The 72,089-nt window shown below is 46.2% G+C and overlaps 2 protein-coding genes across 14 annotated transcripts; both read right to left on the reverse strand.

Annotated features, from left to right (window-relative positions):
• Positions 1-29,158: 29,158 nt before the first annotated feature.
• LOC136505057 (uncharacterized) lies at positions 29,159-40,264 on the reverse strand. 10 transcript variants are annotated; one of them, XM_066500146.1, is made up of 7 exons: positions 39,798-40,264; positions 39,610-39,698; positions 36,794-36,901; positions 36,472-36,531; positions 35,919-36,013; positions 30,427-30,573; positions 29,159-30,292 (listed from the first exon to the last, which is right to left on the reverse strand). In XM_066500146.1, exons 4-7 carry the CDS (start codon positions 36,479-36,481, stop codon positions 29,525-29,527), a joined length of 1,020 nt encoding a protein of 339 aa, XP_066356243.1. In that variant the 5' UTR covers positions 36,482-36,531; positions 36,794-36,901; positions 39,610-39,698; positions 39,798-40,264; the 3' UTR covers positions 29,159-29,524. The 10 variants fall into 10 exon arrangements, with proteins under 10 accessions (XP_066356243.1, XP_066356244.1, XP_066356242.1 ...); XM_066500147.1 differs by lacking the exon at positions 36,794-36,901; XM_066500145.1 differs by having other exon boundaries at positions 36,472-36,939.
• A 448-nt stretch (positions 40,265-40,712) lies between these two features.
• Positions 40,713-47,125, reverse strand: LOC136504427 (nuclear transcription factor Y subunit A-10-like). 4 transcript variants are annotated; one of them, XM_066499354.1, is made up of 6 exons: positions 46,870-47,125; positions 45,771-46,144; positions 43,865-43,965; positions 43,683-43,751; positions 41,996-42,139; positions 40,713-41,596 (listed from the first exon to the last, which is right to left on the reverse strand). In XM_066499354.1, exons 2-6 carry the CDS (start codon positions 46,060-46,062, stop codon positions 41,198-41,200), a joined length of 1,005 nt encoding a protein of 334 aa, XP_066355451.1. In that variant the 5' UTR covers positions 46,063-46,144; positions 46,870-47,125; the 3' UTR covers positions 40,713-41,197. The 4 variants fall into 4 exon arrangements, with proteins under 4 accessions (XP_066355451.1, XP_066355450.1, XP_066355453.1 ...); XM_066499353.1 differs by having other exon boundaries at positions 45,771-46,141; positions 46,870-47,124; XM_066499356.1 differs by lacking the exon at positions 46,870-47,125 and adding an exon at positions 46,672-46,797 and having other exon boundaries at positions 45,771-46,141.
• Positions 47,126-72,089: the final 24,964 nt, after the last annotated feature.

Raw genomic sequence — 72,089 nt, forward strand, 5'->3', positions numbered from 1 at the left:
AAGAGAAGCTCTGACGATAAAGGTGACATTGATCGGGAGCAGATGAGACACGTCGGACTCCACAGAAGGAAAAGATTGGAGTCTAAGTTATATTAAATTAGGATGTTTTTGTTTTCTTTTCCAAATCTTGTAATCGGTCTTTTTGGACCGGGACTCATAGTCAAGGCTCGGGTATAAATATTGAACCCTGGCTATTCTAATGGACATCTCTCATTGATCAACCAAAACAAGTACCTTTACTTTTCGGCTCAGGCCACCCCTTAAGAGTAGGAGTAGAGTAGATTTCGACAAGTTCTTTGGGCAAGCAGGGCTACATCAGACGACCTGACCTCTGGCTTGTTTATGAGTATCTGTCATGACTTATATTGTTACTTGCAAGGCTACAAAAGATGACTGATCTCTTGCGAGTCGCGGTATAAGTTAGTTATCGATCTATATTGTTATTTGTAAGGCTGCAATAGATGACTGATCTCTTACAAATCACGGTATAGATTAGTTATCAATTTGTATCAACTTTTACAAGGCTACAACAGATGACTGATCTCTTGTAAATGTTGGTATTGATCAACGTTATCGATATTGTGTTAGATAGTTTACTGTTCAATACAATATCACCAATTCCCCGATCTAGATTGAGATTCGTTGGTCTTATCTATTTTGATCTATCGTCTGCTGATTATTATCATGGTTGAATTCTATTCTTGACGTTAGATCCTGCTTGATGGCTAATCTATCTCAATCTTGATCGCACATGGCGGGTGTTTGAAGTTGTGTTCTATTAAGAGATAGGTTCATTGATCACCAGTATCCGGTATGACCCCGGCATCAATGCTGCATCAGTCAACTCGATCTGTTGATAGCGTGTCAACCGCCCGTTATGTATCCATGGCTATTTAGCCGATGGCCGGAGCTTCCACGCGTGTAACATGCCCTCACGATTCTGTTCTGATATAAGTAGGTCTATCAATTGCTGGTCTCTGATCTAGGGTCCTACTGTTAATGCTGCATCAGATGACTCGACCTATTGATGGTACAATAGATTGAGCCTAGTTGTTTGTAGATTTATTTATGTCCAACGGATGAGTAATCGTATGTTGTACGACAAGATCGCTGGAATCGGCTATTTTAGCCGATAGCCTATTCTGTTGAGGATGTACCGGCTATTTATATGCTTTTACTTGTTTTTGTCTTGGTTAAAAGCTAGTATGTCTCTCACATGTATGCTTACACGTCTACCCTTATGTCTTTCGCATGATTTCATGATCATCAACTAAGTTAGATTCATGCAACTGAGTAAATAATAATTGCCGATATGATTGTTTTGTTCACATTACATCATAAACATGCTGGATATCGACTCTCTAGTCGATAGCCTTATTGTGCTAGCCACTTGGCCGTATATTTGGAACTGTCTAGACAAACACCGATATGTTCCACCTTAAATTACTGATCATTTTCTCTCCTTGTCAATTGCTGGGTCAAATTGACTGGCACGCCCTCGGTCTCGACCATCCGGTTCGGCACCGTTCCTAAGTTCGGAGAGAGCTCGGGATCTGCTCTACGTGGTTTCTCTCAGCTTGCTTCGCGTGCTGATGGCCCCGTCACCTTTTGTTGTCGATAGGTTTATTTCGAGTGTCCCTTATGCTGCCGATTATCCTCTTGAGAGGTGCTCCGTGAGAGAGTCACCGTAGCAGCCAATGCACAGTGCATCTTACAATCTTTGGCGAGGTGAGCTATCGGGTATCTGTGGTTCTGACATGAAAGGTTCATGGCGTAGCCAAGATTTACCCGATAACTCGGCTTTTGGCTTCACGTGGCGCTCAGCTAGTTAGTTCCACGATTTCTCTTCGCTATCCGGGGTGTCCCAGCCCTGTTAGGGTTGATCGCAGATGCTGGGAAGAGTTCCCAGGCGCGTGCCATCGCGGCGCTCTTGAGCCTGTCAAAGAATTTAGGCAAGGCAGCGTCCAGTGATGGGAATAGTAGTGCATCATCTGGGAGGTGTGATTCCCACCAGATCATGCGTGTGATGCCGAGGAGGTACTCTTGACAGAATTGAGAAAAAGGTAGACTCGGCATACAGACTTACGTGATGTGCTAACTGGAGTGGTCCTACGGCGATAGCGTCCCCAAGCCCGGCGGGGTAGAGCTAATAAGGCGATGATGATGTCAAAGTAGGCGTGCGAGTCTTGAGGTTACCATGCCATGGAACTCTTGATCGCATAGAGGTGGCGGCGCCGTGACCGTCCTTCTTCGATCGCCTCTTGATCACACCCTTACTCGACGTGCAGAGAATAGCCATTTGAAATACAAAAACGAATCTAAACGCGAAATGCCCCTACCTAGCACGCCAATTGTCGAATTGTTTTCCTCTGACAACATCCAGCAACATGATCGTGTAGATAGAATCAGATGGTAGCGCATGAGACATAGAGATTTATACTGGTTCGGGGCGTCGTGCACGCTAAATCCTACTCCAGTGGTGCGTCGGCTCTTGTATTCGTATGCTCAATTATAGGGGTTGTTGCTCCTAGCTACGAGGTAGATGAAATTGGTGGACGATTGGATCCTGAGCCTGAGGTCCCTACCCTCCTTTATATAGGCAGGAGAGGTAGGGTTACAGAGAGGGCAATCAGTTTAACAGATTGTGTTCCTAGTTTGTTACAATAGATTGTTCCTAGCTATCGTCCAGATACGCCTGCCTCGATTTGCCTTGATCTCCATGTTGGTCAAACGTGTCAGCCCTTGCAGGCCTTCCCCTTGACGGTTGCCAGGTCGATAGCTTGGTGATGCTTAGATATACGGGTGGTGTAGGTACCCCTGGCCCATATCTCTGACAAAGATCATGGTAGCACTCAAGACACAAGGAAATTATACTGGTTTAGGCCAGAGCCCTATGTCCAGTCTCAGAGAGGGTAGCGAATTCATGTTCCTCGGTTCAAGTGCTCTGAGGACTTACAATGGAGGTGTGTATGCTAAGGGATTCGAAATAGGAGGAATCAGTAGATTGAAAGTCCGAATCGAGTCTCAACGATTTCGTCCCCTTAAAGGGAGGCCTGGCCGCCCTCATATAGAGTTCGGGGCCAGGTTATAGTAGAGAGATGGGTTCTCCTGACCCAAGTGGCCGAGAGCCTGAGGGAGGGAGAAGCAAGTAAACTTGGCTGGCAATCCATCCTGTCTTATCCTGGCGTCATCGCACGTTTAGGCATGTTCATCGTCATGGTCATTGTAATCTTGCTCCCCACGTCATAGTGTGGCGTGGCGCTACAGTGTTGGTCATGACGGCACTATAGGCATGGCAGTGGTTCACCTACTTTCCTACACGGTGTGGTCATGTCGTGGCATTCGTCCTTGTCTCCTGTTCTTCGTCATGGCGGCAGTAAGGGAGCAAGTGGCTACTCCACGGCCGTGGGTTGCCTCCTAGGGTCATGGCGCTGTTGACCTCGACCCTGGGTCACCGCGTCGAGGCTCTTGGAGGCCTGATGAGTCTTATGAAGACAAGGTTAGGGTCGTCTGGCCCATCCCGTAGCGGGTGGGGCCGTACGCCCATCTTGTCAGGTTGGATTTGGGCGGTGTGGTGTCGTACCAGTTGTCACCGTGCCATGGTGTTGTCCTATTCGCAGAGGTGCACAGTGGGATGACGTATGTCCCGAGATCCCACGTCTCGAGAGACGGTCGTCCTATCTCTCTTGGCGGAGCAAGCGGAGCGTGCCTGTCTCTGTCAGAACAGGCATACTTGATGGCGCCCTACCTCTCCATGTCCTTTCCTGGGGGTCAATACGGGGGAGAGGTCGAGCACGAAGGCAACGTGTGCGGTAGCACTACCGGAATCCTCAAATTTACCGAGTGTTTTTATGTTTACCGAGTGTATTTTCTCGGGCACTCGGCGAACAAGTTCTTTACCGAGTGCTGCTTTAAAAACACTCGGCAAAAAAACACTCAGCAAAGAGGGGGTTTGCCGAGTGTTAAAAAAACACTCAGCAAATAGGGGGTTTGCCGAGTGTTAAAAAAACACTCGGTAAAGAAATAAAATCTTTTTTCTGGAAAAAAAGAAAGAAGAAAAAAATGAAAAAAACTTTGCCGAGTGCTCAGATCTAAAACACTCGGCAAATGAAAAAAAAGCCCGCCTCCCTCTCTCCAAATCCACGCGCCCGGCCCCTCCTCCCTCTCTCCTCTCTAAATCCGTCGCCGCGCGCCCGGCCCCTCCTCCCTCTCTCCTCTCCAAATCTGCCGCCACGCACCCGGCCCCTCCTCCCTCTCTCCAAATCCGCCGCCCCGGCCCCTCCTCCAAATCCGCCGCCCAGCCTCTCCTCCCTCTCTCCAAATATGCCGCCCCGCCTCCCTCTCTCCAAATCCATGGGCCCCGCCCCTCCTCTCACCTTTCTTCCCCGGATTCGGCCGGATCCGGCCGCTGCACCGCCCCCTCCTCCACCGGATCCGGCCCCTCCCCTCCCCTCCTCCCTTCTCCCCCGCCGGATCCGGCCCCTCCCTTCTTCTCCGCCGTGGCATGGCGCGGTGGAGCTGCCTCTCACCCTCGCGGCGCCCGGATCCATGGCGTGGCGTGGCGCGGCCTCTCTCCCTTGCCGGTGCTCAGATCCACGGTGGCAGCGGGCGGAGGCGGTGGCCGGCGAGCATGGGTCCTCGCGGCAGCTATTTCCCGCGACGCGGATCTAGGGCGGGCTGGCCCCCACCAGCGTCGGCGGTGCGGATCCATGGCGGGGTGACCCCCACCGTGGAGGCGGCGGCCAGCGCCGGTGCGAGGGGGTGGCCGGATCCAGCTCCCTCCCTCGTTCGCTCAGCACGGCGGTGTGGATCCAGGGCAGAGAAGGTGGCCGTGGATCCAGGGCAGGGAAGGTGGCCACGCCGTCGCTCAGCACGGCGGCGCGGATCTGGCTCGGTGGCTTCGACAACGGCGGACACGGCGGGATCCAGCATGGGAGCGGCAGATCCAGCATGGGAGGACGGCGGGACCGTGGGGAGGTGGCGGCGGAGCAGGAGGTGGTGGTGGCGGCGGCGGAGCAGGAGGTGGTGGTGGCGGCCGGTGGCTGGTGCTTGTTTTTTTTGTTTTTTCAAAAAAATGTTTGCCGAGTGTTTTTTGGGCACTCGGCAAAGTCTTCGCCGAGTGCCCGATAAAAGACACTCATCAAAACAGCGTTTGCCATTAAACTGTTGGCCGAGTATTGTTTGTCGAGTGTAATACTCAGCAAACAGTTTACTGAGTGTTTTTTAGGCTTCGCCTAGTACCAGTGGCATTCGGCAAAGCTCCTGTATCCGGTAGTATAGAAAGAGAAGGAAGAGGTCGCGGAGGACCGCGTGCCATTGGCGTTCGGCCCGAGACCTGTGTGGCTCCGGTGGGCTGTGGTTGCAGGGCTCTGGCTAGCGGGCTGCCCGAGCGGCCTTGCATTCGGTGCCTTTAGGCTGCGTTTAGTTCATCACAGATTCGGCGCCGGCTGAATTCGTCGGCACTGTAGCTACACTGTAGCGTTTTGTTTTTACTTGGTAATAATTGTCCAATCGTTGACTAATTAGGTTCAAAACGTTCGTCTCGCAAAGTACAACCAAACTGTGCAATTAGTTTTTGATTTCGTCAACATTTAGTACTCCATGCATGTACCGCAAATTTGATGTGACGAAGAATCTTCTTTTTGCATAGTGCCAAAGTTGAGAGTTTTGATGAACTAAACAAGGGCTTAGACACCGGGTTATCTTGACCCGACAGCAGCCACTGTGCATCTTCGCGATCTTGGAGAGACTGTGGAGACGCTGAATTTCAAATGTATTGTGCGCGTGCACATGAGGTCGCGGAAGCCCTGAGCTCGGAGCTCAGAACCCCGCTGGTTCATGTGTTCAATGCGGTTGGAGGCCGTTGTGTGCTGTCTTGTCGGGTGACTGTCCACACGCCAAATCTTTTTCAAGGAAGCGCTGATCCGGTTTCAGAACCGATACGGAATTCCCAAGAGAAATTCTAACCTGATTAGGTTTCTATCTACCAAACTCGATCGTTCGTAGGCCTAACTGGTTGTTGAGAATATATAGAGAGAGCACACGCATCACCATGGTTTTCTTTTATTTGGTCGAAATCTCCTTATATTTCCGATATATTCTTTTTATCCTTAGATGCCGATAAGAAAATATCTATCTTTTTCGTATAAATTTTGTTTAAATTTATTTAAATTTACTTAAATTCAATTAAATTTAAATTAAATTTTATTTGAATTTGGTCCGATATTTTCGATATATCTTGTTTATCCTCTTTATCTGTGACCCTGATAAATTTTAATATCTGAAAATGAAAACCTTGTGCATCACATGGTTCACCATTGATGTGCTGTCGTGATCGTGATTGTTGCGAGACGATCAACAGAACGAACGTACGTACATGGCTCTTCCGCCGAGCAAGAAGACTTGTAGGGAAACGACGCCGCCGGCATGGCAACAACAGCTCCTCCCAGACGAGGTGATCGAGGACATCTTCATGCGTTTACCAGCCAGATCCGTGGTCCGCTGCCGCTGTCTATCCCGAGCCTGGGCCGCCGTGCTGTCCTCCCGCGGCTTCATCAACCGCCACCTCGACCTCGCCGCGCTCCCCACCAGCCGGCGCTTCTTCTTCCAAGAGGAGCATCATCTCGTCGGGCGGCGGCTCACGCGCTCTTGCCGCGGCCTCGGCCTCGTGAAGAACTATTCCACGGGGTTTTACTACGTCTGCAACCCGTCGACGGGTCAGGCAGCCTCGCTTCCTGACGGCACGCCGGTGAAGAGAGACGACGGCGGCGGCGGCGCATGGGACGGACTCATCTTCGGCTACGTTAGCTTCGGCCTCGGGCACGACGCGCGCGCAGACCGACACAAGGTGGTGCGCCTCTACTACCCCATCGGCCTCCCCGCCGGGTGCGAGGTCTACGACGTCAGCGTAAGCTCCAAGCGCTACTGGAGGCCGGTGGCGAGCGAAGCGAAGCCGCCCTTTTTCGCCGTCGACAGGTTCGGCATCAGCAACACGGCCGGCGTCTTTGCGCAAGGTCGCGTGCACTGGCTCGCCACCAGCAGGAGGCCGACTTTGTCTGCGAACGTGCGGCGGCGTCGCCCCGAGCCGGACTCCGTCATGTCCTTCTCGCTCGTGGACGAGACGTTCACGTCCATCCCGCTGCCGCCCCAGGCCCGCGGCTGGTCGCTCGGGCTCACTGTTCTGCACGGTAGCCGCCTGGGCCTTGTCTCCTTTTACCGACATCGACCGCGTGACATATGGACGCCGGCGGCCGAGGACTATGCATGGCGGCGTGCTGACGTGCAGAACCCGGCGGCCTCGGGCTGCCGAGATCCTCCGCAGAAAAAGCTGTGGTCACAGCTTGCCACCGTCGTCGGCAGTGGCTACTGCGGAGACGACGACCTGTACGAGGAGAGCGTGGAGCCCGTTGGCCGGCCGTACGAGGACGTCCTCTTCGCGTCGACGTCGTACCTGCAGGCGCTGTCGATGGCTCTGCACCGGCTTCCAGCTCGCACGCTCGGGAGGCTCAAAGTCCGTCTGCCGTAGCTGGCGCACCGTCATCGAGAGCGACCGCTTCGCCTCGGCGCACAACGAGCACCATCGGCGGCTCGCCGCCGCCGCTTCATCTCCGTCGTCGTCTCTTGCAGACCGCGTCATCTTCACGTGCTGCCCGCCGCTCGAAGATGAACCCGCTGTGCCACTCCGCTTGTGCTTGGCTTCGGCTTTCGTGATGATGCCGCCGCTGATGAACAGCAGAGTCGTCGTCTCTAAGCCGTGCCATGGTCTCGCACAGGTGATGAGTCGCAGTCGTTGTTGCGGGGAACGTACCGAATTGTTCAATCCTGTCACGAGAGCACACAGAATCTTCGTCTTGGACGACGTGGACCGCAACTTGGACTTGTCGTCAGGCAGCAGCAGCATCGGGCTGGGGTACGACCAGTCGAGGCAAGAGCACGTCCTGGTGCTCCTCGCCGCCGGAACGGAGTGCAAGGTGTGGAGATTGAGAGAGGACGTCGGAAGGGCGAGGACGGTCCCCGCGCCACCGATCACGCCGCGGTTCCTGCCGTCTGCGTCGACGGTGCCTCCCGTGTACATCGACGGCAGGATACACTGGATGTGCCGCTCGCCGCGCGCAATCCTGGCGTTCTGCGTACGCGCAGGAGCTTTCCAAGTCGTGCCGGCGCCTCCAGGTCCAGGCACGGGCGGCGGCGGCGATGACACCAGCGGCACGGGCACGGAGTTCCTCGTGGAGCTGAGACGGCTGTTCTGCGTCGTCCAGTCGTGCCCAAGCACGGAGACGATCACGATCTGGTCCGCTGCTGCCGGCGCCGGCAGCAGGGATGGAGCATGGAGTAGGGAGTACGTGATACAGCTGGGGCGGTGGCCGGAGTTCTCGCCCAAGACGGTGGAGCTGGTGGTTCCCATGGCCATCGAGCCCAAGGATGGCCGGATCTTGCTCGACACCGGGAGCTCACTTGGGGTGCTACGACCCGGTGCGGCGGACGCTGGAGACGGTGTGTTCGCTGTATGGTCCCGACCCGAAGAAGCCTGTCAAGAGATTCTTCGCGGCAGCGTTATGGGAGGAAAGCCTGGTTCGTCCATACGACCGGTGTCACAGATTATGGTGCTAGCTGCCTTGTTATCTTCATCACCGGACAATTGACCACACAACAAAAATAGTTAACTCTGCTTGTGCAACAGTGCCGTCCGTACGTGACAAGCTTTCGGAAAATTTATTTGAAAGATTGCACCACTGCCAGCTGGCATGTGCAATCAATTTCACAAAATATAGGTATATATATATACTTGCACAAGAAGAAACATGAAACTTGCATGATCTACCGCAGCAATTCTCTCTCCACAAGGCGAATACAGTTGAGAGGGTTTTAAATGTGTAACATTAAAAAAGATCATCCTTACCTACAGGTCAGTAAAAAGTTCGAGCGCACCCAAGTACCATCGTCAAACTATTTTTTGCCCTCCACGCCATTCCGCCGAATTTCCATCCATTTGCCACCCGTGACATGTGACCCCGGCAAGGTAAAACGTCCAAAATCACCTTCTGTCTCCCGTGGCTCTCTCTACGCTCCTCTTCTCTCTCCCGTGGCCGTCAAGGCTCTCCGCCTCGGAGCCAACCCCGACGTCCTCGATCCCAAGCCCATCGCGCCGCTCCGATCTCTGGCCCCCGGCACCGCGCCGCTCCGATCACCGGCCCTGCCAGCACGTTGCTCTGGGATCTGCTGGCCCCGTGTTCGGTGCGCCTGAGCCGGCCCACGCCGCGGCTGTGGCCGCGCTACCCATGCACCCCTGCGACGGCGCTTGTCGGGTATCGATATTAGGGATACCCAAAGCAAGGAAGTTAGCGCCCACGCTGACTTCCTCGGATGGAGCAAGACATATTAAAAGGTCTCGCCCGACACCAAGGCCGCGGGGTCTCACCCAAGGCTGCGAGCTCCGTCTCGCCCGACCCCTTGGGTGCGGGCTCCCTCTCACCCGACCCCAAGGACACGGTTTCCGTCTCGCCCGACCCCGAGGCCGCGGGGTCTCGCCCAAGGCCACAGGCTCTGTCTCGCCCAACCCCTTGGGTGTAGGCTCCGTCTCGCTCGACCCCAAGGACGTGGTTTCCGTCTCGCCCGACCTTGAGGCCGCGGGGGTCTCGTCCAAGGCCACGGGCTCCGTCTCGCTCGACCCCAAGGACGTGGTTTCTGTCTCACCCAAGGCCGTGGGCTCCGTCTCACCTGACCTCAAGGCCGCGGGCTCTGTCTCGTCCGACGGGGACCCATACCGCCGCCAACCACTCCAGGTCCAAGCGTATGGGCCTGGGTCAAAACTCTAACACTAGGGAAGAGACTGGCACGTCTCGATGTAACCCGTGGCCATGACGGCCTGATGAGGACATCACTCATTCAAATGTACCCGCTGATCCTCCAACCGTCATGCAAAGTCCAATGACCCGGGCTCGAATGCGTCAACTCAATTTAGAGGTGAGCTCGTTCTTAAGCGATTCTTTTTATACTTTTGAGAATAGACTACTACCTAATGATGTTATCTTGCTTAGGAACATTGGAGAGGGTCATGAAGGACTTAGAGGACGTGGTGGAGGCGAAGATGACCAGCAAGGACATCCAACAGGAACCGGAGGCCCGATCCAACATGATTTCGAGTCTGCCTCGGTCTCCAGGACCAGTCTTCCTTAAACTGGTCACCCAGGATGCATCCGGACTCCGTTTTCGATGATCCACATATGGATGGAAAGCTAATTTGATAAGGAAGCCAATCCAAGTGGTTTCACATCAAAATATGTTCGGAATCAACGGGAATCGTGGTCACAAGTTAGCGTCTAGAATCTGCCAGGGTGCTGCGACACCGTCTTTTGGTCCGTTGGACCATGTATCGAGTTTGGGCCCATTAGGGGCGCGTCCAGGGGTCTTGCATGACCCTAGAGTCTTCATAAACAGCCGTCGCCCCTCCATTAGGGTTTGGGTTTTGCTTAGATTATTCTGTCAAGAACAGTTTCGCCATTCATCGGTTTGAGACCCCAACTTTGAGAGATTAATCATTCATCCGTTGGACCATGAATCTGCAATTTAGTTTCGCCATTCATCTGCCGTTTTATCCTCTAATTCGGAGCCAATTCTTAAAATTGATCTAGTTTTCGCATATGAACTCCAATTTCGACGTTCCATATATCAAAATCGATCAGAAAAAAAATTTGGATCCATCCATCCCCCGCTTGTTGGGGGCGGAGATTTTTAAATTGGTTAAAAAGTGGTCACAAGATCCTCTTTTTGTGGTCACAAGGTTTGTGTCGATTTTGAGCAAGTTTTCTGAATTTTCCACAGGCCACGTCTTTCACTTGTTTAAGCTCATATTTTTTGTGGTTACTTCTTTTGTGCTCCTAAGTAAAGGAAAAATATAAAAAAAAAAATAAAATAAAAAGTCAAAATTTCCCAAAAAAACAACGACAGTCCAAAAAATAGAAAAAAAGAGAGGGGCAAAAGAGGAACAATATCTAGAGGAGCACATAGAGAAGATCAAAGTGAGCTGTGTTTGCGTGTGCTGTCTGGTTCCTTATTTGTGTTACTGTTTCCATCCATCATACTTGTTATTCACACACCTGTCATCTTGTTATCCACCATATTTTTGTCACACACCTGGTACTTGGAACATTTTAGACCAGCAACGAGAACAAGTACTTTGGACTATAATTCAGCATTACTTTCTGTTACTGACTTGTGTGCTAGATATATATATTACTCTTTGTGTGTCTTCCAAGCTCCACAAACTCTTCAGATCAGTACAGAAAAAGGGTCTTGCAATCTCGGTACCACTGCCTCACAGGTATCACGAACCAGCCGCCGGTTGTATCGTCCACTGCTTGCGTTGGTAAGAACTTTGTAAGAGCTTGGTAAGACGCTTCCACTTGCTGTGAAAAGTGACACCACTGCAACCACGTAGTCATTTGTTAGGGATAACTTTCACCGTTTGCTCCTGTTTTTTTGTGTTTACAATGGCTGGAGGTGATCAGACTGAAGATAACAATCCTAAGGGTTTCAACGAGTGTGTCAGCCAAGAGCAACTACAAGCTGTTGTAGAGGATGCCCAAAAAAGGATGAATGAGGCCGTCAGGAAGGCCGTCACTGACGCACTCATTGAACTCAACATTGGCAACAGCATGGAGAGATTGGACAAACGAATTTCCACGCTAACCGACAAGGTTACTGAGTTGGAAACTTTGGTGGCGGTCAACAACAATGACATCTTCGGTAGCAACACCAATGGTCTTTTGCCAGAAGACACGGTGCATGATGTCGTGGGGAACATAGATCGAGCAGCCTTCCGACAAGCAAGATTACGACGACGTCTTCACCGCAACATGACAGGTATGGGTGGTGTCCACCACCATCAAGGTAATAATCATCGTGTACCCGATGATCCTTATGCTAAGATTAAGTTCACAATACCATCTTTTTTGGGTCATTATGATGCTGAGGGATATCTTGATTGGGAGATGACAGTAGAACAAAAGTTTAGCGCCCACCTTGTGCCTGAGCATCATAGAGTTCGACAAGCTACTAGTGAGTTTAAGGATTTTGCCATTATTTGGTGGAATGGGCTAGCTGCACAGGATGCTTTACCTGGTACATGGGAAGAACTTAAGGTAGCTATGCGTGATCGCTTTGTTCCTCCTTCTTATCATAGAGACTTGCGTAAGAAATTGATGTGTTTAGAACAAGGAGATAAATCTGTATAGGATTACTATGGTGAGCTCCAAAAGGGATTGATGCGTTGTAGTGTTGTGGAGGGAAACGAAGATGCCATTTGTCATTTTTATTTGGGTTTGAGGCGTGAGATTCAGGACATTGTTGATTATAAAGAATTTAACACTGTCAACCAGTTGTTTCATTTTGCTATGCTTGCAGAAAAAGAATTACAGGGGCATGAACAGCAGAGCAAGAGCAAGGTCAGCACCACCACATGCATGCCACGCTCAGCACCATCTTCGGGGCTGACCAAGCCAACCACTTTTCGGGTGCCTCCACCAGCGAGCAAGCGACCAACAGCCTCTGGAGTTTCTGCTACACCTAAGGCACCTCCCACACGACCTTCAGATTCAGGTAAAAATTCTTTGCAGGTGCCTACCAAGAGTGCCTCATCTGTTGCATCAACGGGATGCACTTTGGGCATTCATTGCCACCGCTGCCATGGCATTGGCCATGTGCAGAAGGACTACCCAAGTCAGCGGGCATATATTGCTACAGAGGATGGTTACATCAGCACCTCTGACATTGAGAATGAAGAAGACCAAGATACAGATGAGGAGGACGGCGAAGTCCTTGATGATGAGGCCACGGCGTCCTATAGGAGCATCATTGTACAACGGGTCCTTAGCTCACAAGTCCAGCAACCTGAGAAGCTACAACGCCATAACTTGTTCTAGATTTTCTTCGTCATCAGCAACCGTCGAGCACGTGTCATTATTGATGGAGGTAGCTACAACAATTTGGTGAGTTCTGATTTGGTCAAGAAGCTTGGCTTGACCACATGCCCACACCCACGTCCATATCATATTCAGTGGCTAAATGATTCTGGTAAAGCAAAGGTAACCCAAACTTGCAGAGTTTTATTTTCTATTGGTTCTTATGCTGATTCTGTTGATTGTGATGTGGTACCTATGCAAGCTTGTTCACTTTTATTGGGTCATCCTTGGGAACATGATAATGATGCTACACACGATGGTAGAAGTAATAAATACACTTTTGTTCATAAAGAAAAGAAAATTACTTTGGTACCTTTGACCCCTGCTCAAATTGTACAAGCTGATAGAGAACGCATTGCTAGTTTGAATGATGTTCAACCTGAAAATCAGCAAGTTGTTAATTCTATTTTCCCACCTAAAAAGGATAAGTCTACATCTATTTCTAAGGCTGAGGGAATTAAATTGAAGGGTGGTGTTATGCTTGCAACAAAATGTGACTTTGCTGAAATTTCTGATGATGATATTTGCTATGCTTTGGTATGCAAACGAGCTATGTTTTCGTTTGATGATATTGTTAGCTCGGTGCCTCCTGCTGTCACTAACCTTTTACAGGAGTATGAGGACATTTTTTCAGCTGAGATACCCCTGGGGCTGCCACCTATGAGAGGAATAGAGCATCAAATTGATTTGATTCTAGGAGCAACCTTGCCCAACTATGCTGCCTACCGAACCAATCCCGATGAGACTAAGGAAATTTAGCGACAAGTCCAAGACCTTTTGGACCGCGGGTATGTACGTGAAAGCCTTAGTCCTTGTGTCATTCCTATACTTTTGGTTCCTAAGAAAGATGGAACTTGGCGTATGTGTGTTGATTGTAGAGCCATCAATAATATTACTATTCGGTATCGTCATCCTATTCCTAGGCTAGACGACATGCTTGATGAGTTGTGTGGTTCTATAATTTTTACTAAGATTGACTTGCGAAGTGGCTACCACCAGATTAGAATGAAACTCGGAGATGAATGGAAAACTGCGTTTAAAACCAAATTCGGGTTGTATGAGTGGTTAGTTATGCCTTTTGGTTTGACAAATGCACCTAGCACTTTCATGCGCTTAATGAATGAGGTTTTAAGAGCTTTTATTGGTCATTTTGTGGTAGTTTACTTTGATAATATATTGATTTACAGCAAGTCTTTTGGTGAACATATGGATCACTTACGTGTTGTTTTTAATGCTTTACGTGATGCACGTTTATTTGGTAACCTTGAGAAGTGCATCTTTTGTACGGATCGAGTTTCTTTTCTTGTCTATGTTGTAACTCCATAGGGCATTGAGGTGGACGAGATGAAAATTGAAGCCATAAAGAGCTGGTCGGTTCCCCAAACCGTCACACAGGTGAGGAGTTTTCTTGGTCTTGCAGGATTCTATCGTCGCTTCGTCAAAGATTTCAGCACCATTGCTGCCCCATTGCATGAGTTGACGAAGAAAGGGGTGGTGTTTCATTGGGGAAAGCCACATGAGGAGTCCTTTGACACTTTGAAGGACAAGCTTACACACGCACCATTGCTGCAACTTCCAAACTTTGGTAAGACTTTTGAGCTAGAATGTGATGCTAGTGGAGTTGGCAATGAAGGTGTTTTGATGCAAGATGGTAAACCCATTGCTTACTTTAGTAAAAAATTGCATGGCCCTATTCTTAATTATTTCACGTAAGATAAGGAATTGTATGCACTTGTTCGTTCTTTAGAGACGTGGCGTCATTATTTGTGGCCTAAAGAATTTGTTATTCATTCTGATCATGAATCGCTTAAGTATCTTTATTCTCAAAATAATCTGAATCGTAGGCATGCTAAATGGGTTGAATTTATTGAATCTTTTCCTTATATTATCAAACATAAGAAAGGGAAGGATAATGTGATTATTGATGCTTTGTCTAGAAGATATACATTGCTGTCCCAACTTGATTGTTGGATTTTTGGTCTTCAATCAATAAAAGAACAATATGTGCTTGATCCTAATTTTAAGGACGTGTTGCTTAATTGTAGAGAGGGACGCGCGTGAAATAAGTTTATGATCAATGATGGGTTTTTGTTTAGAGCTAACCGCCTATGCATTCTAGATGGTTTTGTTTGTCTTTTGTTATTGCAGGAGGCACATGGAGGCGGATTGATGGGACATTTTGGTGCCAAGAAGATGGAAGAGGTGCTGTCCACACACTTCTTTTGGCCAAGGATGAGGCGAGATGTAGAGCGGTACGTGGCTTGGTGTGCTACATGTCAAAAAGCTAAGTCGCGGTTGAACCCACATGGTTTGTATATGCCTCTTCCTGTTCCTTCTACTCCTTGGGCTGATATATCTATGGATTTTGTGTTGGGTTTGCCAAGGACTAAGAGGGGGAGGGATAGTATTTTTGTGGTGGTTGATCGTTTTTCTAAGATGGCACATTTTATTCATTGTCATAAGAGCGACGATGTTGCTCATATTGCTGACCTTTTCTTTTAAGAAATCGTTCGCTTGCATGGTATGCCTTCTACTATTGTTTCAGATCACGACGCAAAATTCTTGAGTCATTTTTGGCGCATGTTGTGGAATAAATTGGGGACCAAGCTGCTGTTTTCTACAACATGTCATCCCCAAACTGATGGGCAAACTGAGGTTGTGAATCGAACATTGTCCACCATGTTGAGAGCAATTTTGAAGCGCAATTTGAAGATATGTGAAGAGTGTTTGCCGCATGTGGAGTTTGCATATAACAGGGCGGAACATTCCACCACCAAGGTAAGTCCTTTTCAGATAGTGTATGGTTTTAACCCCCGTGCTCCTATTGATCTTTTGCCTTTACCTACCACTGAGAGAATACATAGTGATGCTAGAGAGCGTGCTGATTTTATTCATAAGTTGCACGAAACAACTAAAGCAAATATTAAAAGAATGAATGAAAAGTATAGAATTGCTGGTAGTAAAGGTAGAAAAGAGATTAAACTTGAACTGGGTGATTTGGTTTGGTTACATTTGGGAAAAGATAGATTTCCTGAGCTGCGTAAGTCTAAATTAATGCCAAGAGCAGCTGGTCCTTATAAGATAAGTGAGAAAATAAATGATAATACCTACAAACTTGAGTTGCCACCCGAGTTTGGGGTTGCAGATTTGAAACCTTATTTGGGAGAAGAAGATGAGCTTGAGTCGAGGATGACTCCATTTCAAGAGGGGGAGGATGATGAGGACTTCACTCCTTCGGATGTACCCGCTGATCCTCCAACCATCATGCAAGGTCCAATGACCCGGGCTCGAATGCGTCAACTTAATTTAGAGGTGAGCTCGTTCTTAAGCGATTCTTTTTATACTTTTGAGAATAGACTACTACCTAATGATGTTATCTTGCTTAGGAACATTGGAGAGGGTCATGAAGGACTTAGAGGACGTAGTGGAGGCGATGATGACTAGCAAGGACGTCCAACAGGAACCAGAGGCCCGGTCCAATATGATTTCAAGTCTGCCTCGGCCTCTAGGACCAGTCTGCCTTAAACTGGTCACCCAGGACGCATCCGAACTCCGTTTTCGATGATCCATATATGGATGGAAAGCTAATTTGATAAGGAAGCCAATACCAGTGGTTTTACATCAAAAGCTGTTCATAATCAATGGGAATCATGGTCACAAGTTAGCATCCAGAATCTATCAGGGTGCTGCGACACAGTCTTTTGGTCCGTTGGACCATGTATCGAGTTTGGGCCCATTAGGGGCATGTCCAGGGGTCTTGCATGACCCTAGAGTCTTCATAAATAGCCACTGCCCCTCCATTAGGGTTTGGGTTTTGCTTAGATTATTCTGTCAAGAACATTTTCGCCGTTCATCGGTTTGTGAGACCCCAACTTTGAGAGATTAATCATTCATCTGTAATTTGGTTGTGTTCTTTCTTGTTCTTGCTTGTGTTCTTCGTTGTGCAGGCAGGGATTAGCCTTCTTGGTGAGGTCAACCTGGTCCGAGACTCAGTTGATAACTAGAGGAGCTATGGTGCTAAGATTGCAGGGTTTGATCTTTCGATCTGAAGCCAGATCAGTGTGTCATTCTCCGCCACAACGATAGTTACCATCACTTGATGAAAGATAGGGATCCCCGTTCCCATTACGGCCATACCTAAGGATTCACATCAAGAATAGTGTTAGGCATGCCAGTGCTGTTCTGCCTAACCCTCGTATGAACGCTGACAGGCACGTCAGTTCACCGTGACGTCCGTCGGAACGGAATGTGTCGACACAGAATTTCATCCCGTGCCGAGGGCACACGAGCAAGCCGGAAGGGTCCACTCGATGGAGCTAGAGATCCGCCTAGCTTCAGCGTAGGGATGGTCAATCCTACGCACTCCTCCCGAGACGTGCCAGTCAATTTGACCCTATAATTGACAAGGAGAGAAAGTTTATCAGTAATTTAGGGCAGAACGTGTCGGTGTTGCCAGACAGTCCCGAATGTGCGGCTCTGAGAGCCGATATGAAAGGAGATCGACTAAATAGTCAATTCTAGCATATTCATAAGAATAAATCAATTAAAGTTCATGGGGTTATATAAGAAGAATCGGTTATCATTCAGAATGAATATCATTATTTAGACAAATATTAGTCAATGGCAATAAAATATCAACAATAATTAGTTTATACTGAGCCAATGACCGCAAGTAACCGAACTCCTTTATAAAAGAAACAGTTCATCATCGTTCAACCATTTAATAGAGATAAATCTAATGAACATATTAGATCTCATCTATCGCTATGACCAGTGGGGCATGAAGCAGAATCATGCAGGCCGTAGAAACAGCAATAGACTCGACGACCCTAACTTATTACTAATATAAGTGGGGCATGAGACAGAATCATGCATGCCATAATACAATAATAAGATCATGGGGCTAACACATCTTTCAACCTATCCCTACTTCAACGATCTCGTGACGTGAACTGTTCGTGAAAGCGCTCGATATCGACTAAAACAGCCGATTCAGGCATAGAGCATAGCTAAGGTCATGCCCTCTCAGGAACAGATCTACCAAATAACGATCCCCACTCCATAGTGCTAATAGTGGGGTGTGAGGTAGAATCACATAGGCCGTGATAATGGGCCATGGAATAGTTTTCACTAGTCAATAGATCTACTCAAGATCAAACATGCCTTAACCGCACGCTATGCACGATCAAGATTGATGTAAAACAGCCGATAAAACATAACTCATCGTTTAAAGTGTAGATTAGATCAGTTTAGATTAACAAACGACGGGTTAAAAAGATATAAGGCCGATCTAGATCAATCCTAATCGGGCGAAGTGATATTGCTATAATTAAATAAATAATGGAAGCAATAAGCAATATTGGAAACTTAATGAATCTATCTGAAGGAACGTCACCCTTAGATAGAGCCGATAACTTGACCTTAATCTAGTTCGAGCAGTGGAGGTCGACCAGATTGATGCAGCCGTACTTGAACTAGACAAGAGTCGATAACTAACTTATACCAGAGTCGCAGTGGAGGTCGACCGGATCGATGCAGCCGTACGAACAGAGGTATAAGACATGACGGTACTTACAGACAAGCAGTGGAGGTTGACCGGATCGATGCAGTCGTACTTGCTGAAGGACTCACCGAGATCTACTTTACTCCTACTCCTAAGGGGTGTCCGGAGCTGAAAAAAGTAAATAACTGGTATTTGATTGATTGTGTTCCCTTTTTACAATAGTCGGGGTTTGATATTTATACCTGGAGCCTAAAAATGAATCCAACTCGAGTACGACTCAGTACAATCTTTGGTACGAAGAAAATATTCCTATTTTAAGATAACTTGGACTCTAATCTTTCCCCTTTTGTAGAGTCCGATATGTATCTTCTCGATGTCAATCATATCTCATCATCGTTATTTGTTGACGTCATTCAGAGAGAACCGATCCCGGTGTCGCATCTGAACCGGTAGATATCAATCCTTACACAATCGACTCCTTGATTGGTACAATTTTGGAAGCCTACGAGTCTCCGCGCTCTTCTCCCAAATTTCGATGTAAACAGAATGGAACGCCATGACCGGCAAATGACGCCTGCGCATGGCGCCAGTGACAAACAGGGCCGTGACATGGAGCTATCCCTATTGACATCTATAGGATCAGCGAGGCTCGTAAGAAGGAGAAGGACTCGGCGATCCTGGAAGCCTTCTTCTCTCTCTTGTTCTTCTCCTTTTCCTTCGTAGTAACCCGATCTTTCCCTTCGCCTATAAAAGGGGAAGCAGGGCACCCCATGAAATAGGGCCGGACAACGAGCTAGAAACATAAGAGCACAACACGAGCACATTGTTGAGCGGCAATCGAGCTCTCAGCACCCATTCACTCCTTCCACAAGAGACTTGGGATCATCTCCCTCTCTCGCCTGTTTGTAACCCCTACTGCAAATCAAGTGTCGGTAACACGAGCAGCAACGAATTGGACGTAGGGACGTTCCGCTCAAACCAATATAAACCCTTGTGTCCTACGAGCACACCATCCGAGCCAGACACGCAAAAACAAATTTACTCATCGGTGGTCCGAAAACACCGATAGTTGGCACGCCAGGTAGGGGCTTTTTGCATGTCTCGACATCCACATCAAGCCTCAGATGGCTACTCATGATGTTAGCTGGGTCCCGGGCGCGCACATTCGCTTTGGGAATCTATACTTCATCATTTTGACGGAGGGAGAGTTGGCGCAAGTTTCCGCTGCTGTTCAAACTCTCCACTCCGCTGGCCTCGACGCGATCGCCGAGGCACTTGAGGAGCTATAGCTGCACGCACCAGAAGCCCGCATCCCCGGGAGCGACCAGCTCCTTGGCTTTGATTATGAGAGGCTAGAGCGCCCACTCCGTGCCTTCCTAGGACCCCGACCGTCCCGAGAGGACCTGCACTGCCTCACCTACTCGTTCGCCAATGTCATGACATAGCTTGCCAGAGGAGAGCAGTTCTCCCTGAAATACCTCATTCGGAGTGCCTCGATAGCGCTCCTGTTTGGTCTGTGCAACACCGCAGAGACCGTTGGCCACCTTGTCAGGCAACGCACGCCCTCATCCCCTATGAACGATAAGTTTGTGGGGATGACCGAATATATCGTGGAATCTTTCCACGACCTCCTCACAAGAGAATCAGAGTTGCCCTCCAACTCTGACTCTAGCAGGAGGAGTCATCACCCCTTGCGAGAATGTTTCATGGCAGGTACCCCCGAGTGATACGCCGAAAGCATCCATGAGGGAGGGGCTACCCCAACAGATGACCTCGACAATGAGGTCGAGGGGATGCAAGGGCCCCGCCTCGCCTACGGGTAGAGCAGTTGAGGGCGCAGCACCAAGAGGTTGAAGAAGCATGACTCCAGCTTGAGCAGGAACGCACAGAGCTCGAGCAAGAGATCGAGTGCCACGGAGACGGTGGGCGTGCGTGTGTCGTGGCCCACGACGTGAACTGGAGAATCAACAAGGACGACGAAGCCCTCCCACACTTCACTCGGGCAAGCTAGAACATCACTGCCACAGTGGCCTTACTTGGGGGGCTTTCGGAGCCCGCGACACCCGAGGATCATCGGGCCCATCATGAGATTCACACGCTACTCGAGCATGCGGCGGCATAGCAGGCTGAGAGCTCGCTGTCCCGATGATACGAGCTCGATGCCAGCTAGCGCACGCCCTCAGAGTGACCCGACAAGGATGTGTCAGTCCACCAGGCGCAGCAAGGCAGCAGGTCACGTGTCGCGGCCCCAGTGCATGAGTGTCTCAGCCTCCACCGTGACGCGTGTGACACCCTAGATGCCCGCAGGCGTGCCCATGGCAATGAGAGGGAGGAGGCTAGCCGTGGCTACCACCCTCATCGTAGCGGATGCTACGACAGCTGTGAGGACCAAAGTCTGAGCCCTGACTTGTCGGGACCCTAGGCCTTTGGTCGACACATCCTCAATGTGGTCTTCCTACCGTGGTATCGACCACTGACCAACATCCCGAAATACTCTGGGGAAACGAACCTTGGACTTTGGCTCGAGGATTATTGGCTTGCTTGCCAATCCGGTGGAGCGGATAGTGACGACCTCTGCAACCTTCCATTGTTCATGTCCGATTCGGCGCGAACGTTGTTGGAACACCTTCCGCCCAACCGAATCCAAAGTTGGGCAGACCTAAAAGAGATCTTCATGGGAAACTTCTAGGGCACATACGTGTGTCCTAGGAACCCATGGGATCTCAAAAACTACCGATAGAAGTCCGGGGAAACTCTTCATTGGTACATCCGGCGCTTCTCCCAGCAGTGCAACGAGCTACCCAACATCGTCGACGCCGACGTCATAGGAGCTTTCCTATCCAGGACCACCTACGAGTCCCTGGTTCACAAGCTAGGACGTAAGGGCCCACGAACCACCAAGGAGCTCCCCGACATCGCCACCAGCTATGCCTCGGGCGAGGAGGCGGTCGGGGCGATTTTCGACCGCCCCAAGGGTAAGGCAAAGCGGGATGAGGATGCCGCCAAAGGCGCCTCCAACCACCCCAACAAGAAGAAGAACAAGCAGCGGCGTGAGGGCTTACTCATGGCCACTGCCGACCGCAAGGGGGGTCGGAAGCCCACCGAGGGTACCCCAGACCACTTCGAGAAGCTACTCAATGGCCATGCCTGAACCATGCTTTCCCCGTCAAGCACCTATACAAGGACTGCGTCCTCATGAAGCGGTTCTTGTCTAAAGGCTCCAACAAGGGGGAGCATAGGAAGGAGCCCAAGCCAGCCATAGACGATGTCGAGGGGAAGGATGGTGGATTTCTAGCACTAGATGGCTGCCTCATGATCTTCAGAGGGTCGGTGGCCTACGACTCCAGGTGTCACCAAAAGCTTGCATGCCATGAGGTCTATACGACCAAGCCGGCCATGCCTTCCTTCCTCCGATGGTCGGAGTCCACCATAACCTTTGATCAGACCGACCACCCGGAAAGCGTCCCATAGCTAGGAAGATATCCGCTCATGGTCGACCTGATCATCGGCATGAAGCAGCTCACCAAGGTGCTGATGGATGGAGGCAGCGACCTCAATATCATGTACACTGAAACGCTCGATGCCATGGGCATCGACCGATTGCGCATCCGACCGACCGGGGCGCCTTTCCATGGCATCATACCTGGAAAGCAAGACATACCACTTGGATAGATCGATCTACCCGTCACCTTCAGGAATCTGGCGAATTATAGGATGGAGACCCTTACCTTCGAGGTGGTCAGTTTCCACGGGACCTACCACGCCATCCTAGGATGTCCATGCTACGCAAAGTTCATGGCCGTCCACATCTACACCTATTTGAAGTTGAAGATGCCAGGTCCATGTGGGGTCATCACCATCGGCACCTCCTTCCAGCGCGCCTACGAGTGCGAGGTCGAGTGCTACGAATACGCCACGACAATTCTCGCCTCCAAAGAACTTACGGCCATCAGGGAGGAGGTCGACGAAGAAGCACCAGACCCCAAGCGGTTGGCCGAGTCCTTCGAGCCTGTAGAGGGCGCCAAGGAGGTCCTCATAGACCCCAGCAGCTCCAAGGGCAAAGTGGTGCGCATTGGCACTATGCTTTCCTCCGAATAGGAAAGCACGCTCGCCTACTTCCTTTGTGCCAATAGAGACATCTTTGCGTGGAGACCCTCGGACATGCCAGGCATTCCGAGAGAAGTCGCAGAGCACACCTTGAAGATCAGGCCAGGCTCCAAGCCGGTAAAGCAGCGCCTGCGTCGCTTCGACGAGGAGAAACATAGGGCCATCAGCGAGGAGATTGCGAAGCTTTTGGCGGTCGGGTTCATCAAGGAAGTATACCACCCCGAGTGGTTAGCCAATCCCATTCTTGTATGAAAAAGAGTGGGAAATGGAGAATGTGTGTTGACTACATGGGTCTCAACAAAGCGTGTCCAAAGGATCCGTTCCTTTGCCACGCATAGACCAAGTAGATGACTCGACCTCAGGGTGCGAAACCCTTTGCTTCCTTGATGCGTACTCTGGGTACCATCAAATCATGATGAAAGAGTCTAACCAGCTCATGACATCTTTCATCACCCCATTCGGATTATACTGCTACGTCACAATGTCGTTTGGCCTGAAGAACGCGGGGGCTATGTACCAACGCTGCATGCTCAAATGTTTTGGGGATCTCATCGGGCGGACCGTTGAGGCCTATGTGGATGACATCGTGGTCAAGTCCAAACGGGCTAACTAGATCATAGTCGATCTAGAGCAGACCTTCGCAAAACTCCAAGCAAACAGCATTAAGCTCAACCCCGAGAAGTGTGTTTTTAGGGTCCCAAGGGGTATGCTGTTGGGTTTTATCGTCTTCGAGCATGGTATCGAAGCCAACCCAGAGAAGATCTCGCCCATCATGAGTCTGGGCCTGATTCATAACATAAAGGGAGTACAGCGAGTTACAGAGTGCCTCACCATGCTCAGTCGCTTTATCTCGTGCCTTGGCGAACGAGGTCTCCCCCTCTATCGGCTTCTAAAAAAGCCTGATCGTTTCGAATGGACGCTCGAGGCCCACGAGGCACTTGACAAGGTCAAGCAGCTCCTGACGAAGGCCTCGATCCTGGTCCCTCCGACTGATGGGGAACCGCTTCTGCTCTACATTGCGGCCACCATGCAAGTGGTCAGCGCCGCCCTAGTGGTAGAGCGAGAAGAAGAGGGACACGCCCTCAAAGTGCAGCGTCCCATGTACTTCATTAGCGAGGTCTTGTCCGATTCTAAGACTCGCTACCCCCAAATCTAGAAACTCATGTACGCCATCCTTATCGCTAAGAGGAAGTTGCATCACTACTTCGAGTCGCATCCAGTGACGGTCATGACGTCCTTCCCTCTCGGTGAGGTCGTCCGAAACTAGGATGCCATAGGAAGAATCGCGAAGTGGGCACTCGAACTGATGGGTCAAGGCATTTCATACGCCCCCCGGACAGCCATCAAGTCCCAAGTGCTGGCTGATTTAGTTATAGAGTGGACCAAGATCCAAATGTCGCTAGCAGTCGTCGACCAAGAGTAATGAACGATGTACTTCGATGGATCACTGATGAAGAAAGGCGCCAGCACAGAGCTAGTCTTCATTTCGCCCCTTGGGGTACACATGAGGTACATGGTTCGCATCCATTTCCCCTTCTCCAACAATGTGGTCGAGTATGAGGCACTTCTCAACGGCCTATGCATCGCTATTGAGTTGGGTATCCGATGGCTTGACGTCCGGGGCGACTCCCAGCTGGTCATCGACCAAGTCATGAAGGAATCAAGCTGCCACAACGCCAAGATGGCTGCATACTGCTGAGAAGTCCGCCAGCTAGAGGACAAGTTCGACGGTCATGAGCTTAGTCACATCCTGAGGCATCTCAACGAGGTGGCCGACACGCTGGCAAAAACGGTGTCCGGCCAAGAGCTGGTGCTGACGGGCGTCTTCACCAGCGATCAGTACAAGCCCTCGGTCCGCTACGAGGAGCCGAAACAGACCGGTGACGGGTAAATTATTGAGCTTCCTAGGGTAGTATTGAACCGATTCCATCACTTGAATCAAGTCGAAAGCTTGTGCACAAGTAGATCAGGACCAAACCCTAAATCACCACAAACACAAATATTACAAAGCAAATCACAAGAACACAAGTGAGACACCGATTTATCCCTTGGTTCAGCTCGCCACTAAGGCTTGCCTAAGTCCACATTGTTGAGGAAGCCACTAAGGCTTGGGTTTCGCGGAACCCTATCCTTATTCTCAAGTCAAGAGAATGAACTCTTGAGATGAGGGTGATTTCACTAGAAGATTGGGGTGATTACAAAAATTTTAGGGCTGCCACAAGTTGGCAAGCTCCACGAGCGACGCTCTAGCCGGCTAGGAGCAAGCTCCAAGAGCAAGCTCCAAGAGTAATAGATGCAATCCACCAGCTTGAACGCGAACCACGTGCTCTAAGAGTTGAAGAACAGTTGGAGCAGCTCTCAATCGAAGATTTGAGGCTCAATCTCTTAAAGATTTGGAAGGGAATCAAGGGAGAGAAGCTTGGGAGCTTGGGAGCCTTGCAATGGAGAGAGAGGAGCTGCTCTGGTTGCTAAGTCTTGGAAATGGGTGAGGTAACCGTTGGAGGGGATGAGGAAGAGATAAAATATCCCCTCAGCCCCAACGGTTATTTTAAGTCGCGACAGTGCTGCTCGCCTGAGCGACGTGCCACTCTGTCCAGATAGCTCAAAAGATGGGATTGCGGAGTTTGCTGTGTTGGTATGGTTTGAGGATATTTTGGTGGGTATTTGAGCACATAGTTGCACATTAAAGCTTGTACATTGCATCCTCCTTTATAGTGCGGTTTTTTCTAAACTCAATTTCAAAATAAAAATGAAATTAAATGCCATTGAGTCGATTACCACATCCTTTTGTAATTGGGGGCTCCACCAACACATGTATTATCCTCCTTTTTATTTTACCTGTCAACTCGATAAATCTCATTAGACTTCTAAATATGTGGTCATCATCACCGAAATCGATAATAAGGCTTGATTGCACTTACATCCACGTACATCTTCGGGTACGACCAGTGCACGCTCAACACCGTCTCATTCTTCAAGGACCTCGGCGCTAACCACGGCGTCTTCTCGGGGCTCGTCAACGAGGTGATGCCGTCGTGGGTGGTGGTTGCCATGGGCGCCACCGTGAAACTCTTCGGCTATCTCATGGTGGGGGTCACACGTCACAGTGTGGCTCATGTGCCTCTACTTCTTGTGGGCGCCAACTCGCAGTCATTCGCCAACACGGGCACGCTGGTGACCTGCGTGAAGAACTTCCCGAATAGCCACAGGGTGGTGCTCGGGATCCTCAAGGGCTTCGTCGGCCTCAGCGGCGCATGGCCTTGTGTGGCGGCGAGGACGTCGAGTTGCTGATACTGCTCATCGCGTGGCTTCCCGTGGCGGTGTCCATCGTGTTCATCGACACCATAGGATATAGGAAGGAAAAGGAAGGATTTTACCACGAGATTTTCTGATCCGAGATGTTTTCATTTTCAATTCCTCAAACTTGCCATGGAATACGGCCACACCGATGGCAGGAGAAACTTTTTTAGAAAACGTGGCCGTGAGGAGGGAATTTGGGGGCGACATTGCGTCAGACACAGAGGGAAGCACGAGGGGCACTCGTAGCGGCACGAGGCATCTAGGGACGGCGGCGTGGCATGCTGGCCGCGCTGCGTTGGACACGGAGGGAAGCATGACGGAACTCCGAGCAGGGCGCGGCGTCTGGGTTCGGCGGCGTTGCGTGCGGACCGTAGTGCAGCGTGCGAGCGGATTTGGAATAGAACGAACGAAAAAAAGGAAAGTCATGGGCTGAATGCGACTCCGAACAGAATTAGACCCAACACGAGTCCAAGCGATTTTAGGCCGAAACCAAGTGGATGATTGGGTTGGACGAAAATGTAAAGTGGCCAGAAATTTTGTCTCTTTATTATTAGGGATAAATTTATTTTAGCTCTATACTTTTATTTGCCATGTATTTTGTGATAATAAAAAATATTCCCTAAGAGGTTGTTTGATTCACACTTAACCACATTAATCCATATACGTTAGAGTAAATTAGGGTGGAATTTTTTTTTGCCCTAATTCACTCCAACACATATGATTAAGATAAATACATGTATATATATTTTTATTTTCGCGTTTTGTTCTACTGGTTGCCAGTGCAATGGTCATCTTAGGAGCCACGCACGCCTCTATCAAGGACAGTGTAGGGGCAAATGTCTTTTGATCCTTGGTTTGTTTTCTCCTGGATATCCGAGAATTGCTTACTTCTCGGACAGATGGAGTAATAAGTTGAATGTCACATAAATCAAGTACTCCCTCCATTCCAAACAAAAAAATTAAAACGACTTATAATTTGGAATGGAGGGAGTACCAAAACGACATCAGGCACTTATGCATGTCATGCAAATACAATTGGACAACTAACGCATTATCCATCGTATTATTTTGCTTCCTTAATAGTAATTCGTCAGATTTTCAAACAAGTCTAAATGACCTCTGACGTTTAGCCGTGTGTCTATTTCACCATCTGACATATAAAACTAGATAATTTTATCTCCTCGCCTATCAAAAATCATTTGATCTACCCATTAAGCGGTTTTAGTAGGTGGTTTTGCCTCGCTGGGCCTACATGTAAGGCGTCTCTTATATCAATAATTCATAACTTTTCCATATGAAATCAAATGAAGAAAAACTTTATATCAAAACTATAAAGCTTGATTATCTATAATTTTGTAGTTGATAGTTGTTCTATTTGAGATCATTTAGAAGCCCCAATATTTAAGAAAAGATTACATGACTTCTAAATAATCTGACATGAAAAATTTTCAACGGGTACAGCTTTGGTCTAGATCATTTCTCCGTCCTAAGTTGTTAAAAAAATCAAAAATCAAAATATAATAATTTAAAATAAATATTTGAGCCTCAAAAAGTTTATCAACTATACATTTATAGATCTCATTAAGGGCTACAAGTTTGATATAGACAATGTCAACATCTGAAGTCATTTGAATTTAAAATTCTAATAACTTATAAATGAATATTTGTGCATCTAAACTATCTCAAATAAAAAATTTGACAACTACAAATTTATAGATCACATTTAAGGGCTATAATTTTGGTATAGACAATGTCAACATTTGAAGTCATGTGAAAAATTCAAAAAAGTGAATTTCAAAATCCAATAACTTAAAATGAATATTTAAGCCTATAAACTATCTCAAACAAAAATTTTGTGAACTACAGATTTATGGATCACATTATGTGCTACAACGTTGGTATAGACAGTATGCCAATGTCAACATTTGAAGTCATTTGAAAAATTTAAAAAAAAGAACTCAAAATCTAACTGATAAAACAAATATTTGGGCTTCTTCTAAATGATCCCAAATAAAATAGTTTTCAACTACAAACTTGTAGACGCGTCGAATTTTGATACAAAGTTTGTCTTCATTTGATTTTATATATAAAAAGTTATGAATTATTTTGATATAAGAGACCACCTGACATATGGGCCTACGTAGGCAAAGCTACCCACTAAAACCACCTAAAGGGTAGATCAAACAGTTCTTTATAGATAAGTAAGAGAGGTATAATACCAGGTTTTGTAGGTCAGAGGAACGTCCGTTTCAAACAAAAAAAAAGGTCAGAGGAACGTCAGAGGGTTATAGAATTTTTCCTTTGAATTTGAAATTGACGTGCTTGAATGATTGCTGTACATGTAATATATATGAATGTTGCTTTTACTTCGTATCCAAAAAAAATATTCGCGTCTAGTTGATTTTCGACTCATCCTTGATTCGGTACACATTTATTCGTATTTGTAACTGAGACTATCCGTAATTCCACATTTGTATATAGATATTGATAGATACCAGTGTCGACCCTAAATCCGAGAGAAAATATGAAAACAGTACAAGGTCAGTAATATCTGTCCATATCCATTTCGATTATACCTAGTCCTCCTCTGATCGCACAGTTTGCCGTATCCGATTCGATTATACCTCTAGTCTCCACTGATCAGATAGTTCGCCGGGACACAACAATATGCACTGACGTCGGGCTTGGCCAGCAGCCGGTAGGAAATACTACAATGCTACCCAGTCAGAACTTCGAATTTCAGAATCCATTCAAACTGGTGCTAGTTCTCACTAGCATCTCAGTATCTGATTAGGGGCGTACCCAGTGCAGAAAGCTCCCGGAAAGGGTGTTAGTGGCAAGCCTTACTCTCGCCTGTGCAATGCGAGGAGACCGCGACTCGAACCCGGGACCTTCCGGTCACAGGAGATAAGACTCTACCACTTACACCAGGCCCGCCCTTCATCTCAGTAGCTGATTACAAAGAAAAAAATAGGTGCAGGTCCCTTGAGCACACGCTAGCTGTCTAGCAAAGGTTTGCACATCAATTCCCTAAAGACATCATTTCTAACACGAGGGCCTGTTCGGGAGGCCGTATCGTATCGTGGATTATTTACTGCTGGCTGGTTTGGTGTGAGAGAAAAACACTGTTCCCGGCTGGAAATTTACGATCGTTTACGAGCAAGCGAATAGGCTGACTTTGCTTGTTCTGCATTGATTAAAACAAAAACTTCAGAATCAAGCAATTTATCGGGATTCAATTTGTTGCGCATAGAACTGTGAATCCGCATGCATACCAAATTAATAAAATCCAAGATTTAACATCATTCATAAACCACGTCCATTAAACCATTCAGGTTTAAGCATGCTCCAGTACCAGTACGGCACATGACCTTACAAAAACTTAACCAATCTGGAAGAAACTAGGTAGCACTGTAAAAAGAAGAAACAGACATCCAAATTTGAGTTCATGAGGACTCAAACCTGGGTGATAGCTATGCTCAGTACATAACCTTATTAACCAAACAGATTCAGTAACCTTCTCAGCTGGACCATCACACATACTGAGTCTTAACACAACCAAAAGAGAACAGATAGCCAACAACCAGGGAACTAAGTAAATCAACAGCCTGTAGAACGGTAGCAGAGGCAGGCCTCAGTGTGACCTGCCGCTGGTCTACCACCCTTCTAACTTTGTCATTACTTTGTGCACATCATAGGGGCCATAATCCGCAGCCGGATCATACCCTGCATTGTTCATGACAGTTAGGAGGGTGGTGAAGCCAGGGGCCTGGAGGCGGGACACATTCTGGAACTGCTCTGAGACTTCATCTATGCTGTACCTGTTGCCCATCATGATCCTGAGGAGATCGGTGGGATCAGGTGATTTGAGGTTCAGGATGCTGTTGTAGGCGACCTCGCCGACGTTTTCCTCGTCGTCGTTGGTTGCGATAACAGGCCAACAGAAGTCTCCTGCAGGGTTGCTTATTGGTGCCTCGCTCCCATAGGCAGACTCACCAATGTCTTCCCCGTATTCATTGGTCGCAACAACGGGCCAACAGAAGTATCCTGCAGGGTTGCCGATGTTTTCCTCGTATCCACTGGCCATGATGAGGGGCCAAAAGAAGCCGCTTGGGGCATTGCTGCTTGGCACCTCACTGCCAGAGGCGACGTCACCAGCATTTTCCCCGCCATTGGTTGTGATGAAGGGATAATAGAAGCCTATTCCAGCAGGGGTGCTGCTTTCCCCACCTTCATTGGTTGTGAAAACATACCAATAGAAGCCTAATGGGGTGCTGCTTTGCGCCTCGCTGCCAACAGTGGTCACTTGCTGGTATCGATTGGTTAGGGCAGGGTTCCATTCCACCATGCTGCCTCCATTGGGCCCTTCCTGATCGTCCTTGATCGTGACAAAGCGCCCATTAGGACCTCTTGGGCGGAGCTTCTGCATCAGCACATTATAGATGCAGAGACAACAGAAAGAAAGCATAAGAAATGCTGAATTAACATGACGGGAACAAACATAGAATCCCACTATGGCCAAAATAGAGCCCTGTCCAAAATTTAAGTGGAACACACCTTGACTTGGAGCAACCTTCGCTCCCTTGCTTCTTTGATACGAAGCCGACGTTCACGCAGACGAAGGATAGCAGCATACTGCTTTTCACACACAAAAATTGGTTCATCACCTGCTACGATTGGTGGAAGCAGCTTCCGGCCAATAACCTACATTTCATGAAAGAGAAAATAAACAAATATTGAAGGATTTATTAGCAAGCCACAAACTGCTTTGTCAGATAGCTCTCCAACTAATATTCTGTCAAGCGCCTCAACGCCCAACGTCGCCGGACCGCGGCTACGTAACTCGTAGTCGCGCTCCAGGCCTTCACCGTGAGAGCATCTCACCGGTGGCTTGAGAGAGTTTGGAAGAGAGGAGCAACTTTAGGATAATTGATCTTCCTTCCTTCCCTCCAAGTCTGTTACACGGCATATATGGCCAATGGCCCAACCAAACTCTCCTATAATTAAGGCATGCAAAAGGAAACTAGGTCCTATCTTTCTAAACTTAGCCACTGACGTTGGCACCTGCCTTGGCCGCGCGCTCCGCAGCCCTCCTGGCGTCACGACGGCGCCTATAGGTGCGCCCGTACATGACATCTCTCCCCCCCTCGACGGTCAGCTCGTCCTCGAGCTGAAACTGGGGAAATTTGTCGCGGAAGTCTGCAACATCCTCCCAAGTAGCACCAGCAGTGGACTGCCCTTTCCAGCGGATGAGCACCTGCCGAACACCCTTTGCTAGCCGGTACCGAACAGCCTGCTCCGGTTCTGGAGTCACCGCCCCATGATGAATGGGTGGGAGGGGAGGTGGCGTAGCCGGTGGTGCGCCGACGAACTTCTTGAGAAGGCCGACGTGGAAGACATCGTGCAGCTTGGCACGCGGGGGCAGCGCTAGACGAACAGCCACCTGGTTGATGCACTCGGTGACTTGGTAAGGCCCGACGAAGCGCGGCTTCAGCTTGCCCTTGGGCGCCTGGGGAAGAGAGGAAGCTGCCCGTTGGCGAAGGCGTAGCAGCACCCAGTCACCCACGGCATAGGAGACCGGTCGATGCAGGCGGTCGTAGAACTTCTTCTGGACAGCCTGGGCTTGTTCCAGGCGATAGCGGACATCCGCTAGGAGCTCCTCGCGTGCAGCCATTGTCTTGGCCACCGCCGCCACCCGGGTCTCTCCAGGCTCATAAGAGCGGATGGAGGGGGGGTCCCTACCGTAGACCACCTTGAATGGAGTGTCCTTGAGCGACGATTGATACGCCGTGTTGTAGACGTACTCCGCCCATGGCAGCCATCGCAGCCACTGCCGTGGCCGATCCCCAGTGAAACACCGGAGGTACATGACGATGACTTTGTTGGCCGCCTCCGTTTGGCCATCGGACTGCGGGTGGAAGGCGGACGTCATGTGCAGCTTGGGCCCGGTGAGTCGCATCAGCTCCCGCCAGAACGTCGAGGTGAACACGGAGTCCCGGTCCGACACCATGGACTGAGGGATCCCGTGGAGGCGAACGATCTCGCTGAAGAACGCCTGGGCCACGGACTCTGCACTGTAGGGGTGAGCCAGCGGGATAAAATGGCAGTATTTGCTAAACCGGTCGACCACTGTGAGGATCACCGATTTGCCCCCAACGCGAGGCAGCGCCTCGATGAAGTCCAAGCTGACGTCGGACCACACGGCCTGGGGAACGGGCAGGGGCAGCAGCAGGCCCGCCGGGTGCAGGTGTTCAGACTTGTTGCGCTGGCACGTTGCGCAGGCGCGGACGAAGTCCTGGACCACGCGGCGCATGGCGGGGAAGTAGAAGTCCCGGCGGAGGCGATGTAGAGTCCGCTGCACCCCTTCATGTCCGTCGTCGTGCGTAGCAGCCACCACTTCGAGCAGCAGGGGGGAGTCCGGCAGGATGTAGAGCCGGTCAGCATACGCCACCATGCCGTCCAGCAGCGACCACGGCGCTCCCCTAGTGCCGGCTGCTAGTTCATCCCTGAGGGCGACCAGGGCTGGTTCTTGTCGTTGAGCATGACGAAGACGGTCGACAAAGTCGAAGCGAGGCGCGGACAGCGCCAAGACCGAGCCCTCCTCGCTGGTGTCGCGCCGGGACAGCGCGTCGGCGACGGTGTTCGTGGCACCCGGCTTGTATTCCACCGAGAAGTCGAAGCCGAGGAGCTTGCCCACCCAATGGTGCTGCGGGATCGTCGAGAGGCGCTGGTCGAGGAGGAATTTGAGGCTGTAGTGGTCGGTGCGGACGAGGAACGCGCCCCCCCACAGGTACGGCCTCCAGTGGCGCACGGCGTGCACCAGCCCAATGAGCCCCCTCTCATACGCTGCCAGAGCGCGGTGGCGGGGGGCGACCGGCCTGCTGAAATAAGCGATCGGATGGTGCTCCTGCAGCAAGACCGCCCCGAAGCCATGCGTGGACGCGTCACACTCAACGATGAAGCCCTTGGTGAAGTCGGGCAGCGCCAACACCGGGGCCGACGTCACGGCTGCCTTGAGTGCCTGGAAGGCTGCCTGGGCCGCGTCGTTCCAGGAAAAGCCCTCCTTCTTCAGCAACGAAGTGAGGGGCGCCGCAATCTTGCCGTAGTCGTGGACGAACTTGCGGTAGTATCCGGCGAGGCCCAAGAAGCCACGCACCGCGCGCGCCGAGCGAGGTGCCGGCCAGTCGTGAATGGCCTGCACCTTGGCCGGGTCCATGGCCACACCGTGGGCGGAGATGATGTGGCCCAGGTATGCCACGGAAGGTGACCCAAAGATGCACTTGGATCGCTTGACGAAGAGGACATGGCGGTGAAGTTCGGCGAGGACGGCGCGGATGTGCCTCAAGTGATCTGCCCAAGTCTTGCTGTAAATCAATATATCATCAAAAAAGACAAGGACGAACCGACGAAGAAATGGACGGAGCACGTCGTTCATGAGCGCCTGGAATGTTGCCGGAGCGTTGCATAACCCGAACGGCATCACCAGGAACTCATAGAAGCCGTCGTGGGTTCGGAACGCCGTCTTGTGTACATCAGCCGGCCGCATCCGGACTTGGTGATAGCCGGAGCAGAGGTCCAGCTTGGTGAAGAACTGCGCACCATGCAGCTCATCAAGGAGTTCGTCGACGACGGGGATGGGGAAAGCATCCTTGACGGTGAGGGCATTAAGAGCGCGGTAGTCCACGCAAAACCGCCAAGCCCCGTCCTGCTTCTTGACCAGCAATACCGGCGATGAGAACGCCGAATCGCTGCGGCGTACGATGCCTTGGTCCAGCATGGCGGCGCATTGCCGTTCCAGCTCGTCCTTGTGTGCCGCCGGGTAGCGGTAGGGCCGAACCGCCACAGGTGTAGAGCCGGGCTTGAGGACGATGGCGTGATCCCGTGCTCGCTGCGGTGGCAGCCCCGCCGGCTCGGCAAACACCCCCTCGAAGGAGTGCAGCAGCTCCTCAAGGAGGGCGTTCGGTGTCGTGGTGGCGGCGAGTAGGGGTGGCCGACAGTCGGCGACGTCCGACCAGGAGACCTGTCGGCCTTGGTGCAGGAAGGAGACGGTGCGGGCGACGAAGTCCCACACCACCCGGCCAAGGGTGACCATCCATTGAGTCCCCAAGACGAGGTCATACCCCGCGAGCGGCATGACGAAGAGGTCGATGAAGAACGTCTCACCCTCGATGATGACCGGGGCGCGGCGGATGACGCCCGGGCAAGTGACGCGCTCGCCGTTGGCCACGGTGGCCGTGAGGCGCGGGCGCGGCTGGATCGGCAGGCCGGTGCGGCGGGCGGCGTCCTCGGCGATGAAATTATGTGTGGAGCCGGTGTCCAGGAGCGCGACGAGGGTGGTGGCGCCCAGGGAGACCCGCACCTGCATGGAATCACAGATGGGCATACCGGCCACTGCCCTGAGTGAGAAGACAGGGGCGCCGTCCTGCTGATCGTCCCCCGCTGGTCCCTCGTCGGCGGCCGCGATCTCGACGCCGTTGAGGTAGAAGATGCGGCGGCAGACACGATTGTGGCCGCGGGAGTACGGCTCATTGCAGTTGAAACAGAGGCCGAGACGGCGCCGTTCCGCCTGTTCCTCCGGGGACAGCCGCTTCAAAGGCGGGCCATCCTGTCGCGGCTGGGCCGCGCCCGCTGGTGGTGCAGGAAGGGCGAGCAGCGGCTGCGTAGGCGCCGGCGCTGGCAGCAGGGCACGAGGGGCTCCCCGGGTGGCCAGTGGGGGTAGCCGCGATAACTCCATCTGCTCGACCTGACGGGCGAGACTCATGGCCCCGGCGAGCGTCTCCGGATTGTGGATGCGGACGGCATGGCTCAACGGGGGAAGAAGGCCGCCGGTGTAGAGTTGGACGCGCTGGCCCTCCTCGAGCCGACCCGCGCGCGGCAGCAGAGCCTGGAACCTGTTGGAGTATTCCTCCACTGTCCTGGTGCGGCGACACTCCGACAACTCGAACAGGGGCGTCGAGCGGAGAGGTGGACCGAAACGAAGGTTGAGGAGGTCCTTGAATCGTCCCCATGGCGGCGTACCCTCGTCTTCCTGCAACTGGATGTACCACAGCTGCGCGACGTCCTCCAGATTGTAGGAGGCCATCCACACGCGCTCCTCCGGCATGGTGCGCTGTTGGCGAAAATAGGATTCGCATTTGTTGATGAAGAGCATCGGATCGGTCTTGCCATCGAAGCGGGGGAAGTCGAGCTTCTGGAATCGTGGGGGCCGATCCAGATCACGAGGAGGCTCCTCGCGCCCGCCGCCGCCGTTGTCCGACGACGATGATGACTTGTCCTTCATGGTGGCCATGTCGGCCTTCACGGAAGACAACTCAGTCTGGAACGACTTCATCATCTCCATGAGGTCCTTGATGGTGGGTTCAGCCATGGTGGTGGAGTGGCCGGTGGAAGGAGTGGACGTGGAAGGGGGTGGTGGAGGGCTGGAGCGGGTGGGAGAGGATCTACGCGACGCCGATACCAGGTTGTCAAGCGCCTCAACGCCCAACGTCGCCGGACCGCGGCTACGTAACTCGTAGTCGCGCTCCAGGCCTTCACCGTGAGAGGATCTCACCGGTGGCTTGAGAGAGTTTGGAAGAGAGGAGCAACTTTAGGATAATTGATCTTCCTTCCTTCTCTCCAAGTCTGTTACACAGCATATATGGCCAATGGCCCAACCAAACTCTCCTATAATTAAGGCATGCAAAAGGAAACTAGGTCCTATCTTTCTAAACTTAGCCACTGACGGTGGCACCTGCCTTGGCCGCGCGCTCCGCAGCCCTCCTGGCGTCACGACGGCGCCTATAGGTGCGCCCGTACATGACATATTCCTACTATTCTCTCATGATATTTACTTTGTAGATCACTCATGGCAGGATATTACTGGAGGTCATTCATTATTTTCTTATGTTATTGGCAGGTCATGCCACTGCTAAAAGAAAAGGCAATTTAAAGAAACAGTCAAACCATCAATGAACCTAACCTACTAACCATTACATATTATATCACAAGAAAAGGTCAAATGTGGTTAATTTCACCCTTTTCAAGAAAAGAAAATTGAAAGAATAACTTACCATTGGCTGACCAACACCCATCTCAGACGGACCATTATCATCAGACATATTCAGAACTGCAGGAGTAGAGCACTCAGATGCCTTTGTTGTGTTCCCTGGATACAAATGCCACAAATCAGCTACTACTACATGTCAATATCTGTAAAATTCATCAAGGATCCTTAATAAGAAAGAAGTGAAGTCAGACATCAATGAATAAGATCTAAGTCAGATCATGCCCTATTACTGCAGGGAATTCTCAAGAAACAGTTAAGTAATTCAATTCCTACTAGTAATTCAGATATAGGTCATATTTGAAGCAGCCACAGAGAAACCAATGGCCATTGGATATGCAGAGTAGATTGCTCGCTATGCATCTTGACTATATCCCATAGAATTCCAAAGAGATGAATACGCGACATATCATATACTAATCATCACTTAGAAAGTACATCCCATGCGGATTTTTCCATATCTACTATTGGATCATGCATAAATCATTCTTTCCATTTTCACCATGGCCTGTGCAAAAAGTATAAATATGTACTAAAGTTAGATATTAGAGCATCCTCACCTTGAGACATCGATGAAGTAACAGGTTCAAATCGGACCCGTGAAGCTCGTCGCTACCTCGCTGAGGTAGATCAGAGTTGATGCATAATCATCAGGAGGCATCATATAGTATTAGAACAAAGAGATTGAATTAAAAACTCGGAAGGAACACAACATATTAAGTTGAAGTATGGGGGTTGTCCTAGCACAAAAGAATCAGATAGAGTCTAGAAAGTAGAAACCAAGAACAAAGCCTGGCTATGCAAAATAGCGGAACAATAGCCGCACACATCAGAAACAGAAGATATCAAAGATACAGGAAAGGAGGTTAAGAAAACAAATACCTTTCCTGGTGAAGGAGCAACAAGGAGATTATGAGGCAACTGAGAGAGGACACTAGCGCGGCAGATATAAATAGCCAGCAGGTGCATAGGAGCGGTAACGTTCGCCTTCTAAAAAATGATATCCAAGATATAACACAGATTCGCTCCTTAATGTGGAAGGACATCATATCATCAGTATATAAATGCCACGGGTAGAACACCATCATATCATCAGGATATAAATGTTATGGCTAGAATGAAGCTGTATCATGTATTTCTGTGGCAAGAGAAACTTCTGCATGGCTGATTAAATGCTAGAGCCTAGAATACAAGATATGCATTAATAGATGGAAAGTTATTAACAAAATCATGTTTTTGCGGCGTTGTGGTGTCATGTAGCGCTGGGGTACGCCTAGACACCTAGGTGGCGACACCTAGGCGATATGGCGTAACTAAAACCTTGTGCCGTCCTGTGGCACCTCGGGTACGCCTCAATGCCTAGGCGATGACTCAAAAATCATGCTGGTCAAATCACACCAAAGTGACAAATACCCATTTATTGTATCCAAAAAAACTCGAGCCACGGGGAAGAGACGTCCCCACGGTGTTTCATTAAGAAGATGAACTTCTCACGCAGCTCAAGAAAATCCCCAAACCCCGGCCCCACCCATATACAGCGGCACCTGCATCCCCGTGAGACGGGACGGCCACAGACCTGTACTTTGGTGTGGGACAGACGAGGGGATTTTTTTTACCCTCAAGCCTGAAGTTCGTCCCCGTGAGGAATCGAACTCAGGACCTGAGGGGTGCCGCCGGAGCCATCCAACAATGTACTGAAACTTAACTGATAGTATACAATGAATTCAGTATTTTGCACAGAAGTTGGTTTAATTTAAAAAAAAACAAAATAGTCATTACCGATTTTACTGAGCCAACAAAATGGAACATGCTGAAGTATAATGTTTTGAGTTGACTTTGACTTGTCTAATATTCTTTTATAAACTTATTGGATTGTCATATGTAAGTGTGGATATTACAATGTATGTGCTCTGTTTAATAGCCATTGTGTCATCATTTAAGCTATAGCTATCGGCTAATGGGAAAACATCAATTCCTACTACTAGGTCCATTGGTGCTACGTTTGTATGTTAGGTATATTACAATGGAACTCAATTACCATTCTGTTTCATGTAAATTTGTAATTTACTCCCTCCGTTCTAAATTATAAGTCGCTCTGACTTTTTTGGTATATCCATTTTGCTATGCATCTAGATATATAGATATATAGATACATAAAAATGGATGAACCAAAAAAGTCAAAGTGACTTATAATTTGGAACGGAGGGAGTAATATTTAGAGGCACCATACTTAGGTCCAGAAACTCCAGATAGGTTTGCTGTGTGAATATGTCATACCATCACATTCTAGCTGGATTGTGTAATCATTAACGTAAGAAATTATCTATTCTCACTTCATCATACAACCTGAAGTCTATATTTGAAAATTAAAATAGCATGAATGTCAACTATTTCACAGTTTTATATGCACCTAAAGCTAACCCTTTTCCTGTTGGAGAACCTTCCAAAGAAAGTTGATAACTTCATTCTGGGAAAATATAGTATCCTAAAACCATAGATAACAAAATCTAAGGCATACCTTATTAAACCACATAAACCTTTCAAAATGTCCAATGCTCAGTTTTGTTTATTTCCTAACACTCGAAGAAAAAAATAACAAGTGGGATTCTACGGATGATGGAAGACCTCCCATCTCTCCATGCAGGCAATCATTCTCCAATGCTTAATATACCAAACTTTTGCTAGTAGTGCTGACAAGTAAATACCCTTCCTTCTTCAACAAGGAACTTGTCCTCATTCCATCAGGGACAAACTTCTGGTAACTTCAGGTTCGCCAGACCTCTTATGATCGCCCTCCTTTGTTTCACTTGCAACTCCTACAAACGAAACTGCAGGATGCACCTCAATTTAAGTGATTTGTCATTTATTTACGCCAATCCTTCATTGGCATGGAAAAACCCTAGTTGTTAATTAACTGCAACAAATATTTTCACTGTTGTATGGTGCCACACCCATGAATCCTCCCCAATGTTCATCTCAATGAGCAATGCTACCTGCACCCAACCATTCTACTCTTATTCCTGCCAAACAACACTGACAAATGACAACTTCGCTTGTTTGTGGCATCCTTAGTTGAGGATCAAGTGACCATGCTACTCGGTGACCACCATGTTCCTCAAGCGGGCTATTTTTACAGCATCTACTGTCCATCACTATCACCAGTGACTCATTCGTAATCGTAACAAACAACACATTCAGGCCATTGCAATCGTAACAAACTGCTTGAGAAATTGGATCTATGATTACAAGCGGAACTAAAATTTCCCACATAAAAACAAGTCGTCAAGAGGCCTTAAACACCAAGGTACGGTATGGTTCCTAAATTGCCGGTTTGTTTTCTTACGAACCGCTTGGCAATACGTGTTTTCTTTGCATAATTGTTCCTTCCTGGCGTTCTTCTGAGACGTTTCCTTGACTTCAATCAAGTTGGCACTTACAAGTTGCGTTTCACTGAAGTCTAGCTGTACATGAAAACAAGACCCTTTAACATGTCACTGATCTTCATTGACTACCGCAAAAACCACTCTGGTTCCATCATAGGGCAGCTCCAGATCAACTGACAGTGAATATACAGAGTGGAGACTTAATACCATACATCCTTTTTCAGTTGTCACGGGTTACAGAGAAACCAATATCATGCAAATGCCCAAAATGATGCCAAAAAGTGCAGATACAGTAAGATCTCAGTTCCTGCTAACCTTGCAAAGTTGCTCCATTGATCTGAGGCAAGATCACCATTTGTCTGTAATCACATCCATGATCATCCAAGAATTCCATGACAGATAGTCTGCAAGAAACAACCCCAAAGACACTATTTCATACAACAATGTGGAACGAAAACGCCTCGCATTGCGAAATAGATGATCACAAGTGAACTGCTCACTACCATGGATACCGGAGACCCCTCACGCTCGGTACTCCGGCTCGACCCCTTGCCGCATCCGCCACTCCTCCTTATCCACCTATCAAATCCCAAGAGCACAATAGCGCGCTGATCAGGCGCCAGGCTGGTGATGAGCGCCCGTACGCTCTCCGCACCGCCGGCGGCCCGTCATGCTCTCTACGCACCCTGACCAGCTCGCGGCCCATCCGGACAACTTGTCACCTCCCGCCGCCGCCACCACCAAGGTGGTAGCAGAACGCCCTGACCCGACCATTGGCGGGGAGTTGGAGCGCAAAGCCCTAACCGGGGTCGACTGTTGAACGGAAGTGGGTGAAGACGGAGACGGCGAAGCGCCGCCGCGGCCGGAGCCGACGGCGGACGAAGGTGAGGCCAGCAGGTGGATCTAACGGCGGTCTGAATTTTGTAAAATGGCCCCTGGTTTTGGTGGCCACTATTCACCGCGGTCCAAATATTTGTAAATTAGTCCACAGATATTCCAAATGGGTCCCTAATTGTAAATTTGTAATCGATCGCAATAAGTCGTGTTCTAGCCGAATTTGTTTGTACACGTCAAATGTTGGAGGATTGGATTCGCACTTGTCTTGCATTTTGCACATTTGCTCACTTTTTCTATTCTGAAATCTTGGTTATGCCAAGAACACAAGAGTATCAGCAACAAAAGAAATGGATAATTCTGATCATGTGACTGTCGTTGCAAATCAAGCACGGAAACACAATTCAGTTTTTAGCCGAGTTCCCGATCCATTTAGTTCAAGAACTAATTTCCAAAGATCGGTCATAAATAGCATTCTTGCAGATTTGTTATTTCCAAGCTTCAAACAGAATTCCTCCTGGCATTGAGAAACAACTCCAAAGCCATGGCGCAAGAGAGCAAAGAGACATGCAACAGCAACAAAATACAAACCAAACCCGAGTTTCATTACATTACGATTACATTACTGAGTTCAAGTTTTCAGCACACCACAAAAGTACGAATCAAGACCACACAAGCTTCAAGCACACTACAATTCATCACCAACAAAGCCGTAGTCTGGACGCTTAACAGACTCCACACATAGCACAGTTCCAGTACCTCTGAAACTTCAGACGAGTCCGAACAGAGCTAAGGTGAAACCATTTAGAAGTTGGTTGGTCGATAGTACAACCAACTAGGGTTTTTTTTTAGGCAAAGGATGTTCCACCCACCACAGGATCCCAGAAACTAGGTTTCAGAGTTTCTAGGAGAATTAGGCGGGACGAGTGGAACGCTCAACAGTGCCTTCAGCCAAGAATGATTTGCCTACCGGGAGCCAAACGATGGGAGGGACAATCCCTGACCCTGGAGCTGGAAACTGCCAGCAGTCACCAGCTCCTAGCATTTGGCTGTCCGGCAACCCCTCTAGTCATGCTTTCAGGAGGTCGCAGCAGACTTCAGAGGCTGCTGCCCATTTGAAGGGGTTACCGACGACCCCATGATCGCTGTCCATGATGCTCGGGAGCGGGGTGAAGAAGGGCGTGCGGAGGTGATCCAAGCTGTGGTAGTGATCCATGTCTTCACGATCGTACATGCTTGACACCTCCGAACCCGACAGGCTGGAGACGCTGCTCGGGTTGCCCAGGTCTGACTGCTGGATCTCTGAACTTGGAGACGCCACCTGGCGCATGAGGGGGTTGCTGAACGTTGCCTTGCTGCCTCCACCAGCATCCTTCCCGTTGGATTCTTTCTTTGTGTTCAGGAAACGTCCACCAGAGCCTCGTGGGCGATGCAGTGCATGCTGATGGCGTGACTCATGGAGATATGGCTGCATCATGAAGGCAGTAACATGAATGTAGTGGTAGAAGACAACAGAAGATATGCATGGCATGGTGATACAGCATCATTCAGTCAAAGGTGACAATTAAGGATTTCAGTTCATAGTTTGAGATGTGAGAGAGTGATTCATGGAGATATGGATGCACCATCAGATGCAAGACGACAGAAGATATGATGCATGGCATGGTGATATAGCATCATTCAGTCATGCGTGACAATTAAGTAGTTCAATTAATAGTTTTAGATATGAGAGCATGACTCATAGAGACAGATGACTGCATAAATGCTACTAAGACAACAGAAGATTTGTTGCATGGCATGGTGATATAGCATCAGTAAAAAGTGACAGTTAAGGAGTTCAATTAATAGTTTGAGATGTGCAAGATACCTTTCTGGCTTTGACCAGCCTATTTTCCCTCTCTGCTTTGGCACGGGCACGGCGTCGACGCATAATAGCGTCATATTGCTTAGCATTCACATAAATTGGTGCTTCTGTTGGCATATTCAGTGGTATAAGCATACGACCTCCAGGCTGCATCCACAAACATAAATGCTGGAAGATAAGCAATAAGATCTACTCATAAATATTCTACAGATTTCCTACTTGAAAAGGGAAGAATCAAACAAAGATATCTCCTTTCTTCTATATCCTCATTAATTAGGATGCAATCCATGGAAAAGATATTGCTTCAGCATAGCATTTATAAAGAAATCTCACCAGATTATAGCTATATTATATCTGCTCATTTAAGGACAGAAATTCATTCCCTGGGTTACATTGTATTCCTTTTATTTTTTATGGTATAATATCCGTTTCTACATCCTCATTAATCATAATGCAATCCATGGAAAAGATATGGCTTCAGCCCTGTATTTATAAATAAAATATCACCAGATTATAGCTATTATTACACCTGCTCATCCAACTATAGTACATTTGTTCTATGGGTTACATTGTATTTCTTTTATTTTTTTCATGGTAGAATACTATATTAGCCTATTATTATTTTTTATTTATGAAATAGATAGGCACTAAAAGGTAAGTTTACAGTACATTTAAGGTACAGGTGAATTCCGTGTTCATTAAACAATACACACAGCATTAAAAACAGTTTGAGAAAGAGAAGGAAAACTGAAAAGAACTATCACATAAATCGCTGAAAATGTGGAATTGACCACTGAAATGAGTTCTCCTTTTTACATATATCATATATGTATTACCATATTAGTTTTGTGATATATTGGTATATTACCACAACAACAAAATCAGGCAAACAAATTTCATATGGGAAATGCTCCGGTACTCCTCTTTTCTAAAATTGCACGCATCTTAAAGCGGCCCACCTAATTAACTGATTAATTATTTTCTTACTTAATTTATTATGGATCCGCATGGTTCCAGCCTCCGCCCAGCCCAAACCCAATCGATACCCATCGACATCGCCGGTCCCCTTTGTTCGGACGTTTCGTTTGCATGTGCGTGCGCAGCGGCAAGAACGGACTTCGTCGACGGCACATCCACAGCGGCACAAGGCACATGCATCCCCTCTGAATCTCTTTGTTCAGTGCCGTTCATTTCGCATGAGGAGGTCCACAGCGTCTGCTGCCTCTTCCTGATGGACGTCCACTATAGCTGCGTCATGAACGCCGCCGCGCGAGGCCAGAGAGAAGTAGCACCAAAATCTGAATGCATGGCTGCCTTCACATCCCCCGGCACCAGTGAAGAGGGCCATCCATGGATGGCTGCAGTGATGGCCGGTGATACCAGGAGCACCTCCGCCAGCGCCCGGCAGTGTCCACGGTGCAGCCGTGGCCGTCCTCACCTACCTGTATTCCTGCAACTGCGGGCGTTCATCACGAAAAGGCTGATCTGGAGGGAGATGGATACGGGACCCACTTGGGCTGGGCTCGTTTTGGGGCTGGGCCTTGTGCGACCCAGGTTATAATACTCCGAATTGAGAAATAATAATTAATTAATTCGGTAGCTGCTTTAAGATGCGTGTAATTTCCTAATAGAGGAGTACCGGAGCAGTTCCCATTTCATATATGTCTGACCCAAAACCAACAGAACATACCGTTGCCCCCATTGGATAAGGAGAAAGCAGGCCATAGTGTTGGTCAGCATAAGAATTATCAGCAGAAATCTAACACCACAGAAAATCAGTCAGCAGTTGAGAGTGAAGATGCATTTTGAATTCTGAAGACAGGGAAAATGCACTACAATTTTAATCACAAAGAGGTAAATGGACAATCATACCATTGATTGACCAAGGCCCAACTCAAAACGACCATTGTATATTGCAAATGGTGATTGCAAAGCAACAGTGGCAGAGTGCTCAGAACCTTTCTTCCCTTTACCTGAAACCAAATGCCACAAAACATAGAAGCACTCAGGAATGGTCCTTGTACTTTAAAACGGAAGTTAAGTATGCATGCATCAACATTCAAGTTGCCATAGCCAAGGAACTGTTCAAGTAAAACTGATAATTCCGATAACTAAGAAAAGAAACCTATTTAGTATCATCAACAATTAAATGACAGTACATATGAAAGAACATCATCTATGAGTTCCTGAATCGATGACACTGTAATTTGTGGTGTTCGATTAGCAATACCAGGGCCTGTTTGTATCCTATCCAACATGAACCTCAGCAGTTTTTGGTGTCAGTGTTTTCAAAACTTGGACAGCACCAACACACTAGCAAAAGGCAGTTGTTTGGCTTGTGACCCTGACAATTCGTTGCCATTGGCAAAACATGGGATGGAAAATTAATGTTTGCATAGTAACCTTACCAACACTTGCTAAAATTGTTAGTGACACATATATCATTTTGGAGGCTGTGTGTGGTGCGATGTTATCAAATTGTCTAATTGATCAGCCATGGCACCGATCATCCCAACTAATCGGGATTAGTCATGATTGATCGTGACTAATCATAGTGCATAGCTGATAACCATGGCACCGCTCAGCCCGACTAATCGCGGCTAGTTAGACGACTTGATAACATTGACTGTGGACTGTGGTGTGTGTGGGTGGGTGGGTGGGGGGTGGGGGGCAAAGTATAGCTAAATAAGGTCTTGTTTTGTGTGTTGAACTGCAAGGAATATAATGGTGTAACCTTATTGCAAATCAGATAAACTCCAGGATTCAAAATCATTTGAAGTTTGCTAAAGCAAAGACAAATAATCCAACCAACAGCAGCATGCCATATTTGGTATGGTGTGCACAGGAACCAAACCAAATAAGCCCGACGTGTGCAAGTATAAAGAGGATCAAGTTTGTGTAACAACTAGAAATGTCTTTTTTCAGATAATCCTTGTTTAATTGCATAGCAAACACATGATTCAGCATGTTATAGTTGTTTCTAGGGTCACACCAGCTCGGAATGAGAGAAAAATTCTTACCATCAGAAAATTTCAATATTTGTATGGTACCTATCAAAGATTTTGGTTTCATATCAGGTGCCTGTCATATAACAGAAACCATATGTATGCTACTTATGGCATGTATATCAAACTTACAGCAAGTCAGCAACCATACCAAGTATTGGTGTGTATTAAGAAAGCACCAAGGAACTTACAGCATGTATGCTACTTCTCTGAATCTAACGCATTAGTCTGTGAGGAAAATCTAAGTGTAGCATATCATGATTATTGAAGAAGAAGAGTACATCACTCTTTTCCCATTCTAGCAACTACCAACCGTTGGACACAAGGACAAGTCAAATTTAGAAACAAACAGGAAGCATCCACCCTTGTACCAGGTACCATAAATAGATGACAGGTATGGATAAGAAACTTTGCCACACTCCTACAAAACCTGCTTTCAGTCATGTCAACTACAGATAATCTTTGCTCAAGATTAACACAATATAATTGTGCCTAATATGCATCATGGATTTGTGAACAAAAACTTAATTCTAAACATTTTCTGCATATCGAACCGTCCCTAACTGTGAAATAAGGACAGCAAACAAATACTGCCAGATTCGTGTTCGAAATCTAGATCACTGGAGTCTGAATGTTGTGTGTCGTCACATCCCTGCCAAATTATTTCAGCAGATTAAAAACTAGCCCGGTAGTCCCTGCCATGTTCTTGCCTAATTTTACTTACAATTACAATCTTACTGTAGAAACACACAGGCACAGAAGCATATCCTCACCTTGATGAGCCACGGAGAGGTTGAGGAGTTCAGGGAGCCCCCTCTCCGGCTGCTGCGCCGCAGGAGCCTTGAGCGACGGCACGGGAGGATCCAGCGGTCCCGGGAGGACCTGGAAGCGGCCATCCCGGCAGTGGTCCTCCGGCGACAGGGACGCGACCGACCTTCCCAGGCCCAACGGCTCGCCGCACAGCATCGGGGCCGCCGTCGGCCCTGCCCACCACGGCAACGGCGCTCCGCTGGCGGCGGCGTGGCCGAACCCGGCCCCCTCATGGGTGCTCCTGAAGCTCATCATCTTGCTGGTGGTGCTGCTGGCAACGTTGACGAGGGATGTGTGTGAGGGTGAGAGCACCTAACCGAACCCGAACCACCAGCTGCTACAATGAAGAGCACCAAAAAAAGGGGAAAAAAAAAAGTGGAGTGAGCATACCAAGCACCGTACCAGGTTTGTGGCAAGAACAAGATGCAGGAGCATTAAAAAACAAAAAAGGAAAAAGAAAAGTGGGAGGAAAAAGAAGAACAAGATGCGGGAGGAGAGGTGAAAGTGAAACTGTAAAAATGAATTGGAGGGTAAAAAAAAATGGTTTAGTTGAAGCAGTGAGGATTGAGGAGGAAAGAGGGAGTGTTGAAAAAGGAAAGGGGAACATAAACAAGGCGCATGGGGAAATGCAGCAGAGCAATGAAGGCGAGGGAAGCGCGTGGGTCAGTCAGACCAAGAACCGAGGAGACGGGACCCAACTGCTCTGCTCCAAGAAACCCATGAACCAAGGGGGCAACAAAAACCATGATTTGGGGGGGGGGGGGGGGGGGGGGGGGGGGGGGGGGGGGGATGCAAAGATTTTCAGTTGAATTTACCCCCTCAGAATCCAGAGACCAGCACGGAGAGGAACACGGGGCTCCCTACCAGGCCTGGAGCTCCGTTTGGATTGGAGGGGCAAGAGCCCGAGCAGGAGGTGTATCAAGAACGCGAGGGCATTCCCGCACAGCAGCAGAAGCAGGAGGAGGAGATGGAAGAATCTGAGTAGGCGCCGCAAGGCACCAAACGGGAAGGATCCAATCCAATTCCAAGAGGAGGAGAAGGAAGGCAACAAGAGGCACTCACGTTTCGCTATCCCAGTCAGGCTCCCCAGCAGCAGCAGCAGCGGGCGGGCGGGCGGGGCCGGAACAGGACAAGAAGAACCACCGCAGCTAGCGCTGCCACTGAGCACTGCACTGCACTGCTGCAGAGAGCAGAGAGAGAGAGAGAGAGATGTGTGTGACCGTGTGAGTGGCCAAGACGAGGCGGGAGGGGAGAGAGAGGACTGGACGGGTCGTGCGAAAATGGGGGAAGGTGAAGAAGGCAGCGAGCGTCACTGACACCGAGAAAAGGCACGCAGCTGGCTCGGCTGCAATGCAAGTTGTTGAGAGAGGCACCAGGCACCAGCCACGCACCGCGCACGGACGGGGACGATGCAATGGTGTTTGTGTTGGATGGCAAATAAAAAAGAAAAGGTGGTGTTTTTCTACTCCCCCCACCTTAAGCCTGTTAGCTTGGTTGTAAATGATCTTAAATTTTTAACAAAAACAATATTTTTCTTTCACATCAAACCAGCCAGCAATAATAATCCACGATCGTATACGATCATCTCAGCCACAGCCGAATAGGCTGCTTGACGAGTGGAAGAGAAGAAGAAAGAAAGAGGAAGGGGACGGACGGCACCCTTTCCGAGAGCACCATCCATCTCCATTGCTACCCCTACCGGTAGTAGCAGGAGAAGCAATTACTACCTCGAGTGCTACAAAGCCTGTTTGACTGGGGCTGAAACGATCATATTATTACTGCTGGCTAGTTTGATGTGAGAGAAAAATATTATTCTGGCTGGAAATTTTTGACCGGCCAAAGGAACAGGCTAATAGCTACCTCGCTGACTCTTCCACGGTCACCCTTGATCCTGCTCACTCACCCAGTCACCCGTGCCCCAACTATACTTGGCCATGCAGCCCGAGGCCCGGTAGCCCGGCCCACGGCCCGCTAATTTGACCCGACACGAGTCCGGCCCGGCACGAGGGTCTCTGGGCCCGGGCTGGCCCGGCACGCAGCTATAGGCCGTGCCTGGGCCGTTGCGCAAGCCCGCGGGCTGGCCCGGCCCGGCACGGTAATAAGCCGTCGGCCCGAGGTCGGCCCGGCAGCAGCTCCCGGCTCCCGCGCGGCCTGCTAGCGGCCCAGCGGCCAAGGCCAACGGCGCTTTGGCCTCCTGGCCTCCCCCTGCCATATAAGCGCGAGGCAGGCAGGCAGCCGGCACCCGCGCCCCTCACAAACCCTAAACCTAAATCACTCGATTGACTCCTCTCCTCTCCTCTCCTGCTCTCCACTCTCCAGTCCACTGCGCCGCAGCCGTCGCTCGCACTCTCGCCTCGCCGTATGACCGTATCCACTGTGCCGTCGTCGACCCCGACTCCGGTGACCTCGAACCGCCGCTGCCGGCGTGCTCCTCACCCTCTCTACCTCTCCCTTCTCTATCTACCTTTCTCCCCTCTAGATCTCGGTGATTATGTGAGTTTGTTGACCCCGTTTGTCCCTCCTCCGCCGCTCGCCGTCCTTGCTGACCTTGTGTCGTCTTCTCTGGCCGCGGGGCCGTCGTCGTCTTCTTCTCCGGCACCGGGCTTCGGTTGCGAAGGTAAGCACCTAACCCTAACCCTAACCGGCTAACCCTAATCCCTATCTTTCTTCTTTTTTTGATGAGATCTCTAACTGATCTATTCCTTCCTCCTTCGCAGGTCGGTAGCCGATGCTTCAAGCTCTAGCTACGGCATAGAGCGAGGAGCAAGGCGGCCACCCGCACCGTTGAGGTACGGTGCTGGAGAGGCGGCCATGGCTGAAGACGATGGCGAGCTTCCGCCTGGCATGGCCCCTGAGGGCGGAGAACGACGACGACATCCGTGATGACGCTGCTGCGTTGTTCGGTGTCGATCTCGGAGACGGCGACGGTGGTGAAGGGGCGACGGCGTCTGCGAACCCGGTCGGCTCCAACTCCAACGGCTCTGTTCCATCTGTTGCTGCTGCTGGTAATGGTAAGGTTGGTAAGCGTAAATCTCCTGTCTGGGATGATTTTGAAGAGATATTTGAGACTGTGAATGGAGTACAGATTTGCACTAAAGCTAAATGTAAAATGTGTAAGTCAACTTTGTCTGCTAGATCTAGTGCTGGCACTGGTCACTTGAAGAGGCACCAGAACTCTTGTAGGCAGAAAACTGATCAACGTGATAGGGTTCAATCTAGGCTATCTTACAATCCTGATGGTTCTGTGCATAACTCTTGTAGGCAGAAAATTGCTTGTGTGGTTCAGGAATTTGGTATGATTGACAAGATTTATTCTGTTACTCTAGACAATGCTTCCTCCAATGCTAAGGCAATGGAGACTTTGACACCCATGTTTGCATGTTATTTAGGTTCTGATCCAACACCTACTTCATCAGATCCTAATAAGCGTAAATATAATCTTATGCATCAGCGTTGTGCTTGCCATATCATTAATTTAATTGTGAAATCTGGTTTAAAGAGATTTAAAACTTACATAGAGGATTTTAGAACTGCTATTAACTTCTTAAATTCATCTAATCACAGAATTGCCATGTTTAAGAATTATTGCAATGCTCAGGGTGTTAGACCTAGAAAGTTTGGTTTAGATATGGATGTGAGATGGAATGCTACATACCTTATGCTTAAACACTTGCTACCTTACAAGGAGGTTTTTTCTGTATTCATTAATGCAAATTTTGGCTGCACATTGTTGACTCCAAGACATTGGCTCATTGCTGCTAAGATATTGGAGTTCCTGGAATTATTTTATGAATCAACATGTGTTCTATCTGGTGTTTACTATCCAACTAGTCCACTAATTCTGCACCATATGCTTGACATTGCTCATCATTTGCATGAAAGTGAAAAAGATCAAAATCTAATGGCTGTTGTCTATCCTATGAAGCTTAAATATCTTAAGTATTGGGAAAATATACCTCTGTTATATTCTATTGCTTTCATTCTTGATCCTAGAGCTAAGTTGAGAGGTTTGTTTAATGTGCTGGTAATACTTAAAGAGAACATTGGTGTTGATTACAATAAATATTATGCTGATGTTAAAACTGAAATTTACAAGTTATTTGCCAAGTATGACAGCAAGTATGGTTCTACAAGGTCTCAAAGGCCTGTACATCCTGCAGTCAACTCAGGTAAGAGGAAACAAGCATGGGGAAGGATCTTTGGCGGCCCTGGATCATCAGCTGTTGTTGGTCATCCTCCCCCCTGCCTCTGTCTCCACTTCAACTCAATCTGCTGCCTCTGTTGCTTGTGAGCTCACAACTTATCTGGATAGTGACAATGTCACTGCATATGAGGATGATTTTGATTTGCTTCTCTGGTGGCGTGACCACAAACTAACCTATCCTGTTCTTTCTATAATGGCAAGAGATATTATGGCTGTTCCTGTTTCTACTGTCTCTTCAGAATCATGTTTCAGTTTAACAGGAAGGATTATTGAGGAGCGGCGCCGAAGACTTCTGCCTGAACATGTGGAGATGCTTGCTTGCATCAAGGACTGGGAGCTGGGTGATAGAAGACTTCAACATTCTACTGACAACCAAGAGCTGGCAGAGTCCTTTGAGAATCTGTATCTTGATGTTCCTGAAGATGGATCTGGGCCTCCTTCTGCTAGCACATCTGCAAGTGCTTCTGTTGCTTCTGCTTCTGCTGCTACCTGAGAGCTGAGAGTTGAGAGTTCAGTTTGAGAGAGTTGAGATTGAGACATGTGAGGCTTGAGAGTTGAGACATAATGCTTGTATCTGGTATTTGTATTGTGAACATTTGAACATTATAAGAGCTGTGCTGCACTCTTTTTCCCTTTTTGGGGTTTCTCACAAGGGTGAGTTTTACCCAAAAAGGTTTTTAATGAGGCAGCATTGCACACAGCTCATTTCTATCTTTAAATCTCTGTCTTTTGTTGTGTTTGAGTCTTACTGTTAAGTTGTTAAATAGTTAAGTTGTTTTTGTGATTCTGTGAATGACTTGGCAAAATTATAAATGTGCTGTTGATTAAGAATCTGATGAGTGGTTTTCTACAATTTGGGTTGTGGGCTGGCACGGCCCACAAGTTTTGGCCGGGCTGTGCGGGCGGCACGGCCCGAATTTCAGCCCGAGGGGCCGTGCTTGGGCTGTCAACGGGGCACGAGGCCCGGTAAGGCACGGCACGGGGGGCACGGCGTGCCGTGCCGGCCCGACACCAGCGGGCCGTGCCTGGCCCGTGCCCGGGCCGTGCCGAGCCGGGCCGGCCCGATGGCCATATATAGCCCCAACGACCATACGCGATGCATGTATAGATGGTTTGTTGGCTATTTCCCTTCGTCGTCAAACAAACAAACAAGTACTTGCCTGCATGCTCATCTTTTGCTTTTGCACCACCAACCAACCAGGGTTCGTTTTACACGCTCGCTCTCGCTCTCTGCTTTTGCTTCTCAACACGGATCCCGCCGTAAGATTCGTCCTCCCCAACAACTGTACTACGACTAGGACTTCTTGTTCATCCTTTAACACCACCACTGCAGCAAAAAACTGGTGATTTTTGTGCGGGGAAGGCAGGCTTCCAACAGCAGCCTCAGCCTCAGCCTGTGTTCTAGCTGATGATGGCGGAGACCGGTGGTGGTATATATTGCGATGGCGGCAACACGGATACACCGCCCGCCTAGCTACATCTCCGACGATAATGAAACTCTAGTAGTCAAAATCCTTAGCTGCCGAATTATATTTACAGCGACTCAAGATGTTGGTGGCTCAAATTAACCCCGGCCTTCATGTAACATCATGCACTTGATTTAAGTAAATAAATACATCATACGTATGTTAGAAAAAAAATATATATATACCCTACATATGTTCATTGCAGCTTGAGTACGTGAAAATATGTACGCATGCAACACTAGTTATTACAGTCTCTATGCCGCATATATAGGGATCTACGTCGTATGTACGCTCACTTGGGCCCGTTAGTTTGGTGTGCCTCCGGCAGCGGAGCGGACGAAGCAACATCAAACGAGTATATGCGGAGCCAGAGTGCTAAAAACTGGCTCCGCCGCCCGGAAGAGCGCTTGCCAAACATGTCCGGCCGAAAGTTTCAACACCGTACCTGCATTATTATGTTTTCCAACCTGTTCGGTTGGCTGGTTAATATCGTCGTTGGTTCGTGAAAAAATACTGCTGGCCAGTTTGTGTGAGAGAAAAATACTATTCTGGCTAAAAATTTACGATCGTTTACGACAAGCCACAGTCAAACGAACAGATTGTTCATGGATGAGATAATCATAACCTTTTATGCCCAAAAAAAATGACCATATATACTCCTATAGTGATATAAGAGGTTGCATTGGAGTGCTTTCTAGTTAGCTAGTAGTACAACATAGCTCGTAAATTTATAGTACATTTTAACCGTCTTTCTATAGCTACATCTACCTCCTATGTCTTAAGCCTGCTAATAGTGTGCCTCCTACAGTCATACTTAACTTCCTCCAATCTACTAAAATGTAAGTCCATTCGGACATAGACACGTTACTCCTCCATTCTCCATTCTAAATTGTGGTCGCTTTGATTTTTTGAGATGTTCCCTGGGTATCAAAATAGAACTCATCTCGTATTTCGAGAAGACAGCTGCACTTTTAAGTTTGACTATCAACATTAATTATCTCTAAATAACAAGTTTATTATAAAAATATATGATGTAATTAATATAATGATACTCAAGATGCGAGATGAACACTTACTATAGGAAGGAGATCTAGAGACTAGAGTACGTAGCTTTTACTATGCAGTTATATACGTTATCTTTAGATACATAATGAAAATTAAATTATACATCTTAAAAAGTTAAAATGACTTACAATTTGGAACGTAGGAGAATACTTTGACCTGCATTATAGGTAAACAAATTATTATATGGTGGAAAAAAACATTTGTTACAAATTTAGCAATACTCATCTTAGGTTATCAATATGTACAAAAAAATTATGTATTGATATTCAAGAGTAGAAATATTTGATTTCCAACATACCTATTAGTCGAAGCTTTTAAAACAAAACCTAGCTAGAGGTCAACCTACGTTTGTGATTGACTGATTGGCCCCGTTCGTTGGTCTGAAACTTGGCTGAAAACACTGTTCCCGCTGAATTGTTGTGAGAGAAAAACACTGTTCCAGCTGAAAAAAAAGTCGAACAAACCGAATATGGGGTAAGCCGAACAGGGCCATTGGAGAAGAATCCTCACTCTGGGCACAGTTACAACCTCAAGGCCCTGTTCGCTGGGAGGAATTTGGAGGAATCTGGAGAAATATGTGAGAAAGTGAACAGTGTTTTTTAGGGAGAACAATGTTTTTTCAACTGCCATTCATGTCAGCCGAACGGCGACATGAATGGCAGCTGACATGAATGGCAGCTGAAAAACACTGTTCATCCTAAAACTACTGTTCACTCTCTCACATCTCATTGGCTAATAAGGATGGCAAAATGTGTTTTTGTTTGAACAGAGTAGGTCTATTCACAGCATGCAACACTAGTAATAACAAAACAAAATAGGTGAGTCACTACTCAATTGTTATCAGCAGAAAAGGGACAGCTATTTACACACACATATAGAGAGAGAGAGAGAAATTATTTGCTACTTCCAGGGAGTAGTTACTCCCATGTGTATATCTCTAGATTTAGGGCGTATATGGCCCGCCGAAGTGTATATAGATGGAGTATATCATCATACTAGACCATTTATGGTACTACGTATGATAAGTATGTATATATACTTAGAGTATATGGTTATACTTATTTTATATGTTACTATCATAGTATTATATAATATATTAAAAATATGTGCTCTTTTAATTTTTTTCACATAGTAAAGATCTGGAGTATCTTAATATTAGTATGTCAACATACTCAAACTGATAAATGAGTATGTACACATACACAACGTGATTTATTGATGATGGAAGCAACTACTCCCGGAAAGCGACATATCAATATTTATATTCGCTAATCACCCGCTCACTCATCCAGCATCCATAAAATATTTGCGCGTGAAAGCGACGTCACGCCATACTTGCAGAGGCCTCGTGCCTTGAATAGTAAAGTGGTTGAGCTGCTCTCGTGCACTGTTCATATCCCGAATTTGAATAGTAGCCGCGAATTTAAACAGTGAATGCTGAATTTGAATAGTGCTGTGAATAGTAACTCGTGATCTTAGAATTCGAATTTCGAATCCATCCGAGTCCTCGTCAGAACGTACCCCCCTTACGCTTTGGTATCGGAGCCTAGTTATTAAATTTTGAATTAAAGGGATTTAAATATATTACCAAGTTTAAACAAGTCGTCAGTATAACGATTAGTCAAATACTTTACTTATAATGGACAATTTAGATAGTCAGATTCAATATTACGAGAAAAAATTAAGCAAAATTCATGATGAATATAAAACCTCTATGATATGCAAATTGGCTGCTATAAGAGAAAGGGAACTCTACTTTAGACGAGAAATATGTAGACTTGATAATATCAAGAAAGATAGAGAACTAAAGAATAAATTTTTTACAACACCTGTTGTGATAAAGAAACAGGAAGATGAGTTAAAAAAATAAAGACAAAGAGACTCATAAAGTTAAAGAAATTGTGCAGACTAATAATATTGAATACATTACAAATGAAGAAGAGCAATGGGAGATTAATAATAAGTTTTTATTAGAAAGTTATGAAGAAGAAGAAAATAATGCTCAGAGTTACCAAGATTTTATAGACTCTTTAGATGATGAAGAGTTACTCAATCTTGATAATGCTATGGAAGGGTTAGATATAATATCTGAAGATATTAATAATTCAAAAGAAACAAAAATAGAATTAATGAAAGAAGATTGTGAACATGATTGATAAAAGGAAAAGGTGATTATAATATAAAATGTGCTTTTTGTATATTCTACCCTAGTCAAAAAAATAGACTTACATGTATTAAATGTTTAAAGCAAGCATGTGCTTCATGTCTAAGAATTACTAACTAAAAATGGAGACAAGAAGTAGAACTAGAATCAGATGATAAATTATTAGCAAGTAGAGTCAGAAATTTAGAGAATAGAATAAATAGCTTAGAAACAGAATTAGAAGAGCTACAGAGTAAAATAGAACTCAATGAAGCTAATAAGATAGAAGATAATCATAGAGGTCTTACTGAGTTAAAGGATCAAGCAATGATAAATAGAAATAATGATAAAGCGATACAATTAAAAGAAGCCATAATAAACTTTGGTAGCAAATATATAGTAAGATTACCATTTAAAGAAATTATAGGAATAAGAATACCTGTAAAAGTAAAATTAACGCCTAATATCTCTTATCAAATATTAGCGCTAGTAGACACCGGTTGTACAAAAAATATTATACATGATAAATATTTTGTAAAGTGTCCAGAAATAGTTCATACAATAGATCAAGATAAAGCAGAAATATCTACTGATATGTCTGGGATAAAAAATGTTCATAATCAACTAGCTTATGATGTTGAAGTATAAATAAATAACACAAAATATATAATTGATGAAATTACAATAAGAAATCTATCTATGATACATGATTATATGATATTAGGATTAAGATTTCTACAGTTCTCTTTACAAACAACTATCATACATGAGCAAGGAATAACATTTATTCCTTACCAAGACAATATTCCATATATAATAGAAGTACGAAAGACTATAAATTCTACTTCAAGAAAGATCAATTTAGAACTCCAAGGATCTGATAAAAATATCCTTAATAATTATACAGATGAAGAGCTAGGTGAAAATATAGAAGAGTTTTATATAGCAAACTCATACTTAGAATGTATCAGTTTGTAATCATTAGCACCAAATTGGTATAGAGATATAAAATCTAAAAAGGATATAGATAAAATTGTAACAAGATTAGAAGATATTCAGATAATAGGAGAAATACCAATGAAGCATTGGGACAAGAATGGTATATTATGTAAAATTAACATAATAAATTCTGACTACATAATTAAGACAAGTCCTATAGAAGCAACACCTAAAGATATAGAAGAATTTAAGATGCATATTGAAGAATTACTAAAATTAGGAGCTATAAGAGATAGCCGAAGTCCTCATAGATCAACTTTATTTATAGTTAGAAATCATGCTGAAATAGCTAGAGGAAAGTTAAGAATGATTATTAATTATAAAAGACTAAATGATAATACTATAGATGATGCTTATAATATCCCAAATAAGCAAGAATGGATAAATAGAATACAAGGTAGTAAATATTTCTCAAAATTTGATTTAAAAGCTGGGTTTTGGCAAGTAAAAATGGCAGAAGAATTAATAGAATTGACTGCTTTCACATGTTCTCAAGGTCATTTTGAATGGTTAGTAATGCCCTTAGGTTTAAAAAATACCCCTGCTTTATTTCAAAGAAAAATACAAAATATTTTTAATGAAAATCAAGAATTCATATTAGTTTACATTGATGACTTATTAGTTTTCTCAAAATCCTATAAAGAGCATATAGCTCATCTAGAAACCTTCTTTAGAAAGGTAGAACAGCATGGGTTAATATTGTCTAAAAGAAAAATGAAGATATGTAAGGAAAAAATAAATTTTTTAGGTCATGAAATAGGAGAAGAAAAAATTTATTTACAAGATCATATTGCAAAGAAAATTTTAGAATTTCCAGATGTCATGAATGATAAGAAAACCCTGCAGCAATTCTTAGGAATAGTAAATTATGCTAGAAATTATATTAAAAATTTAGCTAAGCTAGCTGGTCCATTGTATGCAAAATTAAAAAAAAATGGGTAAAAACATTTTAATTCTGAAGATATAAAGTCAGTAAGAACTATTAAAGAAAAGGTCAAAGATTTAAAACTCCTAGAGTTACCTTTAGATGATAATTATTTCATTATAGAAACAGATACATACAAGTTAGGATGGGGTGCAATATTAAAGCAAAAACCACACAAGTACTCTCCAAAGTTAGAAGAACAAATATGTAGGTATGCTTCAGGAAAATATAAGTTAAAGCAATAAACAATATGGATAGGGAAATATTAGCTGTTATAAATGCAATAAATGCTTTTAGATTATATCTAGGATTTAAAAAGTTCACAGTTAGGACAGACTGTGAAGCTATATGCAGATACTACAATAAAGTCAATAGTAAGAAATTTCAACTAGACGATGGGTTCTATTCGAAGATATTATTACCGGAAATGACTATAAAGTAATATTTGAGCATATAAAAGGTAAAGAAAGACATCTAGGAATAATTATGAATGCAAATACTTTCCCTTTACTTTATCTCGATGATAAATTAATTATTAAGCCTCATCAAAGATTCTTAATATTGAGGGCTAATATAAATTTAAAATATTTCAAAAGCATACAAAGAAATAGTGGAGATGACATATCTCTACAAACTATTATTGATCATGGGTTGGTCCATGATCTATATGGTACACTTGAAGAAATACTCCAATCAGATCTTGGAATAGCTATCAAAGAAGCTTGTAAGAAATTAGCATGTATTCAAGGGAAATACAAAATTAAGTTTTGTTCTAATCCACCAAAGTTTACACAGCCAATAAGACCATCATTCCATGATATATATTACAAAAGGATCATATAAATTTCCTACTACATGGACTTCAGACTCATGGCAAAATTATGAAGAACTATTCGTAAAAGACACGAATCATGATAATTGGAGAATTTTCAGTGAAGCAAAAGAATTAGAAGGAAATACCAAATTTGCTCGTGAATATTATATGATGTATCAAAATAAAATAATAAAAGTATTCTTCGAGAATACTATGGAAGATATAGTATAATACAGAGAGAAGTTGGTAGGCTAATAAAGCCTAGTTATGGCAAAGAATGTCAATTACGAAAAGAATATCGTGAATTGTTGTTCTGGTATAAAATATGGCAACCTGAAGAAGTGGACAATGAAGAAAATATTGAAGAGTCAATATAGACTCAGTTCAATATCAATATATATATAAGAAATATACTCCCTATGTTGATAAGGTGTTATCAACAATTTGCTTGGGGAAAGAGAGAATACTACATGCCATGCCATGATCATGACAAAATACTACATGCCTATCCTTGATTTGATGTTTGCAACATCAATCTTTTGGGCGTGGAAGACCATACCAAAGAATATCCAGAAGGATACTACCGTGCGTAGTTACTCTACTGTAGCCAGGACAATTATTCTCCATCCAGCCAGGCAACAGTAAGAAGAGATAATTGAAGACTTCGCCTCGAAGGCTCCTTCTGACGATAAGGCTCGCTCCTTCAGATGATAAGCATGAAGGATGCTCCCTTCGTGCTATAAAGTGGGACGCCGGACACATTCATTCATCATCGAAAGCTCAATCGGAAGAAGCATCCCACCAAAACCTTAGACACGCACTCTCATCCACCACCCACTCCACCAACTCTCCACTCACACATACACCATGAAGACATGATCTCAGAACGACTCTGAGAATCATCCACCATTAGTAGTAATCATCCATCACCACTGTATCACTCCACCTTTGTAAATTAGAGAATAAAGGAGGTCTCCGTGATCTTCCTGCGCTTGTAAGGTAATCCCTAAGGTTTGTGCTAAGTGCTTGGGGTTTCTCGAAAGGGAAAGCCGTATGTAAGCTTGCTATGTGGAAATGAATTAAGCTTTCCTGTTTTAATCCCTGCCTTCCTTCAAGCTCGTTCATATGGGGTGATGTCTCTATGCTAGGGACCCTAGAGGAGAAGCCTATGCGTGTGTTATTCTCGTGTTAGCCTTGGTAGCAGCGTTTGTAGAGAACCCTGTGTGCGCAGAGAAGTGTTCCCTTCGGGTGGAACTACCTAGGGAGACGATAGAGCCTGAGTCCTGTGTGTGCGTGGCTGGGGATAGCGAGGGAGTAGACCGGGCTAGCCTGGTTCTGAAGCGAGCCAGTGATGCATACGGTGAGTACCGAGTAGGACTGTCACAAGCATAGTCGCACGACTAGCTGAACTGTTGGTCTCGCCGGCCTACAAAAGATCCTTAGAAATATTTATCTGCATACGCATATTCACTAAGCACTAGCTTAACTAATCGCGAAAGCGACATATCAATATTTATATTCGCTAATCACTCGCTCACTCATCCAGCATCCATAAAATATTTGTGCGTGAAAGCGACGTCACGCCATACTTACAGAGGCCCCGTGCCTTGAACAGTAAAGTGGTTGAGCTGCTCTCGTGCACTGTTCATATCTCGAATTTGAATAGTAGCCACGAATTTGAATATTCATAGCACTATTCAAATTCGGCGTTCACTATTCAAATTCGCGGCTACTATTCAAATTCGGGATATGAACAGTGCACGAGAGCAGCTCAACCACTTTACTATTCAAGGCACGAGGCCTCTGCAAGTATAGCGTGACGTCGCTTTCACGCGCAAATATTTTATGGATGCTGGATGAGTGAGCGAGTGATTAGCGAATATAAATATTGATATGTCGCTTTCGCGATTAGTTAAGCTAGTGCTTAGTGAATATACGTATGCGGATGGATATTTCTAAGGATCTTTTGCAGGCTAGCGAGACCAACAGTTCAGCCGGTTGTGCGACTATGCTTATGACAGTCCTACTCGGTACTCACCGTATGCATCACTGGCTCACTTCAGAACCAGGCTAGCAGGTCTATTCCCTCGCTATCCACAGCCACGTACACACAGGACTCAGGCTCTATCATCTCCCCAGGCAGTTCCACCCGAAGGGAACACTTCTCTGCGCACACAGGGTTCTCTATAAACGTCGCTACCAGGGCTAACACGAGAACAACACACGCAGAGGCTTCTCCTCTAGGGTCCCTAGCACAGAAACATCGCCCCATATGAACGATCTTGAAGGAAGGCAGAGATTCAAACAGGAAAGCTTAATTCATTTCTACATAGCAAGCTTACATACGGCTTTCCCTTTCGGGAAATCCCAAGCACTTAGCACAAACCTTAGGGATTACCTTACAAGCGCAGAAAGATCATAGGGACCTCCTTTATTCTCTAATTTACAAAGGTGGAGTAATACAGTGGTGATGAATGATTACTACTAATGGTGGATGATTCTCAGAGTGCTTCTGAGATCATGTCTTCATGGTGCGTGTGTGAGTGGAGAGTTGGTGGAGTGGGTGGTGGATGAGAGTGCGTGTCTGAGGCTTCAGTGTGATGCTTCTTCCGATTGAGCTTTCGATGATAAATGAATGCGCCCAACGTCCTGCTTTATAGCACGAAGGGAGTGTCCTTCATGCTTATCGTCTGAAGGAGCGAGCCTTATCGTCTGAAGGAGCCTTCGAGGCTAAGTCTTCAATTATCCCTTCCTACTGTTGCCTGGACGCCCTGGTAGTAGCGTTTGTAGAGAACCCTGTGTGCGCAGAGAAGTGTTCCCTTCGGGTGGAACTGCTTGGGGAGACGATAGAGCCTGAGTCCTGTGTGTGCGTGGCTGGGGATAGCGAGGGAGTAGACCGGGCTAGCCTGGTTCTGAAGCGAGCCAGTGATGCATACGGTGAGTATCGAGTAGGACTGTCACAAGCATAGTCGCACGACTGGCTGAACTGTTGGTCTCGCCAGCCTGCAAAAGATCCTTAGAAATATTCATCCGCATACGCATATTCACTAAGCACTAGCTTAACTAATCGCGAAAGCGACATATCAATATTTATATTCGTTAATCACTCGCTCACTCATCCAGCATCCATAAAATATTTGCGCGTGAAAGCGACGTCACGCCATACTTGCAGAGGCCTCGTGCCTTGAATAGTAAAGTGGTTGAGCTGCTCTCAGGCACTGTTCATATCCCAAATTTGAATAGTAGCCGCGAATTTAAATAGTAAACGCCGAATTTAAATAGTGCTATGAATAGTAACTCGTGATCTTAGAATTCGAATTTTGAATCCGTCCGAGTTCTCGTCAGAACGTACCCCCTACGCTTTGGTATATATAGGGCTAGTGCTTCGGGAGTAGGATTGGTCATTCAGCTAGTTCTGCTAGTGGATGCGCACAAGTGGTAATATTGAAATAAGTGAAATCACGATGAAAGATGAGTAAAGTTTCACATAAAGGATAAAAAGGAATTAAAGGTAGGTAATGAGGATCAGTTTTTAGGGTAGTGAGTAGTGACGCTGTGTTGGAGTCCACATTACATTGAGGTGGCTACGTGCATGTGCATGTGAACTTCACCTCGCGAAAGGATTTGGGAAGCTTCGTTCCCTCTAAAAATGACCAAACACGGTATGACATCAGCACGCTCATGTGTAAAACGTTTTGAATAATTCTCCTCTGATAATTTGTTAACTAAATAGAAACTTCATTTAAGCATTGAAGTTTTTTTAAAAAAATATATATACTCCTTTTGATTCAAAAATCATAAATCATTCGGTACAACGGCATGGTATCCAATGTTGCAATTTGACTTGACTTGTAATATTTGTAAGAGCATCTCCTGCAACACTACCTAGATGACATTCTATCCCCAAATTGGCTACCGGAGGCCAAAAATTCAACTCCAGCAGTCCCCTACTAGACCTCCCAAATTTGTCCGCCTCCAATTTTCTCTCTCCCACCATCCATTCGTGTTGCCCCCCTACTCGGCTACCCAAATTCTTGTTGTCTTTGTTTCCTCCCCTGCTCGACTCCGCCTCCATGACAAGCGTCTGATCCACTGCCTCCACGCCGCAGGGGAGGCGCCTCCATGCCGACGCCGGTCTACCATCGAGAGTCTCCGCTGCAGGGCCTGATTCACTGTCTCCACGACGCAGCAGGGGAACTACCTCCCCGCTAGATCTGCAGTTGCGCCCCTCCTAGCGACTCCTCACCTCGCGGCACGACTCCTTCACCGTCGGTGGCCCTCATCTAGCGGCTCCCATCCCCACCAGTGGCCCGCTACCCCGATGACCAAGTTAGTCTATGGCCACGAGGAAAAGAGGAGTATGAAACGTAGGTCCCACATGCCAGTGACTGCTTGAATGAATTTGAGAGCCACAATTTTGTTAGTATTGCTAGAGTTGGAAAAAAATAATCAGTAGCATTAAAATGTGTGGTTACCCAAACATACAAGTAGGGGTCTGTTTTAGGTAGTATTGTTGGATATGCTCTAAATTATGTCATTTAAAATACTGAAAGTTACATGTTATGAAAGTACTTTTCCATGAAACAATTTAGCAACATCAACCATGTCTTTTCAATCTATATAATTTTTCATATAATGCTGGGTTAAGTTAAAAGAAGTTCGACCAGCTAGAATCAAACCACATTTCAGGACCATGGTCTGTGGCCGCGCGGTGCGGTAGACGGACCGCAACACCAGAAATTGGCGGTGTAGTTCAATCTCGCGATGGATGAGTTTTACGCAGTGAAAAGAATCATTGATACCACAAGACGTTTGATGGTTTTTTTTATTCTCACAGTGGGCAATCGTAAATCCGATTATAATCGGTTCCAAAAAGGGCCAAAGTTATAAATTATTTTGAGAGTGACTTGTTCTGAAATGGACCATACTAGTGATTAATATTAGATTATTAGGGAATGCGGTGTGCCATGTTGGCAATGGGAAAAGGACTCCACTTTTGTATGTAAACTTTTATAGTCCCAATTTGATCAAATAATTAAGCACCAAAAGGATGAGTCTAAGGGTACCACCGATTAACCCCATTCAGTTCATATAATAGTTGTTTACTATTTTCTTAAAAATATCAGCTCACTTTATGGTATTTATTGAACTAAAAGGGGGTGCACCAATATCCTTAGGTTCATCAATTTTCACCCCTGGAAATATCATAATCAATAATGGCTTTTATATCAACGCATAGAAAATATAAACCATTTATATTCGAAAAATTAATTGAAATATTTTTTGTTTCCATAGACAATTGAATGTATGGAGCAAGAACTTCATCTTGAGTTGTCTAGCTTTATTAAACTTCCAATTATTTCAGGTTATATGCATGCCTTTTGCAGCCCATAAAGATCAAGTCACTGATGAATGCCCCAAATAGGTTCAGTCTCAGAGAGCCCTATCCACAAACCTAACTTTACTTACTTTCCAAGAGAAAAGGAAAAGAAAGACACGTTTAAAAATATATATCAAGAGGCCACTAACAAAAAAAATATGATGTGATCCAAAAGGCTAATTCGTTAGTGGAGAGGCAACTAGCTAGACTGGTATGGGAACGTATCTATCACCTTTGCAACCGAATCCAGTCCCTGGTGTGTAGCCTTTCTAGCTAGAGAGTACATGCACTGTATCTAGAAATTTTCATATTGTGATTTTTTGGGCAAACAAAAGAGTGTAATGATCCATTGAGCTGTTGACACGTGTACGCTGGTCTTTTGCGCCCAATAATGCATCTTCTGATCTCAATGTGCATCTTTTGGCTTGTTTAAACTTTGTAGCCTCAAGCTTTGAGTTCTCAGTAGATTTTGTTTGGTCGAGTGCTATGAGTTCTCTGCATACAAAAGTTGTTCGGTGGCCACTTGGTCGTTACATTATTCTTAGTACTTTGTATTATAGTCAAACAGTTTAAGAATGCAATGGTAAAGCTTTTTTTTCTGCATACCTAAGCTCTTACGTTAATATCCCTGTACGTCTCAATTTTTTTTTCAGAGTCGTTTGTGTTCTATCTTTGCCTTTATCAGAAGCCTCTTTTCCTCCTTGTTTAGCTCCTGCCGCATTTTTCTCAAAAAAGGGGGAAAGCCGTTCCAATATCGTTGACATAGTTATTTTTTTAATAAAGACACTCAAAAAAAATGTCTCACATCTGATATATCTCAAAAAACAAGTTTAGTACAAAATATAGACAACAAAACACAAAACAATCTCAAAAAATAAGAGTACACAAAAAAAAACAAATCGGAGATCATCTTGCTTTTAACGTCCACCGAATTTTTTATAATTTGGCCCTTTTTTGAAAGTTTCTCACAAATAGACCACTGGCGGAAAAAATTCAGGAAATAGACCCTTAGCTCGGCGCCATTTATGCTGGCACCGAGCTCGGTGCCACCGTCTCTGACGCCGAGCTCCTGGGCACGGTCGATGCCCTGCTAGGGGGCTCAGCGCCAGAGTGACTGGCGCCGAGCTCGGCGCCGTAGATCTTGGCGCTGAGCTCGGCGCTGTACTGAGTGGCGCCGAGGTTCCTGCATTTAACCCCAGCCCAACCTTCTTGCCCGAGCGTTCTTTCTCTTCTTTCTCCTCCCTCTCGGGTTTTTCTCTCCCCACTTCACCCTACCTCACGAATCGATATATTGGACCTTGAAAACCTTGATTTGATCCGTAGATCTTCGAGAGCAAGGTATCCTCGCTCACCTCCTTGTTTTTTCGCATCGATTCGGTATATATTAGTCGGATTTTTGAACCTAAGAATCATCATCACTTAGGGTTTCATTGTATCCCTCAATATATGTATTATACAACCGTAGGTTGATTCCAAGGCGTGGAAAAAGCTAGCAAACCTAGGCGCATGTAGTTATGTTATGGGTTTATTATTGTGGATCAAATGAGAAACCCTAGGTTTAGGGTATAATGTTAACTGCTTTCGGTTCTTAGAACGAAATTGGTTGTATTGTAGTTATGGTTCTCATTGATATTTATTTGTGATGTTTTGATTTATGTTTGTTAAATTACATCCGTTTTGTTAGATGCAAGAAATGTTTCGGGAGGAGTTTTGGCGAAAACGGGGTCGTCCTCGAGAATTATACCCCGACGCGTCTAGCAAAGATGCCCTCGTCCCTCCTGACCTACCTGTCCCTAACTGTGACTGTGGTTTCCCGGCCCATGTTTTTCAATCGAAACATCCGGACACAGCCACGCGTTGCTTCTACACATGTAGTCGGTTTAATGTAAGAAATTGTTTGCACTATCCTTTTTCTTTATTTGTGTAAGTATGGTACTAATATTTTATTGGAATCTCATTGTGTAGGACCATAAGAGGTGCTTTTTCTTTCAGTGGATCGATGGTGCAGACAAGTTTGATCCTAGGTACCTCTTTTTCGACGATTGGTTTAGAGGGAGACATCCACGTGAGCACTTCAAGCGGTGGGTTCCACCCCCTAACCCTCCGGCAATGACGGCTAAGGAGAAGCACCTAGCTGTAGTTAGAAGACTCGATGAACCTCCTCTATGCGATTGCGGAGATCGAGCTGTGATAAACCCTGAGAATACGTTGGAGTTTGTGTGTCCAAACAAGCATGAAGTAAGTGCAAAGTGTATGTGTTAAAATCTTGAGCTATGTGTTCATGTACTAATGTCTCATTATTTAGGTGTTTTCAATGGCGAAGTGTCGTTTCAAGGAGTGGTTGTATGGTCCTAAGAACCAATGGTCGGAAGAACCGCGGAGGGTTAAGGAAAAGAAGAAAGAAAGGGTAATCTACAAAGCACCTCCTGTCATATGCGAATGTGGTGTAAAATCCAACTATGGCCTAGTCCCTTCGGAGCTTGGAATATGCCATTATTGCGGCCATATGATTGAGTATGATGAGGTTCGTTATTTTTCTAGTAAACATGAAATCGTATTTTGTTTGTTTTGCTAAGACATATATGATATAATATTTCTTTTGAACAGAGCACTAGGAAATGCAGTAGGGAATGTTATGATGGTCAAGCTAAGTTCTTGGATGAACTAAAGAATAGGTCCTGTAGGTAGTAGATGTACTCCGCATGCGGATAAATAGGTCAAGGATCGACCCACCTACTGAACCCACAGTTTTCTTCGCCCAAGGAAGACTACAATAAGTATGTCGTGTAAGTGATATACAAGACAAACATATTGAAGAAACAAATAGTAATAGCAATTACCCATGCTCGTGGGCATTTGAAGAAACGACGACCTCCATCTATTCCCTCGGTGAATATCTGCACTAGGCAGTCCTCACCATGCATGCATTTTGGCCACTCTTCTTTCCTTTCGTCGTATCCTCTCAGTGGTGTCTCTTTGGTGAAATCACTTTTGCTCTCAACTGGGAATCTCTCATAAAGAGCTTCCTCAAAGAAATTAGGACCAAGAGGACCCTCCCACCCCTAGGTAGTTTCCTTCCCCTTTCCTCTCCCTCTAGACGACCCTCCAGACATTGGTACTGCAACGAAAGCAAATGCTGAGGAGTGTTCTTCTTCCTTGTTGTTTGTGTGAATGAGAGGGAGTGAGTGGTTATTTGTAGGTTGAGAGGAGAAATAGAGGCCTCTCAATGTGCCATGTCAGTGATCCGTGTGCCTCTTTATCTCAGCCCTTGGATCAAACAGTCATAAGATGGATGGTGGAGATAGAGTGGAGTTGTGCTTCCTTGCATGCCAGTACTATATCAGTGATGTGATAATTCGATGATGTCCGTGTATCTGAAAAGTCTATGTTTATTGTCTGAAAAGCATAGATTCATTCACTGTTGCTTGGTAATCCTAGATTCATCTACAAAGCGTATGTATAATATTTCCTGGATTATACATGTTCTAATAAATTTATAGTTAATCTGTGTACTACATTTGTGCCTTTATACAAGTGTAGTATGATTAAAGGTTCACGAAAAAAATTCACACGATACGGTCTTGTATTAGGAGCATCCACAGTTACAAATAGAGATATCAATATATATTCTAAACATTTAATCATCCAAGGAGCATAATGCAACCACAACGAATATCACAACCAACACAATATGTCATGCAAAGTCCAAATAGTCCACAATATCCATACAACCCCGAATAGTTACAGAAAAGTAAATACAAAATCCATAATAGTTCATACTAACACCTACCACATCCCTCACTACCTCCTACTCTTGCCCTTACCCTTGTGACCCAGAGCGCTGGTGCCTGGAGTGTAAGGGTCACGCGGACGGTGTCGCCTAGTGCCTAGAGGCAGTGTAGGATGGGTCGATGTATGCCTGATGATCCATTGTTGGGGTAAACCCATGAGGGATGGGATCAACTAACACCCAACGCACAACCACGTCCAAACATTGCAGCTGGCTCTTCATAGCCGATCTTACATAGTTCTCCCACTGATCCGCACAACCAATTGAGATCATTCGCCTAAAGATGTTCGGAGGACAACCTAGGTGCAGTACACCATCAACTGCAATGCCATCATCTCCAAGGCAATGCAGCTCCTCCTGAGCCTTTGCAACCATGTCACTAAATGAAGGCCTATCATTGAATAGCACAGGCACGCTTTGCATGTCAAGAAACTCAACATATCCATAGCGATCTCTTTCAACGGTGCCTCCATGATATATGGTCACTAGGTTATCCATCTATTTCAAACAAGTAACGAAACACATTTCCTTTAGTCCAAATTAGACGATAGATAGTACCTAACAAGTACTTTCTAACTACAAACTAAGTAATCAAGATAATAACTACGAATATATTTACAATGTACTCACTAAATAGCTAGATCATAGGTAGATAACTAAAAATATAACTACATATCTAAGTAGCTATCTAACTATATCTATGTGTCTATGTTTCTATCTATCTGCATATATATCTCACTAGATCACTAACTAAGTCAACTACCTGAGTCATCACATTAACTAATAAATAACAAATACCAACTAAGTAGGTACATTGCATATTCATAATTTTTACCTGTCCGGGCCGGCGGACGATGGGCGTGGGTCAGGCCGAAGATAGATGACATCGGTGGAGCGGCAGACGACAGCGGTGGCGCACGGCGAGCGCGGGATGCCCGGGGCTATGCGCGACGAGTCTGGCTCGATGGGCGCGGCCTAGGGCCGACGGTGGAGAGCAAGGCGTGGCGTGGCGGCCAACCATGGGAGACAGCACGGCGAGGGGCGCGGCGCAGGGCGGGGGTGAAAGGTCCTAATGGCTAGAGGGGGGTGAATAGCCTAATAAAATTTCTACAACAACACTTAACAAAATGGTTAGACAATTATGAGGCGGAAGCAAGTGTTGCGCTAGCCTACTCAAAATGCAAGCCACCTACCATAATTCTAGTTTAGATAGTGTCTATTCACACAATAGCTATGACACTACCCTATGTTAGTGTGATCTCAAAGGCTAACTAAAGAGCCACACTAACCAACCAAGCAAGCTCTCACAACTAGCTACACTAAAGAGCTTGTCAACTAGTTTGCGGTAAAGTAAAGAGAGTGATCAAGAAGGTTATACCGCCATGTAGATGAAGAAACCAATCAATCATAAGGATGAATAACAATGAAGACCAATCACCTCAGAATCAATGATGAACACAATGATTTTTTACCGAGGTTTACTTGCTTACCGGCAAGCTACTCCTCGTTGTGGCGATTCACTCACTTGGAGGTTCATGCGCTAATTGGCTTCACACACCAAACCCTCAATAGGGTGCCGCACAACCAACACAAGATGGGGATCACACAAGTCACGAGCAATCCACTAGAATACCTTTTGGCACTCTGCCGGGGAAAGGTCAAGAACCCCTCACAATCACCATGATCGGAGCTGGAGACAATCACCACCCTCCGCTCAACGATCCTCGCTGCTCCAAGCCGTCTAGGTGGCGGCAACCACCAAGAGTAACAAGCGAAATCCGTAGCGAAACACGAACACCAAGTGCCTCTAGATGCAATCACTCAAGCAATGCACTTGGATCACTCCCAATCTCACTATGATGATGAATCAATGATGGAGATGAGTTGGAGGGCTTTGGCTAAGCTCACAAGGTTGCTATGTTAATGTAAATGGCCAAGAGAGTGAGCTTGAACCGGCCATGGGGCTTAAATAGAAGCCCCCACGAAATAGAGCTGTTGTACCCCTTCACTGGGCACTGATCGAGGTGACCGGACGCTCTGGTCCTACTGACTGGACGCTGCTCCTCAGCGTCCGGTCGCCTGATGGTGGCCATGTGTCTCCTGCGTTCAACGGTGATCATTTGATCTCAACAGTTGAAATGTTGACCGAACGCTCCAACAGAGCTGACCGGACGTTGGACCCTCAGCGTCCGGTCATTTACAGTAAGGGTCCAAAACTGTGTTTTTGCCGACCGGACGCGTCCGGTCATGCTTGACCGGACCCTGCCAGCATCCGGTCACACCTGTGACTTCTTACAGTGCTGACCGACAACACGACCGGACGCAGCCCTTCAGCGTCTGGTCGCTGAGCGACCTAGCGTCTGGTCCTTTGACCGACGCCAGCATCATTGCGACCAACTCCATTTCACCTCTAACTTCTTCACCCTTGCTCAAATATGCCAACCACCAAGTGTATCACCTTGTGCACATGTGTTAGCATATTTTTCACAAACATTTTCAAGGGTGTTAGTTCTCCACTAGATCCTAAATGCATATGCAATGAGTTAGAGCATCTAGTGGCACTTTGATAACCGCATTCCGAATACAAGTTTCACCCCTCTTAATAGTACGACTATCAACCCTAAATGTGATCACACTCTCTAAGTGTCTTGATCACCAAAACAAAATAGCTCCTATGGTTTATACCTTTGCCTTGAGCTTTTTGTTTTTCTCTTTCTTCTTTCTAAGTCCAAGCACTTGATCATCATCATGGCATCATCATGGCATCATCATCATGTTATGATCTTTATTTGCTTCACCACTTGGAGTGTGCTACCTATCTCATGATCACTTGATAAACTAGGTTAGCACTTAGGGATTTCATCAATTCACCAAAACCAAACTAGAGCTTTCAATCTCCCCCTTTTTGGTAATTGATGACAACCCTTACACAAAGATATGAATTAAAATTCAATTGAATCAATGTTGCTTGTCCAAGCATATTTACCATGTGTAAAAGGATATGGACAAGTTTCATGAACCCCAAATGGTGGCAATTGCTCCCCCTACATATGTGCTAAGAGTTTGGATTGTAGCTTGCACATATGCTTAGATAGGAAATATAGGAGTCAATGTCTACCACATGATGCTAAGGTATAAAAGATGGACCTTTGAAGCGTGATACCAATCGGAGTGCACCATTATACCTTCCTTAGCACCATGATTAGCTTGATACCACTTGGAAACAACACTTTGAAAATGAAATCACTATATAACCTATGCATGCTAGTTTTTCATTTCATCATTCAATCCTACAACTATCATACACCACACAAGCATGAATGTCGCAATCTAAAACTTGTGCCATGCAAGCAAAACATATGAAATGCACATTCAAATGCACCATACAAGTTCATGAGCTTGCTCCCCCTACTTGTGTGCTCTAAATTTTAGTTGATCCCTTTCCTTTGTCATATCTCTCATATATCAAGATATCTTTATGTTTCTCTCCCTTTATGATATTTCTCCCCCTTTTTCACTATTTTTACTACTATCTTTGTTTCTCTCCTCCTTTGTCATCAATGACCACAAAGGTTCTAAATATAGATAGTATTACTTGTAGGGTTGAGATTATCAATGTCAATCAATGGGGTGAGGATCATTTTCCCTAAATTTGGTCCAATCTAGATCATTTGCCAAAGATATTTAACTCGGTTTGATCCAAGGATAAGCTTCTTCACACCTCCAAATAAGGGTTATCTTATACCATGTTGAGTTAAACACTTAGAGCTCATATTCTAGATTAAACACTAGGTTTACAAGCCCATAAACATGTCATATGCTATCACTAGATCAAGTCAAGCATAGAAGCAATAGTGATACCATATAGACATCAAAATCATTTGATTTTCATGAATAAGCCTAATAAAATAGAACCACTTGAAAGGTCCTAATAAAATTGAAAATGTGACTAGATGCACTAATCATGTCCTTAGCAAAGATGTATTGTCATGCCAATCAACTTTTACCTTGAATTGCTTGAAGGAGAGGCATGTCATATGAGTGGGGGTGCATCAACACATATTTGAGAAATCTAATATGTTCAACTCATTCCTTAGCTTGTAAAACATTTTCTCATCCAATGGATTGGTGAATATATCGGCAAGTTGATCTTCAGTGCCTACACTCTCAATGCAAATGTCCCCTTTTTGTTGGTGATCTCTTATGAAATGGTGGCGGACATCAATGTGCTTTGTTCTTGCATGTTGAACTGGATTGTTGGTTAACTTAATTACACTCTCATTGTCACATAGCAATGGCACTCTCTTGAACTTGATTCCAAAATCACTCAAAGTGGCCTTCATCAAAGTATTTGTGCACAACAACTACCGGCGGATATGTATTCGGCTTCAGCGGTTGATAATGTAATACTATTTTGCTTCTTTGATGACCATGAGACAAGTGATCTTCCCAATAATAGACATGTGCCCGAGGTGCTCTTCCTTTCAACCTTGCATCCCGCATAATCTGAGTCGGAGTAACCAACTAGCTCAAACTTTGCTCCTTTGGGATACCACAAACCAATATTTGGTGTATGCTTTAAGTACCTCAATATCCTTTTGTAGCCTTCAAATGACTTTCTCTTGGTGAGAATTAAAATCTTGCACACATGCATACACTAAACATGACATCCGGCCTTGATGCGGTCACATAGAGTAGGCTTCCAATCATAGACCGATACATCTTTTGATCCACCATGTTGCCACTTGCATCACTATCCAAGTTATCATTGGTTCCCATTGGTGTACTAATGACTTTGCTATCATCCATGACAAACTTCTTGATCATGTCCTTGATGTACTTGCCTTGACTTACAAATGTACCATTCTTCAATTGCTTGATTTGAAGACCAAGGAAGTAACTCAACTCTCCAATCATGGACATCTCAAACTCATTAGCCATCATCTTTCTAAATTTATCACAAAAGTCTTGATTGGTTGATCCAAATATGATGTCATCAACATATATTTGCAATACAAATAGATCTTTTCCAATCTTCTTGATAAAAAGAGTGGTGTCAACCTTGCCCATTGTGAACTCTTTAGAGAGTAGGAAATCCCTCAATCTCTCATACCATGCTCTAGGTGCTTGCTTCAAGCCATACAATGCCTTCTTCAACTTGTACACATGGTTGGGCTTCTTGTCATCTTCAAAACCAGGAGGTTGCTCAACATATACTTCTTCATTGATGTAGCCATTGAGAAATGCACTCTTAACATCCATTTGATAGAGCTTGATGTTGTGGGCACAAGCATAGGCTAGCAAGATTCTTATTGCTTCCAATCTAGCAACCGGGGCATATGTTTCTCTAAAGTCAAGACCTTCAACTTGTGTATAGCCTTGTGCTACCAATCTTGCTTTATTCCTTACTACTATCCCGTCTTGATCTTGCTTGTTTCTAAAGACCCATTTGGTTCCAATCACATTGTGTCCCTTTGATCTCTCTACTAATTCCCA

This window comes from Miscanthus floridulus, chromosome 14 (genome assembly GCF_019320115.1).
Source record: "Miscanthus floridulus cultivar M001 chromosome 14, ASM1932011v1, whole genome shotgun sequence".
NCBI classification, from domain to species: domain Eukaryota; kingdom Viridiplantae; phylum Streptophyta; class Magnoliopsida; order Poales; family Poaceae; genus Miscanthus; species Miscanthus floridulus.

Coding starts and splice junctions, on each gene's coding strand:
- LOC136504427 (XM_066499354.1), bottom strand. CDS start 46,062: ATGATGAGCTTCAGGAGCACCCATGAGGGGGCCGGGTTCGGCCACGCC. Junction 43,752..43,864: donor TGGGCCTTGGTCAATCAATG/GTATGATTGTCC, acceptor CTGTGGTGTTAG/ATTTCTGCTGATAATTCTTA. Junction 42,140..43,682: donor CTTATCCAATGGGGGCAACG/GTATGTTCTGTT, acceptor TTGTGGATGCAG/CCTGGAGGTCGTATGCTTAT.
- LOC136505057 (XM_066500147.1), bottom strand. Junction 30,574..35,918: donor TGGGTGTTGGTCAGCCAATG/GTAAGTTATTCT, acceptor CATGAAATGTAG/GTTATTGGCCGGAAGCTGCT. Junction 30,293..30,426: donor GAAGGTTGCTCCAAGTCAAG/GTGTGTTCCACT, acceptor GTGCTGATGCAG/AAGCTCCGCCCAAGAGGTCC.